At 39.3% G+C, this 72,089-nt stretch overlaps 4 protein-coding genes across 5 annotated transcripts in view; all 4 read right to left on the bottom strand.

Moving 5' to 3' along the window:
- Positions 1 to 1,679: 1,679 nt before the first annotated feature.
- Positions 1,680 to 11,156, bottom strand: fbxw5 (F-box and WD repeat domain containing 5). The gene is made up of 10 exons (XM_053339380.1): positions 11,078 to 11,156; positions 8,443 to 8,638; positions 8,208 to 8,365; positions 7,079 to 7,262; positions 6,146 to 6,294; positions 5,516 to 5,848; positions 4,999 to 5,182; positions 4,750 to 4,897; positions 3,597 to 3,809; positions 1,680 to 2,169 (listed from the first exon to the last, which is right to left on the bottom strand). Exons 2-10 carry the CDS (start codon positions 8,627 to 8,629, stop codon positions 1,884 to 1,886), a joined length of 1,842 nt encoding a protein of 613 aa, XP_053195355.1. The 5' UTR covers positions 8,630 to 8,638; positions 11,078 to 11,156; the 3' UTR covers positions 1,680 to 1,883.
- An 8,881-nt stretch (positions 11,157 to 20,037) lies between these two features.
- Positions 20,038 to 23,255, bottom strand: LOC128379754 (PR domain zinc finger protein 12-like). The gene is made up of 5 exons (XM_053339384.1): positions 23,021 to 23,255; positions 21,303 to 21,493; positions 21,001 to 21,156; positions 20,616 to 20,730; positions 20,038 to 20,492 (listed from the first exon to the last, which is right to left on the bottom strand). Exons 1-5 carry the CDS (start codon positions 23,238 to 23,240, stop codon positions 20,038 to 20,040), a joined length of 1,137 nt encoding a protein of 378 aa, XP_053195359.1. The 5' UTR covers positions 23,241 to 23,255.
- Positions 23,256 to 28,782: 5,527 nt separating this feature from the next.
- Positions 28,783 to 52,297, bottom strand: fubp3 (far upstream element (FUSE) binding protein 3). Of its 2 annotated transcripts, XM_053339381.1 has the most exons (19): positions 52,164 to 52,297; positions 46,261 to 46,372; positions 43,647 to 43,680; positions 43,018 to 43,067; positions 42,794 to 42,865; positions 41,794 to 41,851; positions 41,382 to 41,544; positions 40,066 to 40,164; positions 39,746 to 39,850; positions 39,527 to 39,629; positions 38,858 to 38,958; positions 37,288 to 37,417; positions 33,223 to 33,383; positions 32,857 to 32,930; positions 32,646 to 32,722; positions 31,578 to 31,634; positions 31,233 to 31,283; positions 30,973 to 31,100; positions 28,783 to 30,241 (listed from the first exon to the last, which is right to left on the bottom strand). In XM_053339381.1, exons 1-19 carry the CDS (start codon positions 52,257 to 52,259, stop codon positions 30,233 to 30,235), a joined length of 1,680 nt encoding a protein of 559 aa, XP_053195356.1. In that variant the 5' UTR covers positions 52,260 to 52,297; the 3' UTR covers positions 28,783 to 30,232. The 2 variants fall into 2 exon arrangements, with proteins under 2 accessions (XP_053195356.1, XP_053195357.1); XM_053339382.1 differs by lacking the exon at positions 31,578 to 31,634.
- Positions 52,298 to 63,605: 11,308 nt separating this feature from the next.
- Positions 63,606 to 72,089, bottom strand: part of ass1 (argininosuccinate synthase 1) — a 24,527-nt gene continuing 16,043 nt past the window's right edge. The window contains exons 11-14 of the mRNA XM_053339383.1: positions 69,352 to 69,483; positions 67,385 to 67,541; positions 64,182 to 64,247; positions 63,606 to 64,005 (exon numbers count right to left, since the gene is read on the bottom strand). Coding sequence (XP_053195358.1) covers positions 63,957 to 64,005; positions 64,182 to 64,247; positions 67,385 to 67,541; positions 69,352 to 69,483 — 404 coding nt within the window. The 3' untranslated portion in view covers positions 63,606 to 63,956. The remainder of the gene's footprint in view (positions 64,006 to 64,181; positions 64,248 to 67,384; positions 67,542 to 69,351; positions 69,484 to 72,089) is intronic.

The following is a 72,089-nucleotide window of genomic DNA, read 5'->3' on the forward strand; positions in this document are numbered from 1 at the left end:
GTCAATGTACCCAGATTTCTCCAGTTCTCATGCAAATTCAACCTGCCACATCATTCTGGCTGAATGATCAGACACCCACAGCTATGATTAAAATGTAGTTAATCAGCCATCAACACCTTCAGAGGGGAATCTCCAGACACATGATCAGAAGTGATCAGGTAAAGTACCTGAACCTACATGTTTGTTTTTGTTGTTTTTGTTTTTTAAGACTGGTGCTTGATCGATGACAATGACAGACGCTTAAGAGAATGACAAGTATGATGGGAAATAAAGGAATAAAACACAAACATTGGAAAGAGTTTTGAAGCCCAAAAACAAACGATGCATTGATCAATACTTTCAGGATGAAGATTAATCTCATTGTATTTTGTACCTTGGGATGACTTCACAATATTAGTCTGTACAAGTGTTTTAAATGACTGATTTGTTGGGTTTTTGTTTTAAATTAATCCAATTTCATCACATTTTAAGCAATGCATATATGTTTTTTTGATTCAAAATGTTTCTGTGAAAGTCAGCCTTAATACAAATGTCAATTTACTGCATCTATTTATTAATATTTTAAGTTATAAATAAAGTTCACAATTACAACTGTGTTGTCATCATCACACTGTCCAATACAAGCAGTATGCATCTTAAAGGGGATATAAAGTATATAAATATTTAATCAAACAATTCTTTTTCTACAGTGTGTCTAATGTGCTCACTATTTAATAGAAAACAATTTTTCAGAAAGATTTTGGAGGATGGTGGGGTAGCTAATTACCTCCTTGTTGACCTGCTGGCATCAAACAGGACCGAGTTGATAGCAGTGAACTAGAAATAATACACCTAGTGGTATTCAGCAGGGCTCTATGTGGTCCAAAAAGAGGGTCAACACATGCAGATGTCCCACACTCAATGCTGAGATTTTAGACTTCAAGTGGGAAAAAATCTGCTTGGACTAAACAAAATGTGTTGAGGAAAGAAAAGGTATTGTTTAATTCAAATTTAAAAAGTCCAGGAGATTAATCCTTCGTCAGAAGAGATTTTTAGTCAAAATTAAAGGGTGCAGAAGGTGTTTTTAAAGACATTTCTACATCATATAGGCCCAATAACAATTAGCTACACAAAACAACAGTTTTTTGTTCACTCATGCTTCACACCAACTGTTCCTCAGTTCCTCTACTAGATTAAATTACTCAATAATTCTATTTGTAACAAAAGAGATCATTTCTGGGGCACAGAAACGATGGGGTGGGACGTCATTAAAAACCAAGGCAGACTGCAGTAAATGCAGCTAAAAAAATCTCCTTCCCTTTTGGTTTTATAATTCCTTTCTGGGGACAAAACGGTTTATAAGGGGTTAATACTCAAGACATCAAGAAATGAAATCATTTTCAGTTACAGCACTTTGCCTCTGATGAGCAGGACACAACAACCATGTTCATAAAGGTCCCATCTCTGTGGTACATTTACATACATTTACAGCTCAGATCCAGAAGTCCAGGGAACTGCTCAGACACAACGTTACACATTTAAAAAACTGACAAAAACCATCTCGCTTGGGGGGGGGGGGGGGGGGGGGGGGGGGCAGGTTTTTTTGGACGTCTTTTTGTGCATTTAGGTGTCAGCTATACACTAAATCTGTGGTAATATTTTGAATCACTCCAACAGCATAGCGTAACAGCGCTCCCTTGTGTTTGACCCTGAGTCACATCTCGTTCCATCTCCTGTTAGCTGAAGACACTCAGAGCACTGCTGTGCGTCAAGTAAACCACTTACTGTAACCACACTGATCATATACATGGAGTGTGTGTATATATATTCACACCATAGAGGAAAAAAAGATCACACTTTCCTCTTACCACTCACTCCCACTGTAAAGTGTTTTCCAACCTGACTCATGGCTTCCCGTTGATGCTGCTGGCAGATGTAGAGTTCTTGTTGCGGCTCAGCCAGGCCGGCAGGAGGCTGCGGGGCCTTGGGGGCCGCGCGGCGCTCTGCGCTAAGCGGACCATGCGTGGCGAACGCCACACCTTAATTGTAGAGTCATCACTAGCGGACAGCAGCAGCTCCTGGTCAGCAGGGCTGAACGCCACTGAGTTCACCACGTCGTCATGTGCCAGCCGCGCCAGACAGATGTTGTAGTGACGGTCCCAGATGTAGCCGTGCTTGTCCTCTGCTCCACTAGGAGTAGGAGAGTGAAAGAGGGGCGGTGTCAATGAAGCCTTCACACTTAAATAATGTCAACATTGTTGTCAAAGAATTTGCTTCAGTCTGTTTATAAACTTTATTGGTACTGCAACTAATAAATATTGTCAGTATTCCTTAATCTGCAGACTGTTTTCTCAGTTAAGCTTTTGGTTTATAAAATAAAAGAAAACATACATTCTTGAGGCCAAATCAACATTTTCAAACTGCAAATCTGAAAATAATCTTTGGCTTTTTTTGCTTGAGATATTATTCAGATTATTTGTCAGTTATCACAGTTTTTGCCGAGTAATTTTCTGTGGAAAGAATATTAATATTTAGATTTACATATATATATATATATTTTTTTTTAACACTTTTTATTTATTTTTTACATATACATGAGATCATCATGGGTGTTACAGCTTGTGTCTCGCATATTTCCATTCAGATCTCCTCTGATATTTGTGTTTCTGACTCCCTCTCGCATTTTTGAATTTATGTTTGCTTTCTGACACTAGAGACCCTCGGATTCATTTACAGGCCTTTACATCTTACAGACGAGTTAATAGGTATATACATTAGATCATATTCTGTCAAGAAGAAGCATCGTCATGGTAATTTTAATGACCTCAAACCTTCAAACAACAACAATAACTAGTTTGACTCAGTTGGACTTTTGTGTTTTTTTATTGTGACCCATGATTCAGATCGGAAATCCCTTAAACTGTTAAACAACACAGTCATTCTGGGTAATCAACTATGCTTATAACTGTGTCGATACATTCAGCTCATATAAAAACAACTTTTGCACGTAAATAATTTCTATTGTAAAACTGGTTCTAGGTAGGAAATCTTGAGAAACTCTAACGTATTGTTCAAAGTTGTCTCCATCATACAGAGCAAATTAATGTAATTTAATTTCTTTTATATATTTTTTTATTATTCTTTCAGACTTATAACTGAAAGTAAATATTGGAAACCCCCAAATTAATCCTCAAATATGATACTACAAGTATCTCTCAAGGTGCTTTCATCTCGTAGTTGTCGGTGCTTTCACAGATACATTCGTAACGTCAAGTATCTGAGCTGTAGTGAGGATTACAGCTTCCGTCAGTCACACAAGCTTCAGGTTTACATTTCTCTGAAAACTATCAGAGCATTCACGTTAATACCAAAAATAGATGTTCTCTATTTCTAGAAATTAAAAATTTGTATTTCTCCGCAGAATATACCAGTATGGAAATATCATTTCCCTATAACCTGAGCAGTCAAACTACTGTAACTATTTTGCTGTCACTGCAGTATCACTTCCGCATCAATACATGATACTTAATGTCAAATTCCTAGTGAAGGCTGCCATGTGTGAAAGCTGGATAAGAGTGATAATACATTGTTTGAGAAGTAGCCGGTCAGTTACTCACCTGGCAACAAAGTCTCTGCTGACGTCCAAAAAGATAAAGAAGCACTCATCGTTAGGCGTGAAGGCTCGGTGAGCGCGCAGACTCCTTCTCTCCTCCCTCAGACTCTTCAGGTCGATGACGTGCAGGTCAATCTCCTCGGCAATGGGAGGGGGACACATGGGGTCAGAGATCACGCAGCCGGCAGGCCAAGCCCGGCTATTCACATACAGGTACCTGATCAATGAGGGAGGAGAGTGAGAGAGTTGAGAGTGGTGAAGGTGCTCCTAACCTGCAGAGTTGGTATGGTGCTACAAACTCACACAGACACGGATATATGTGTGTGTTTTTTTCAAAGCCAAAATCAAAGTCGACTGACAAGACTTTTAGGGTTCTGGAAATGCAGTGAAAACATAATGTGACTCTACAAGGTAAAAAAAATTATAGATGGATGAAAATGACCATCCATATGTAATCAAACAGCTCATTTCAATACTACGGGCCTTATTATGTTTCTACTTCCACTCTTCTAACAGCCTCCACTCTTCTGGAAACACAGAAAGACTTAAGTCTGACTCACAGTCAGTGCTTTAAATTCATTCCAAAGTCATCAAACCCAAAACATTAGAAATTATTTCTTCACAGAGCTTACTTTTCTCTCACAGACACAAGAAAGGGTCTTTCCCAAACAGCTGCAATAAAGTTGGAAGCATACTATAAAAATATTAAGTCCGAAATATTGACTGGTGTAGCTAGATGACTGAAACTAGGCTGTCATATTTTATTTGAAATTGAAACTTTCCTTTCAACATGGGGAGAAAAAAATAACAAGTGCAACAGACCATTTGAAGTAGTCTGCCTTGTGATCCAACACAAAGTGTTCTTAAAACTCACTATCAAGTGAATCAAGGAGGACAACTAATCAAACTTGCACTCTACACCCTTGTCTGACTGCCTACTTAAAACACAGGGCAGCCTCAAGACACACGGTGCAGTTGTGACACGACAGGAAAATATATAGACTATACGGTAAGAGGCTCTTCTCTGACTACTGATGCTTACAACAGTCACAGCTAATTATATGGGCTGTGTTTGAATTCATTGTTGATCATTTTGAAAAAGTGACCCTGCGGTGTACTGAACTCAATACCTACATTGTGTGTCCTTGTTTACTTACCTGTGGTCTGGAGAAAGTCCCATACCGATGATGTGTCCGTGGATATCTATGACATGGTCTAGGGAGTCAAAAAATTCGTCTGAACTCCGCTCCTCCCCAAGGACAGGACCACATGTGGTCATCTGGTCGGGCTTGATCCGTTTAATACCTGGAAACGTTTTTGACAAGTTTCAGGACTGTGGGTTTTTTTATGTTAAAATCATATGTGTGTGCTTTAGCTTTGTTGCCACAGTGTGAAAACAATTATACCTATCTGGTGGGGGGAATATGTAAGGCTGCCGGTGGTAAAGAGTAAGTAAGTCTTGTCCTCTCCGTCTCCAGGTTCAGAAGGATCGATGAGGCTTGAGTCGGGGGGCTTCGTGTGGGCTTTGCCCATCATCTTCGCTACGTGGGTCTCAATCTCTAACTCCCTGCGCCCTACATTTTTACGACTCTAACAGAGAGGAAAAACACAAAAAGAGGCAAGATGACAATTAAAACAATTCCAGCAGAGGGCGGTGTTGATGCTCTCATACAGTGTAGAGATGGATGCATCATGTTTGTTGATATTAGATTAGAATGGCTCACAGGTTATTACCATATTTGTGTTTGTTACATATGTACATAATGCCACCAGGTTAGATCATTATTTTACACTTAACCCTTTCAGAACCACATCTCAACTTCAGCTGTGCTCTAACTGTGTGGCAGTGATACATAAAGTGCTCAGAACTCTCAGCAGACATATTGCAGATATAGTGGTGATCTCCTTAAGTCACTACAACACCTGTATGACATGCTCCAGGCCGGAGAAGGTGGGCTGGGGAAGGCGAGCATTGGGCAGGCCGTGAGACCTTACTTCCTTCTGGTACTCATCACCCTCCTCCGCCTCGTCTTCTTCCTCGCTGCCAGAGGTTCCTAGGTCAAAGAGGAGGGGCTGGTGCTGCTGCTGTGGGCCTTTCTGCCTTTGAGCCTGAGACTGAGCCTCGTAGTCCAGCAGCAAGTCAGGGTTGTCGTGACGCTGGCAGTGGGCCACCATCACTGTGCGGATGGTGCTGGCATTGATGTTCTGGATCTTGAAAAGGCGCTTGACCACGTTGACGTTCTCTGATTCAATATCCTGGTGAAAGAAAAAGGATGAAGAGGGGAGATGAAACTGTAGTGAATCTGGAAATGTATTTATTTTCATTTTACATTTATTAATTCATTAATTGACCACAGAGGCACATCCGAGAGTTTCCCCAATGTGACTGAATTAGCTGAATACATAACAAGGGATACAGACTCTCAGAATTGTTTAGAAAATGGATTATAGCATTTATATATTGTTTTTTCTAACTGCAATCATGTATAGAGATTCAAATTAGGTTGCTAAGAAAAGTTCCACAATCATATACTACAGGACACTGAGTCTCACCTGGAAGGCTTTATTGAGCCAGAGCACAGAGCAAGACGTCATGTTGCCTATCCAGTGCAGGTTCCCAGAGATCAGGTGGGTCTCGTTCAGCCAGCAGCCAAACACGTCATACGGCTTGTTCCTTACCCGCGACAACAGTGTGTAATTTTCTGTGATTGGACATGTTGTGGAAACACACATTAATGGAGAACACAATTAGGACTGACCCTTAAAAGTTGCTGAGTCTACGCATCAGGTGATAAGTCCCCAAGATGACTCATATTACCTTGGTCAGATCACTGCCCTTTTTTTTTTGTTATACTGTGTTTCCTGCTCCAAGCAAGTCGGCTTGACTACTGTTTAAACACACTAAGATAAACCTAAATTTACCTTTACTTGTATGGTCTAATGTAGTCCCAGTTTGTGGCCCACATGTACAGCACACAGTTTCAACATTGGGTAAGAAATCAGCAATGTTTGAAATACCAGAAGGTCATTTAAAAACAATTACCGCTGTTCTGACTGTGTTTTTAGAATCCTCAAACACTATAGAAAATAAATGCACAACAAAAATTTTTTTTCCAAGCTGTGACTCCTTTATTTGGAAACAGAAGCCCAACTTGAGAAACATGTTTTTTCTCATTCAGTGGGCAGAATATCTTTTAATACAGATGGTTAGAAAAGTCTTTCGGGATTATCGAAACACCTTCAGAACAACCTTAAGTGTTTTCAAACGATCCTCTGGGTTTTTTCAGTAATCACTGGCTATCTGTCTTTTAGAGAAACTGATTATTATATCTGTAAAATTAATGTAGCTAATACATGAGAAGCACAAACTGAGTTAATTGCAAACAGAGAACATGCATTTGTGGGAGGAAAAACACCCACACATTGATGCTGTGGAAACCAAACAGAACAGTTTAGCCATTTAAAAATGTTTTTCTAAGTTCCTACCCAGACTGATGACAGCGATTTCCCCTGACGAAGAGTGGTGTGGGCCCAGGTAGACGCCAGACACAAGCAGCAGACTGTCATCAGCATTGAACTGGGAGAACTGGGTGTAGCCCCAGTTGAACTGCCGCATACTGGAACTGTGCACCAGCGAGATGTTGCCATCTGGCCGCTCCGTGTCCCACAGCTGCAAACAACAAGGCAGAAGACAGGTTTGAAGGTTGGCAGGGGCATACAACTGCATGATGGTTGTATGCCCCTGTCAACCATTCAAGTTGTAGTTGACATCTGTGTCTGTCCAGACTCACATCAATTGTAGTGAAGACTTTTAAGGAATTAAATAAAAGGTAATAAGTACATTTTCTTTGTGTGTGTTCACATGTTTGGCCAGTTAAGCTGATTAAGATATGGATGTTGCTGCAAAGACGCTGCCACTTTTAAAACATGGGTGCGTCACACATATCTTCAACCCAGCAGCACCGTGGATTTTTACAATCAGCACAGTTTCAAGGTGAACACCCAAGATTAGTTTGACCAATTCAGTATACCTCCAAATTTGAAATATGGTCACAATGTCCCCTTCTGATCCTGACTTATGGTGTTGAATAATGACCAGAAGAATGTTTTTGCAGAACATTATGGTGAAGTAGAAATGTGACCTTTTCAATATACAATGTCCCCACTTCATCATTTTATCCTATCAGACATTTGTGTGAAACTTTGTCATAGTTCACATATAAATTATTGAGTTATGGCCAAAACCATGTTTCTGATCAGTTCATCCTTGAATCAAAGTGGACATTTGTGCCAAATTTGAAAAAAGAATCCTTCAAGGAGTACTTGATATCACATTCATAAGATGGGATGGATGTACAGACAGACAATCCAAAAACATAACACCTCCGTCCATGGCTGTTGAAGGTGTGGATGCATTAAACTACTTTTTAAGTTCACCAGTTTGTGTTTACTTCGGCCCTGAAGTGTGTACTTTAGAGCAAGGCTCTTAGTAAACCAGACAGAATAAAAGCCCTACAGTTGGGTAAGTAACCACATGCTTATCACACCCACTTAACACACTGGGAGAAAATAAAATCCAAGATGAAAGTAACCCCAGTAATCCTTTAATCCTAACCTTAACAGTGCAGTCTTTGGAGCAGGAGGAGAACCGATGACCCTTGTGAGAGAAAGCCAGGTGGAGGACTTGGTCACTGTGCTCTCTCAACGTCTGAACCTCCACGCACGGGATACAATCGAATAGACGCTTGAACTCCCTGTACCACGACACGGCCGCTGCACAAAGATAGATTGGAAGTTATTTAAAGCTGGTCTTGATTTCTTCTGTGAAACATGTGAGAATGAATACACACCTGGGTGTCGGGGAACCTCGCGGGGGATGCGGTAGTAGCTGTAGAACAGCTCCCTCCATAAGAACTCATCTCTGGAGACAGCCAGCCACTGCCGGCAGGTCAGACCAGCTCTCAGCACAGCATCATGGGGCAGACGCAAGAAGATCTCCAACACCAGGCTGTCCGGCAGAACTGGGCGCCACTCCATCCTAACATCCTGCCCAGTACACACAAACCACAGGCTCATGGGTGTTTTAATTCAGAATAAACCCCCTTAACACATGTTTTCTCCATTTGAACTATGTTCTGGCCAAAGGCATCGACACGTTTTCACCACTGTATGCAAAACACAGGATATCAAACACAGTACAGAATTCACACTTGGATTTTGATCATTTGTGAAGGTGTAACCAACTAATTTTTCAAAAGGCAGTTTGAGTTGAAATTGATGGTTGATGTCAACATTTAGTTGATTAACTGCAACTATTTTTATTATCACATAATTGTTTGTCAATTTTAAACACAGACGTCAAATATTCAGTGAATGCAGCTTCTCAAATGTGAGAAATGGAAGCTTTTCTGAGTCATACATGATAGTAAACTGAATATCTATATATTTTGGACTACTTATCAGATAAAAACAGACATTTTAGGTTGTCGCCTTGAGCGCTTAGAAAATATAATAGCCATTTTTTCTTTATATCCTGACATTTTATATACAAAACAATTCATTGAACTGTCAACAATTGCTTGTTTCATAAAATTAATACAAAAACTTGATATTATAATGAGGCAGTATTCTGAAACTTGACTCCTGAGGAGAGCATTGGGTTTCAAGGCTTGACACTGAATACAAATGAAGTAAAGTCAACATGATCACACCCACAATAACGTAAACATAAGATTACAGCAGGCTATAGATGATGGCCAGCTCAAAGTACATGGTACAGTGTATGCACCATACAATACATAATGCACACATAGATGTCACTTTATAGCTAAGGAAACAGGGATGCCACTAATTTATTTTCATTATTGATTAATCTGCCGATTGTGCTCTTGATCAATCGATCAGGCTGGGTATCGTTTAAAAGATTTTTATACCAGTACCAAACCAAATACTCTTATAATGATACCGATACCAATGGAGCACTTCATTTGATACCCATTACACATTTTGTGCACTTGCTTTTATCCGACATAACAGGCGTGTAGTGTAACCACACTTTAGAGCATTTAGGGGGCATCTTGGCTGCTGAACTGTTAAAAGTGCGGACTCAAATTTCTACGAGACGTCACGACCACAGAGGGTTGCAGCTGCTGTGGCAGTGGGCCAATCACATGTTGCATTAAATCAAAGAACGCTTGCGTTGATTGGTTGTGAACAAGTCCATACAAATAGTCATATTTTCAAGCTGTGGGTGCAAAAAGGATCGATTGCAGGTATTGTTTGATGGGAACCGTTTCGATACTACCCGGTATCGATTTATTTCAGTTGATACCTTAAATGTATCGATTACAATACGCAGCCCTATTAATCGATTAGTCGTTTGGTGCAAAAATGTCAGAAAATAGAGAAAAATGTCATTACTGTTTCCCAAAGACCACAGTAATACAACCCAAAGATATTCACATTACTGTCATACAAGACAGGAAATATTCACCTTTGAGAAGCTAAAATCTCAAAGAATTTGGAATTGTCCTTCTTAAAAAAAAATAAGCTAAGATAATTATCAAATGAGTTGACTGTTAATGGTTGCAACTCTATAAGGAAATATATGAATCTATAGTATTTTTCTGGCCCTGTTCACCCATAAATAGCTTGAGGCAGCAGCTCTCACGAGGCTGACAACTGATCACGGTTGTGTTTTTCAGAGCTCAGACACAGCTGTTAACAAAGCTTTATCAAGCCGTACAGGTCAGTCTGGGCTCATTAAGGCTCATTACATGCCTAGTAAATAATGATTGTATCATTATTTACTAGGCATGTCAGTGAATCCCCCAAGTACCCCATTTCTGACACTAACAAGCTCTACATTCCTCTGTTTATGTGGAAGAAAAGAGCAGTGTGAAGACGGGATTTATGATGAATAAGCAGTAAGCTGAGTCGCTGCTGGAGAAGAGCTATATTTCATCTACACACTCAAACATCTCTATAACATAATGACCAACTTAGGACATTTATGCGTCATCTTTACTTTATAAACATTTACCAGGCGCCTTATTGAACACTTTCCTACATTTATTCAGCTTTTAGTTTGCTGAAACCAAGCCGTCGAGTGAAGATGACCTAACAAGGCAATTTATGTTGCTGTGCGTGAAAACTCATGACAAGTCAGTGTTGTTTACACTAAAAACCGCCGCCTGTCTAGCCTTCCTATTGACACTAAGAACATTAACTAGCCGTAGCTAAATAACTAGCGGTCATTTGTACATAAATGTTAATAAAAATCCGTCGGAAACTTAGGTTTATAGCTTTGCTAGCCACAGATGCTAACGTTAAGCTAGCTAGCTGTTAGCTGATATTTGTTTTTTTTAACTTAGCGACATTCAAGTTGTGACAGCGAGTCTTTACTTTTATGAATCACTGATCTCGTTGCATGAGATAATCAGCTCGGCTCAGTACTGAAAGCTGCCGAAGTAAAATGTGACCCACCTGCTGGATCAAAGTGTGTTGGAGAGAAAAAACCGGACGGCTAAGTTAGCCGCAGAGCTAACAAATGACAACAAGCAGCGGAGGATCCACAGACGCTACGAATCGAGCACAGAGACGTCACCGCGGCAAGGCCAGATCAATCTATTCAAGAGTCACAGGTTAATAAACACACATGCTCTAAAAACTACATCTGTTTTTCTGCTACAGACCAGGGGCAGATTTAGGAGTTGCCCAGAAAGCCCAGAACACCCAGTGCCAGGGACAATTTGTAACATACGCAGAATTTAATTTTACTTTTTTATGACCACTGCAAATATTAGGGTTAGTAGTAGTGATTTATTTTGGTCCTTATCAACAATTTTCCAAAAACAATGCATATAGAAAATAACAATAAAGAATTAGATCAAAAGTAAAACTAAACATATTACATTTATTATATTTTATATCAATTATTTTATTTTTATTTGCATTAAACTGTAAAAACTGAAATGTCTTCAGAAATTTCACTCTTAACACAATTATTATAAACTCTCTCAGGTTCAGTCAGCAGCTGGTTGAAGTCACTGTTCTGAAAAAAATTGATTTCAACCAGATTTGAGAAAAAAAATGAAAAAAAGATTCAGGGCTTTTGAGAAAACATTCGGGGCTGAAGCCCCAAAAGCCACCTTCTAGCTTTGCCCCTGGTAGAGACCATCACAATGTTAAAGTTATAGTTTCTAATTTTATTCACCGAGTTTTTCTATTTTAAAATGAAAAAAATCAACATTGTCAAAACTGCATTTGTAGTTTAAATTATATTACATTTGAAGTTTAACAATACCTATTACATTTGTATTGAAGCAGAATAAGGACATTGTGGTGTTGTCCTTTAATACTATATTAGGAGTGGACTAGGCTAAATATAAAATATCATTTAAAGGACCTATGTTTCATTCCATATAGTTCAAGAGAAAATGTATTTACTGGCATGGTTTATGAAGTATGAGATATATTTACTGTGTGTTTCCTCCTCTTCTCTATTAATACACAAAAATCTTTGCTTCAAATCCTAAACCTTCAGCATTATGCCAACTTGTAGTGAAGCAAATTTCCCTTTCTTTCCTTCAGTGCACTGTGTTCCCACTCAGCCCCTCCCTACCTCATAATGTCCACACATACAAAGTTTGACTCATATATATACAGTCTTGTACCATATACTTCTAAGATGTTTTTTACCAATTCCAAAAACACTTCACCTTCTATTATTTCACCAAAAAATAAAAATGTAAGAATTTAAAAAAAAAAACTTTTAAAAGAGAGGATCTTTTAACAACATTTCAGAGAACATTACTTAGCTATCCCTGTGAACACTAACACACACACACACACACACACACACACACACACACACACACAGTGTACTAAACATGCTGCTGATTGCTGTAAGGAAGGTTCTTGTGTAAATAATTAACTTGCACTCTGATCTTATGGTAGTTCCATAACTAAGACGTAGTTCACATTGCTGTGTATCTGTTTACAACACACTCAACACAAAGATTTTTCTGGCCTCTTAAATAAAGCAAAGCCTGCCATTAAATCCTTTTCACCTTAAGTGTGCCTGTGGTAAAAATTTAAAAATATCATCATTATTATTATTATTATTATTATTATTATTATTATTAAAAACCCAAACAAATAAAACATGTTTCACATTCAATCTAATGAATTCCATTTTTGTTTAATACATATCCAACACATTTATTGAAAGGAAGGACAATACAGTTTTTGCAGCATGATGCTGTTCTCTGTCATCTTATGGCCAGAAGGTGTTAAGCACGTCTGCAGTGTTCACCCAAAATTTGATCAAACCATGACAGGTGAGAACAGCGACACTGGCTCATATGATCTTATTCAATTTAGGTCCACTTTCCAGTCACTGATTTAAGGAAACAACAGCGCCACTAGACTAAAAACATTGCTGGGAAGTGTGTGTGTGTTTGTGTTCTCATTTGTCTGTTCACACAGCTGCCTTTGATTGAGCCTTCCTATCATCATAAAAAAGGTCACAGTCTATCAGAAAGCCCACTTGTCATCCACCTTCATTAAGGCATTGTGTCTAGAGTAAACAGTGTAGTTGCCCAGGTTACAGTAAATTGAGATGAGGAAAATGGTCCTCGACCACCCAGACTGACCCGAGTGTGGACAGTTACATTACAGAAAATACGTCTCCAAAACACTGAGCTGCATATCAACTGTCTTTCAAAGCAACCTTGCAACAGTCATATTACAGACATTACAGGGTTATTAGATCATATGGTAATGAGCACTAATATGAATACATCACTTCCCTGTTTCATTTTGTAGATTAAACAAACTGTCTCCATATATAACATGATTTTGAACAGAAGATGGACATATGTTATAGACAGTATAAAATAACTAAAGATGTTCATTTAAGATTGAAAAACTACATTTAAGTTAGACTTCGTTGTCCCTACATACTGGTATATATAGACATATATACGTAACCATGGCGACGAGGCCTGTGAGGACCCTTAATACACCCATGAGCTGCCGCTGTTTGAGCATGTGTTTTCACTTCATGTTGATCATCTAAAAAGTGTTGTTCAGCTTTTGGTGGTACTAAAAGAACCTCTAAGGAAGGGACTCGGTTGTTCAGTTTTTCTGTGGTAAGTACAATTTTGTTTTTTTATGCAGTTTTTATGCAGTTTGAAACCAAAATAGATGTCCTACGTGAATCGTGCAAATCCGATGAGATTTTTTTTTTTTTTTTTTTTGGGGGGGGGGGGGGGTCAAGTGGTCTCCGTCACTTGGTGTTTTTTTTTTTTTTATGTGAGTAGACCTCATTAATACCATAGATAGACGATTAATACACGCACCTATTGTCACCCACTTTGTCGTCGGTCACATGTCCTCATTGGCTTTGGACATAGATAGTATATATATCTATGGGCTTTGGAGACATGTGCTGCCTCATCCTAAGCACTGATTGGCTGGTGTGTGTGGTGTCGTATGAAACAGTCACGTGTCCCACAGATGCACGCAGGAGTCAGGAAATGACGTAAACGGACCGTATATGGTTTGTTATGTGTGTTATTACGTTACGTGTTGGACTAAATACATGGACATATTGAGGAAAGTATTCCGGTTTTATGGAAACGGATTTCATATTTCACAAGAATGGATACTTGGCGAGCTGTACAGAAAGTCCTGAGTCATAAGATGATCGCTGTGGATAAAGGGAAGACTTTGAAGGTATGTAGCATTATAGCTTTTCTTACTTTAGCTAAGTGGCTAGCCGAGCTATCCGCTAATACTATTACGGCTGTGAGCAACCATAGAAGTCGTGAGTGGTCTTGAATGAATCAGGACAATCTAAGCTTTCCAACAATGTACGACATGAATATATATGTTTAAGGGTTGTTGTTTAAAACATTCAGAAGAACTTGTGGCTACCTCCCAACTTCCGGTCCGTCCCGTAGGCGGAACAGCGTGTTTTACGTGTCTGCAGTTCCGATCCTTCATGTTGGCTGAAACAGACAAGTCACCCTCAAACATGCTGAAAACCAGATTGAAGTTTGGCCAGTGCAGTTAGTCTTCCCTAATGTTTATGTGGCTTTGAGGATGTTCCTCACGTTGCCGGTGACAAACTGTGAGGGGGAGAGCTCATTTTCTCATTTGGGGAGAATCAAAAATGAGCCTGAAGTCCTTTTATCATTACTGGAAATAGAGTCTCAACCTGTCAGAGACCTGGACTTTAGAGATGTTGTGGAGGAGTTTGCTAGGAGAAAGGTCATTGCATAAGGGAACTACTCCAATGTGTGTGTGTGTGTGTGTTGTTAATGTGCATTGTGTTTTCTTTTATGACTCTGAAAACATTTGTTGTTGGGATGTTTGATATTGTGGAGATTCTAAAAACAGGTTGTTTGCTATTCTTTGAAGTGTTTCTGCATATCTGAGTGTAGACTGTTTTGATAATACACACACACACACACACACATTCATTCACTGCATGTGCTGAGAGTCTGGTGTTGAATTTATCAGTCAGTGTGAATCCTGTGCAAGTACAGGAGTTTCCAACAACTACTACATCCACACTTGTGCACTAGTAAACTAGTTGTCTGTTATATTGGTGTGTGTGTGTATTTGTGTGTGTATTTGTGTGTGTATTTAACCATTTCCATATAAATGGGATAAAGATGTGGTTTTCAAGCAGAAATTTACATTGAACATGTTTCTTTTAATCTTTGCACTTTCATCAAACTGTACTGTCCTCCGTCCGTCCGTCTTCTGCTGCTTATCCGGGGTCGGGTTGTAGTTCTGCTTGAATTTCCTCTCAAAATGCATCAGATTGATGATTTCAAGCCCTAACCTTCCTAGAGGGGTCGTATCCTTCTCACCTTTTTCACCCATGACCCGTTTTCATGTCTGTTTATGGTTTTTAGGCCTGTTTTTCACTAGCGAAAATTAGCATTAGCGTTAGCATTATCAAAGTAGCTAATCAAGCTATCAGCTAGCACTAGGGTCAGCGCAGGTAAACGTCAATTAGTCAGTCTGCAGAATATCTAAATCATTTTGTCTTTCTATCCCAAAATGTTTTATAGATAATCACACATTTTCCAAGACGTTACATAAAATTGAACCTTTCCTCATAGAATTGAAAATATTTAAATGATTCAAGCTAGTAAATACAATACAATAAATTAAGAAGCCACTAAAAAACACTATTCCCTGAAACCTGACTAAAATATATATGAACCCTCACATTTTTTATTTATTTATTTATTTTATTTTCTACTTTATTTTTTACATTTATTTTAAACACCTTTTTATCATCATATCAACATGTAATTTTTTAATGACATATTCTTTATTTTCTCATATGTGAAACTGAATTCTGAACTGTATACTGTATGTGTGATGTTGTGTACTCCATTGTTATTTCAATTATTTTTAAATACAGTGGGTGTTTTCTGTGGAGATGGCAGTGCAGGCTGCAGATTGAGAAAAACACAGTTCATATAATAGTAGTAATAATAATAATTTAAAAAGTAATAATGATGCAAGCATTTTGTTTATTTCTTATCTAATTAAATATTTTCTCACAAATAAATGTCAAATTTGCAACCCAGTCTCAACAGTGTGGATGCAGTCAATATTACATTTACATTCTCATAATGGATATTTGCATATTATGAAAATAAACTTTATCATCATGAATTAGTGTGTACACTGATCTTAATCTTACTGTGAGTGTCATATCTCATTTTGTCCACTGTTTATTTTACCCAATGGCTGTTTGCAGTAACAAAGCACACACAGCAGTAATACTGCACCTCCCATCTCTGTGTGGTTTAGTTCTCAGTTTACTGACATCACAGCGAGCCTTCAGTTGGTGGGGTACTACTGTAGTGTCAGTGCACACTCATCATAACTTCATCACTTCCAGACTAATTTGTGAAGAAAAAACCCAAAAGTGGAAAAAAAGAACAAATCGAAGTATGCTGTGACTACTTTTCTCTGGTAAGTAAACTTTCTGTATAGCAAACATGTTTTATACAAGATCCTGTGATTAATGATGGCATCTGTTTTTCCTTAGGCAGCCTTGTTATTTCCATTGTGTTGAGAAACTCATTTTTAATAATGTAAACACTTAAATCCTGAAAATGTGTTGTAGGATAGTGTAAAAGAGAGTGTGTTGAACCCATAGGTTGAACCGGATAGGGGTGGGATCACCTTACCTGCCACCATATTATCTCAGCAGGACAGAGTTGGCTGATACTACTGACCGGTACTACTTTTCTGTTTTCCTTTAGCAGTGCGCAATGTCGCTAACTTGATAGGCTCTTGCTGCGACTCCTCAAAGAAGTCCAAGACAGCAACAGTATGTCTATACCAGTGTGAAGGTGCGTCCCATCATCTGAAATGGTGCCATTTTTACATTTAGAGCCACGTAAAGTAAACTATCTTGTTTTTCTCACTCTGCAGGACAGAAAGTGTGGACAGTCTCTGGTGATGAAACCTCATCGGGTAAAAATCCTCTTTAACTCCCCCCAGAAGAGATGCCCACCATCATTTGCAGCAGGCTGATCTCCGCTGTGTCTCACCTCGGTGTCGCTCTGTGCCCGTTATAATGATGACTTGTCTGAAAACTCCTCTTTGGGAAGTTGGATAATGTCTGACAGCCAACAGGTGCAACAGTGGCCTTTTTTTTTTTTTTTTAGACAGATACTGTATATTTATTGGTATTTTGTATTTTCAGCACATCAAAACATGCAGAAATGTTATTCCCAGTCACCCTCGACCCACCCCATCTCCCTCTGTCCGTAGTCTTCACACAAAGTTACCTAAATATTAAGCAAATAATATCACTGATAATAAATAGACATTATTCAGTAAACCAAATATGTAAAAAGACTGAATAATAATAATAATAATAATAATAGTAATAATAATTTAATACTGACTCGTCAAGATCTCACTTATTCAATGAAGGGTATCAGGTCTTCCTTTGATAGCAAAGGTTAATTTGTCAAAGGCAAGACGCTGTGAGAGGTTTTTCAACCGCTGACCGACTCTGAAAAACAAATATTGAATGTTTAGATTACAGAAGAAAGAAAACAGAAGAGCCTCTGAGAAAAGACCAAGAGTACACAGTTTTGGACATTCTGGTAGTTTGGCTGAAACTGTTTGTGATCATGCGTTAGGAAACACCTTTTCATAATTCTTTAAACCCCATAAAGAGTCAAACAGTTCACCCTTTTCAGCAATGCTTTTATAGCAGCAATAATTAGTTGATTAATTGATTAGTTGCCAACTATCAAATTCATCCAGCTATTTTGACAATTGATTAATTACCTTCAACTTTTTTTTTTGGTTTTGATTTTTTTAGAAATAAAATATATCCAAATTCACTGATTCCAGCTTCTCAAAAGTGAAATATATATTTTTTGTCCTTTTAGTTCTTTTGATTGGACTGTTGGTCAGGACAAAACAAGATATCTGAGGACGTCATCTTGGACATTTTATAGACCAAACAACTAATCGATAAATCAAGAAAATAATCCACCAATTAATTGACAATGAAAATAAGCAGTGGTGTATGTGGTCAGCATATTAATCCAGTGAATTGGATCAATGGTTGTTAAGATCATGTGTACCATTAAAGCATCCTTACACTGTCTTTGCAGGAGAGGTGCTCTTTTTTTCTTTTGTATTTGGTGTCATCATGTGGACAAAAGAATCAACTGCAGGACCAGGATGCTTACAGAAAAACAGAACACTGTATCACCAATAGAAACTACAGAAAATAGTTTATTATATTAGATTTTTTCAAAACAGTGAATCTCAGTTTCATCACTGAGAATGTTTCGTAACCAAATGATATGAGTTATTCAGCCATTTGCAACACAGAGAATAACAAAAAAACATTGTGCTTGTCTGTGGAGCGGCAAATAATTATTTTCATTATTGATTCATCTGCTGATTATTTTACATACAATGTATACACTTTCTTGGAACTCCCAGTGATGCCTTCAATCTGTTTTGTCAGACTCACAGTTTAAAAGCTAAAGATATTCAATTTACTGGAACAAGAGCTTGATTGGCATTCTACTTTGAAAATGATGGAAATGATTAATTGATTATCAAAACATTGTCCAATTAATTTCCTTTCAATTGTCTGTAACTCTTGGGCAGAGTTATTACACTTATTAATACGCTGGGCACACTATGGACCGTTTTCCAGTGGATCATAAGTTTAACACACAAACAGAAAAAACACTTTTAACATATAAGAGTTATTTCCATGCTTCTGATGCACCTTTCTTTTCAAACTCTCACCCAGGCTGTGCAGCAATTCTGAACACAGGACTTGTAAAAGCCACCAAGGCTGACTTTCACCTTTAAAAAATAATACCTACAAAGTCAAAGAATGATCAGATTATTTGCAAGGACCAAGACAAAGAAACTGCTGAGGTGATAAGCTGTATTTACCACTATTTTAAGTTCATTTTTATTTTAGGAAACTTATCCTCAAATAACTTGTCTTCAATAAAAATGTCAGTCCAGTAAACTAAACCAATCAGATTGGAGTGTTTAAGCCAGTCTGTCTCTTCCCTCTTAAGATTGTGTGCACTCTGTTAATAAACAAGCTCTCATATTAAACTCTTAGATTCAAAGTAGATTCACATGAACTATATTCTCTTTTTTATGTGATTTAACACAAAAACACCAGATGTTTATGATGATGACCTGCAGCCACTTTCTTCTACAGATTCATGTAATAATCAAAATCACACAGTAAGTCATTTTATATCATATCATTTATTTAGAATAGAAGAAGCACAAACATATTTACATTCACATATACAGTAGCATACAATACAGTTTTATTAAGAATTACACAATTCTTCCAAGTATACAGTCTGTACAAGGTTAAAGTGACAATTTAGTTTTACAGTGTGGAAACGATACAGTGGAAACAAATGTGTCCACATCCCTTTATACTGTTGTTTGTTTTCACCTGAGCTGGTGAGATGTGATGCAAAAATAACAAAATATATCGAAAATATTTCTGTCTTTCTTTTTTTCTTTCTCACATTTGTGGTGATATGACACTTAAGATCTAAAGATTACACAGAGATGCATTAAAAGTTTTTGTAAAATCTTGAAACTTGAGTTGTTCTCTTAGTAGATTTTCAGATTCAGTATTTCTCCAGAATACAGACAATCATTAAAACATCCTCCTGATGGATTTCTGGTAATGTGATCGCCAAGGAAACAAGCATTATAAGGCAACATATTGAAATGTCTTTGCCAAATGCTTTACTGTCACACCCTCTTGTTGATTTCCTTTAATTAGGGCCTGTTTTATAAAGGAGCTCTCTTTATTTCTCCACTACAGCTCTAATCTAAAGTGCAATGTTGTTTTGCTCGACTGTCCCTCCATGTTTCTGTCATCATAGCACCATGGTGGGGATGTGGTGCACCATGGGCATCTGGTGTTGGTGGGGTATAGCCGTCATCTGTTGGGGAGGAGGGGACACTTGGGAGGGCACGTCAGTCACAGTCACCGCCGGTTTGTGCCGTGCGCTCTTCTGGTGCGCCCTGAGGCCCGCCAGCTGGGAGTAGGCGCTCTGGCAGACCTGACACTTGTAGGGTCGCTCGCCGGTGTGTAGGCGGACGTGGTTCCGGAGCGTGGACGACTGGCTGAAGCGGCGGTTGCAGAAGCGGCAAACGAAGGGCTTGTCCAGAGTGTGGATGCGCATGTGGGAGCGCAGGTTGCTGCGGGAGTTGAAGCCTCGGTGGCAGATGACGCAGCGCATGCGGCCGGCGGAGGTGATAGTGGTGATGGTGGTGGTGGAGGAGGAGGGAGGGGAGCACAAGGACGGGCCGTCACAAGGGTGGGAGTCATCTGGGAGGAGGAAGATGAGTTAAAGTGTGCCTCAGATGGATGCTGCTGCCCAGAGGTGGACCACAACATGTGTAACATAAAGCTGCTTGTAACATCTAATAGTTATCAATAAAAGTGTCTCACCATTCCTGGTTTTCTTCAAATGTTCTTCGTCTGTTCCTGGAACTCCAGGGATCCCCAGGAATGTGTTGTGGGTGTTTCCATACCAGACCAGAAGCTCCTGATCAGGTGGGATGGTCTGAAGCAGAGAGGACACTGGTTAGTTCATCCACATGACTTCATTATACTGTGAGCTCTGTGTGCAACCTAACAATCATTACCATTACAGAAATCACATATATCCTAATTTTAGCCAGCAGGTGGCGCTGTTCTAAAGGACATGTAACTACATGCTGGTGGCCTCCAATAGGCCTAAAATCCTACAAAAGCGCTCCAGGCCCAGATCATGCACACCACAGTCTCATATTTCCAGCTGCTGAACAGAAACAGATTAAATGTAAAGTCTCACCTCCACAGCCTTGTAGAAGATGCTGCTGCCGATCTGCACCACCTCCAGGTTCTGCTCCTGCTCGTTACGGGCGCACTTTATGTATGTCATCCAGCTGCGCTGATCCTCTTGGCTGGCATCGATGAAGTAGCGCACCGTGCCGTCCTCATTGAACACCTGAGCGCAAACGAGAGCAAGGAAACCCGGTTCAGAGGACGCCATAACAGTGTGATTAATACAGACCACATGGGCTGCACATTGAGTCATATTCACAAACTCACAAGACTGAATAAATGAGGTCTGGTTTACTTTATTAGTCTCACCTCCCACATGAGGTTGTTATTCTTGAGCAGGTCCACGTGTTCAGGGGACAGGACTCTGCCTGTGAAAGGGCCCATTTCGGTCCCTGCTTTGATCCAGGTCTTTGAGAAGATGCCCAGGCCTTCTCCAGGGATTGAGCTTTGGGCGATGATCACTTCACTGGGCAGCACCAGGCTGGACAGCTTCTGCACCTCTGCACGAAAAAAGAAAGAAGAAAAAAAACACGTGAGCATGTAAAATACAAAAAGAAATACTGACTGCGCAGTTTAGATTTTATGAACACAGACTATACGTGTAAATGTCTTCAAATTGAAACTGAATGAAAATGGAACACAGATAAAGTAAGGGGCCTAAATTTTGTGATCAAAGTTCGTTCAGCAGGATGCCAAAAGCTTCTCATGAAACAGGATTGCTGGAAAAGTCCTGAAAGCAGCAAATGGACTGGATCTTATTTTAGTCACGAAATATTAAGCTACACTTTATCCTCCGTTTAATTCGATTATCTGGCTGAATTGAAAGTTTTTGTTGTGCAGAGAAACCCCCTCGGAAAGCATTTTCATCCGCATCAGAAAGGGGGGGAAAAGAAAAAAAATCTTGCGCTTCTTTAATGTCAAAATCAAAGATTTTTTTTTTTATTTGAGGCTGCGAAAAGCCGGGCCGAATAGAGGTTAAATGGTCCTCTATTGCTCAGGGTCCAGCAATTTGTCATGCTTCAGATGTGATATTCATTAAACTTTACTGGAAAAGAAACGGCTAATTCCAAATTCATTATCCTTTTAAGAACTTTGTAGCAATAAATTTGCGCTGAATGAAACGAGGACTTGTTTAAAAGACTCAGGAATTTCTGCAACAAAAAAATGGAAAGGCGATTAGATGGTTGACATGCAATGAATAGCATTAGATTTAGCCTCCACGGTGCATTATGCGAGGAACAGCAAATCTTTTAAGGAGAGAGAAAGAGAAAAGCTCCGGAGCCCCATAGCTGCCAAGAGAGGAAAAGAGACTGTCCGGAGATTGATGAATGCGGGATAAAAACCCGGGACATCTCAAAGAAAGGAAACCTTTCTCTCCGCGAGGTTTAAGTGGAAACTTTCCCAGGTCAAGCACAAAGTTAACCAAATGAATTTAATGCCCCGCGTCTTTCAATCAGCAGCAGTTACACGCCTAACAAGCCTCCAAACGCGAGGTCTCACAGCTCTGAAAGGGTTAATGCGTTAAATGGATCGAAACAGAAGCAGCAAAAAAATGAGGAGAAAATGCAGAAAACGGCAACTAGTTCTCAACTTTTGGAGATAAAATAAATGTTTGAGGCGCACAGAGTAAGTTGTTTTCTTTGGACAGGGTGTCGGATTTTCTCCAAATTAAATGGGTGCAAAACGCACAAATTTAGCTGTCAGGGAGGATAAATGACATTTATTTTTCTTGGATTATACAAGTTTGTCGAAAATAACATGTATCCAATCCGAAATAATGTCCACTGCACGCACGGTTTTAATAAAGATGCAGGCTATTTATTTAGTTAAAGCTGTAGTAATAAAGTCCTTATTAAAGTTATATAAAAGACGAATTTTACGCTCATTTGGTCTAAGTGAAACAGTGGAAATCAATCACGTTAGGCTACAATAACAAACATTAAAATCCTCCAAGCATGCGCAACAATATGATGGACTAAACTAAACCAGATCATGAAATAAAGCAGCTGAGCCGCAGGTGAGCTTACCTCCAGTGAAGGACTGCGCCAGCACCTCGGCGGTGAAGGCGATCTTGGGGCTGCAGCCGCTCTGCCTCTCCTCCGCCAGGTGTTCACCCAGCACGTTCCTCCACCTGCCGTACAGGAAGCTGTGCAGGATGTCCGAGGTGATCACGTCAGACAGCGACCGGCTCGGACACTTAAATCCAGACTTGAGAGCCAGAGCGTCGGTGGGTAGCACGGAGCCCATGCTGCAAGACGTGGAAAGAAAAAAAAAGAAAGGAAGAAAGAAAGAAGAAGAAGAAGAAGAGAGGGGGGAAATCCCTGAAAATGAGTCAGTGGCGCAGCTGCAAGTGAAAAAAGAAGGAGTGGACACACAGAGCTGCTCCTCCGTCCCTCTGCTCCAGACTGTCTGTGCGTAAAGCTGCCCTGCCTGGCTGTGAGGGGCTCTTTATATAAGTGGCTAGTGTGACCCCTGTCTAATTACTTATTAATGACACACCCCTCACCGTGTGGACCTGCCTGCTGCACCGCAACAAACCAGCACAGACATTTAAAAAAAAAGGCGAGAGAGAGAGAGAGAGGAAAAAAAGAAAGAAAAAGAGAAAGTGGGGATCAGAGTGGCCAAAACTTTATTGTGCTTTAATTATGTGCACATGAGCTGCACATTAGAGTCAGTGCACAATGATGCATGAATGCGCACCTTAAATCTGAGGTTTAAGTCATGAATGATTAGTGACATCACAACTAGTTTGGAGCCAATGAGTAAAGATGACATTTGAATGATTTTTCTTTTTTATTTGCTAACTAAACATTTTGGTGTGATTTATTATTCCAAGTAGATGATTTTTTTAGACGAAGCTGTAAATACTGAATGACTAAAATAGTAAATCGTCCTTAAAATATGATGTATTATTTTATATGTTTAAAAGTAAAACCTGCAAAATGACTATGGAGTGCTTCAAAAGACTATAAGAGTTCTAAATAAAAAAATAAGATGATGTTTGTTAATAATTAAAGGTGCAGTCTGGATTTTATGAGTGTCAGTTAATTTCTAAATTTCTGTGCTAAAGTCACGTGATCCAGAGTTTTTCTCTCTCTCTCTCTCTCTCTCTCTCTCTCTCTCTCTCTCTCTCTCTCTCTCTCTCTCTCTTTAAAGACTAAAACCATCGCTGTCAGCTGAAGTGATAAGTTGTTTTTTGAGTGTTTCTGTGTGCTAAAAGTGGGTCATTGAGTCTGGGAGTTGCTCGCCCATTTTTTTCTCAGGCATTTCGTATTCATGCGGTGGTAATATTAATTTTTTTGTGAGGAGTTAGAGCGGGAATAACAAGAATGGAAACAAGCTTTTTTCTCTCTCTCTCTCCACCGCATCATTGTTCACATGCAAAAAATGCAAAGCTGCTTTGACGTGGGCTCACTTTTTTTTTCAAGCCCTTGTTGAAGTAAGCGGTTTAATATTCATGGATGTTCAGAGCCCCCCTCCCCTCCCCTCTTCGGTATTGTGACAACGTTTAGATGAGTATATACGACCCCCCCACCCCTCTCTCTTTTCTTCTCGCTCCTCCTGTGTTTTTTCCTCTCTTGCCTATTTTTCGGGCTTGATGGACTGCGGCTAAATGGGCAGTTTTCCTTCTTTTCCAGCAGAGAGGACATCTTTATTCCATCCCCGGCTCACAGGTTTCCTATTCAGCTCCCCTCCAAGTAATGTCAGGGCCCTGAAAAGTGCTGCAAATCAATCTTTCATGGTGTTTTGAGGGCAATTTGACATCCATGCACTCCTCTTTTCACTGCAACAACTACAAGGGGATTGTCCGAAAAAATGGGCAAGTTGTGCTCTCTGTTTTCTGGACGAATATGGACTGTGGCAATGTAATGGGAAAGAAGATATGGCAACTAAATACAATAGCTGAGAGTTTTTCTTCTTCTTTTTTTTTTTTTTTTTTGAACAGCAGAGATAGTGAAAAAAAAAGGCAAGGTGAGTGACAGGGCACGAAAAAAGATTACTGTGTAACAGCTGCTTTTTATGAGCGGGCCCCTCCTACATTTGTCTACTTTTTCCCAGATGAAATTTCTCTGCGCTTTCAATGGGATTCTTTCTCATCTAGATTGATTTACATTTATAGCATTCATCGCACAAATCCCGAGGTAAATGGTGGGGACAGGGGGGCTGGGCCGCTCTTTATTAAAGAGGAATTAAATGAATTGAATTGGGGTAACGCATGGATTTGATTTGCTTATTTATGCATTAACCTGTGGCATTATGCGGAGCTGGTAAAGCCTCGGGCATGTCAGCAATGGCAAATCATCCTGCTTAGCTGTTCCATTGTAAAACAATTTACGCCATTATTCTGTCCATTTAAAGCTTATCAATTTAATGTGGATGATTGACAATTATTGCACAAAGAGTGCGGTAATTGTTTTATTTCAAAGAGCCGGTGGGAAACCTATCAAAGAAAAGCGTTTGTGTGGGGATAAGGGGCAGAAATAAATGGGAGAGAAAAAAGACTCGATCGTGTAATTAAAGGAGATGTGAGCTTTTAAATTTTAATGACAAAATTATATTTAAAAAAAAAGTTCTATTTTGCTTGAAATTTATGTGTATTTAAAAGTAAGAATTTTTTGCCACCTGCTAAAAAAAAAGAAGTCCCAGTCAGATTAAGAAACTGAGACTCTCGGGCCTGCTGCTGCAGAGGTAACACACACACACACACACACACACACACACACAGAGGAGAGAGTCTCCTGGGATCCTCCGCAGGGCCATTAAAAACAGATTAAGGTAGCTGCCTCAGTGTGATGGATACCGAAGATCCGCTTATCTGCCGCAAAGGTGAGAGAGGTGCAGTCCCTCCTCCTGCTGATGGACAGGACAGGGGGAGTCACGACACCTGCTTTTGAGGTGGAGGAGGAGGTGGAGGTGTGTAAGGACTGTGTTATTCTTATTCTTTATTTGGATCTCCATTCTTCCTGGGGGTGCACACACCACAAAAACACAACTTACAACAAGACATACAGCACAGACAAGTCTCAGTAAAAACAGGTTTGAGACAGGTAAAAGTCAAGTAAAGAAACTACACACTGCATCACATTTACATGTATTTATGCTTATTTTAATATATCCAGCAAGTAAAATTGTTTTTTTTTACCTAAAATATTCAGATAAATAGGGGAAGTGGCAGTGAAACAATGATTCAAACATTATTAAAACATTAATTTATACAAAAATATCCCATCACATTATATCAGAGTCAGTGTTTCCGCCTCCTTAGACACTAAATGACATGAACAGCCAATTCAAATAGATCAATAAGGTTCAATGGCTTGTTGAAAGAGGCTTAAGATAACCAGTATGAAGCACTCCGATCTTATCTTAAATCAAAATAAAATATAAAACACTCCTTCACAAGTTCTGCATTTATGATTTTCACTTCAGTATTTCTGTTGCACTTAAACTATTAAAATGCATAATCATTTTCCTTCATATTTATCATGTAAATCATATGATTGTTATTTCTAGAGCCTTGAAGCATCATTTTAATGTTTGTTACTATCAGTTTCATTTATAACAATGCCAGTGGTGGAATGTAACTAAGAACATTTAATCAAGTACAGTTTTGAGATACCTGTATTTTACTTGAGTGTTTCCATTGTATGCCACTTTATACTTCTATTCCACTACATCAGAGGACAATATTTGTACTCCACTATTTCCCAGATACACTGTTGTTCCTTCTCAGATCAAGACCCGAAAGAACTTTACTGTCAACCCATCCAAAAACACAGTAGAGATGCAATTTCAGTTTCAATGGTGTTACATTTAATATTTAAGCCATGAACATTTTATGACTTAAAACCTTTTTTTATATATATATATATATTTTTTTAAATTAATTTCGATCCATTTATAGAGATCTCCTCTCACTTTGACATTAAAATCGGTCTCTGTTGATCAGTGTAAAAATCCACATCAGATCCCTTTTGATTCAATGCTGTCAGACAATGAAACATCAAAAGCTCCAAGGGGAGTGAATACTTTTTACAGACACAGTATATTTGTATATCAATATGGACATTTTGCATTACAAATACTTTTACTTCAGACTTTTGTACTTTGCATTTTGTACTTTTATCTTAGTAAGCAACGAGTATTGTTATACTGTGATTTTACTACTTTTACCTAAGTACATTTCTCCTACTGCTGCTATCTTATAAGCTTATATATTAGTCATTTTTCAGATTGTGTTGGGTTGTATTTGATTTAATTTTATTGCAAGCAAGTCACTTATATTTATAAAGCCCATGAATTTGCCTTAAGAGGCTTTGAAATCTTGAAGCACACCTGCTTTCCTTTGACTCCACTTCATGTTTTATCACTTGAGCCTGTAGTTTCAATATATATTTAACTACAGTCTACTTTGCTCTCCAAATACCAGACAAAGTTACAGACACTATCATAAATGAGCCCCTGAATGAGGAAAGGTGTCCAATAATAATTGTCCCTCTCAACCTCAGCCTGGGAATGATCCAAGAACAACTTAATTATTAGACGGCAACAATGGACCACCAGGTCAGAAGTGTCCACGGGGACAGCACGTTAGAAAGGAAGAGGATCAAAATCAAGGGCTGGATTTGGAAACAGCTGCACAGCATCAATGCAGGGGCCAGTATGGGGCCGTGCAGGGTCTACCGTGGCAGGAGCCTCCCTGCTGAGAGCAAAGATGTGCAGTGACAAAGCTGGAGGGGCTCTGGAGGGGGTGGAGAGGAACATCTCACTGGACAGGAGCCTGAGGGATGATGTGCTGCTGCTGATGGACAGCTAATATGAGCAAGGAGGGAAATGAAGGAAATATAGAGAGCAGTACTGAGCAGGAGTCACCTGTAACTTAGGATCCTGAGAACAACACATATATAGTTCTGTTTGAGTAAATAACAACTAAAAGGTCAAAGTATAGTCATAGTAACAGCTTGTGAAGGAAGCATTAAAGAGGAGTTGTGAGTGTTGATAACAGACAGGACCTTCTCTAATTTAAAACATTATTATAATAAAGTTCTATTATAGCTAAAAAAAAAGACTGAAAAATTCCCCAGACATTCAGACAAACATGAGAAAATGTCTCATCACTGAGTTGGGTTAGTTCAAAGTTTAATGACTTCTTTCATCTGAACACAGACCTGACATTCTTCTGATTAACTTCTCATAAAAATCTCTCAGAAGGATGTCAGTCAGGATTTTTGCTACTGGAAGCTGATCCACGAGGTGATGCAGCCACAGTCCTGACAGTCAGGGGTTTCTACTTAAGTGCTCCACAACATTTAACCTTGAAATAAAAATACACATTCAAGTCATGGTGTGGCACAATAGTCACAAATGTAGAGTCCTCTGATGAATAGTTGTTTGCTATCAGTTCTACACAGACATCAATGACAGTCTCTGATGTTTCATGTATCTTTTGTACTTGTAAAGTATGAAACTTGTTTAAAACAAGAAAAGAGTAGCAGTTAACAATGAGAACTAATAAAGATGTAATTCAACCACAAGAGAGGCTTGCGGAAAATTTATTTGTGTTAGAGAACTGGCAGTAGACTATAGAAAATATAGATTTTCTGTTTATAAAACATGAAAACATACAGTTGGCCTATATTCTCTACCATCATCCGTTAGTACGCGCAAACACACAATAGAGCTCTGAAAGTTTCAAACGTATAACTAAGAATATTCAATACTTCAAATACAACAAAATACATCCAAATCTTTATGTCAAACAAAAATCAGCTTAACAGTACACAATAAAGGTAGTCTGGATGTTTTTAATACATGGTTAACTGTACACATAAGGAAAAAAACAAAACAAAAACACCATAATTAGACATTTTGAAATTATATCCCTTTTCATTAAGAAATGACGTTAATACCAGAATCATTTTTCCATAATGATGCATCATTTATATTAGATCACACAAAGAAATAAAAAAATTAATTAAAAAGTTATTAGCATTGGACTGAGTCCAACGTCCCACTGAGTCCACAGCGAGGGCTCAGTGGGGCGTTAGCGAACTGGGAGGTACCAAATAAGACAGATTTTGATCATAATACTTAAAACATAAAAATACTACAATTAATTATTACACAGGTAGAATTACAGAGGCTTAGCAGTCTTGAATAATTCAGGTACAGAACATACACAAAAATCTACCACTTCTCATTTTTCTTCATAACAAGATGCAACATCAAATTTCAAATCACATTCACAATCTTTGAACATTTTCAGTATGAAAACAGAACAGAAAAAGAGGGACAATTTTCCTGCAATAATGATCACAGGAAAAAAAATATCTTTTTTTTTTATATATAAGTATATATATATGAAACATATATATTTTAAATTAACAGTCAAATATATGAGCATATATACATAGTTTTACAAGGTAGCAAAGGCAAAAAAGCTATTTGCAACATCCCCCTAAATCCTATCATATCAGATCATTGTAATAAATTATCCATGACATTTCCATTTGAAAAAGAAAAAACATCTTAAAACTACAAGTTAAAAAGTCTGTCAAAATATTAGAGAACCCATCTTTGTTTCAAAAGTGAAATAAGATATTGCACCTTTTTCTTTTTAAACCAGAGTACAATAAAATGACAATGAAAAACAGCATACAATGCACAACAGGAATTAAATTAGAACTATTGCCACTGGCTGACATTAATCCTTTTTTTTAACCTTGTAACAAAAATACATTTCCTGTAACAAAACATCACAGTTTCATTTCACTGAATTATGTAAAAGGAAAAAAACATTTGAACACACTCTTTAAACATCTTATGACATATGACAAACGGTATTCAAGACTGCTAAGCACATAATCATGGTTTCATTTCAACAAAACTAGAAAAAATAGATCATATTGCCTTTTGAAATGTTACACAACTCTTGGGTTCATTTTGGCGGTACAATCTGAGTCAAGACAGGAAAATATAGAAAAAAACAAAAACAGCTCTCTCAAGTCCAAAAAGGGATCCCAGATACTGTCTATTCAAAATAACAGTGTACATAAGCATTTAGTAACAAATAAATGTTCCTGATTTTAGAAATATTACTTTATCATATAAGTCATTCTACAGCTAGTGTTTCTCTCTAAGAAAAAAAGTCTTCAAGGCGTTGCAAATCTAGAACCCCTCTGTTAAAAAAGGGTTGTTTTCATCCTCAGTGATTCAAGTCTTTAACCTGGGCGTCTTCTCTAATGATCCTGTGGGACGACATCAAACTGTTAATCACTGCTCACAATATTCACATAGCCGCTTCCAGCAGCGTTGCCTCACATTTAAAAAGTAATATGACATTTGAGTTGAAATCTTTGTCTTCTTGTCAACAAACACTAGAAAAACACCTACAATAAATTGACCCTACTAACAAGAACTTCCTCTGGATCCAAAGCTGGGTATGACCTCCATTGTTGTCTAAATAAAAATGTTTCTGCATTACGTTACTGCAGTGTAAGTGAGTATTTAAGGCATCAGAATAATGCAGATAATGACTAAAACAGAGCAACAAATGTGTATTAATATGTCACTAAAAATAGTCCCCAGGCACAATTTACTGCTGTTTAGGGCTTTAATGCACAATTTTCATTACTGATTAATTGATCGGTCAATAAAATTCTGTTTCTCTTCAACGGTCCAAAGCTCAAAGATCATCAAATGTAATCACATATGACAAAGGAAAACAAATCCTTTGAGAAACTGGGACCAGAATTTTTTTTTATCTATTAACAAAATAATTGCAAATTGACTGTCACTCACTGAGCTTTCACGTACTAAAATCTACACCGAACCTTATTTAGGACATTTCTGAGTCAAGTATTTTAACTCAAATCAACACACTGATCTTTGGTCTTTTCTTGGGATTTGTTGACAATAAGAAAAACCATCTGTACTGTGAACAAGCTGTAAGACTTGTACTGAGGCGGCTCATTCTCACCTGAAGGCCCGGGGCTTGTGTCTGCTGTGCGCCCTGGTTGAAGTACGCCATCGGCTGTCTGTAGAAGTCAACCCAGGCGTTGTAGTCAGGATTAGAGGTCTGCTGAGATGCAGGACCAGCTGTCTGGCCTGCAGAGGAGAGGGAAGACACATCAGTATGGAAAAAAAAAAAAAAATTAAGACAATTGAGTCACATGTGCAGCTCTGAGGTCTGATGACTACAGGGGCATGAATATGTCTCTGTTGTGTGCGAGTCCTCACCCCAAGCTTTGTTGTATTCAGGAGCAGTACTCTGAGCCTGGTTCTGCTGACCTGTAAACATCAGACAAATCATTTAAAAAACAGCACAAGACTCGTTATCGTAAGACTTATGCAAATTAATACAAATCTTATTCACAACTTTTTCATTCGGATATTCTCAAAGCCAGTTTCAATGATCAGGATTTTTTCGGATTAAGTTGAATATGGTGCACACGTTTCCTCTGGCTGCTGTGATGTTGACGTGTTTATAAGCAAAGGAGGATTAAATTTGAACCTTTGTGGAGCAGAATAATAGTGGTCAAGTGAGCCTTGAGATTGTCGTTTTCTCTTTTGAGTGACACTTGCCTAGCTTTTTATAATACTGCTCCCAGTCCATCTGGCCCGTCTGGGATCCATTGTGACCTGAAACCAGACACAGATAACACCGCCAGAGTTACTGCGAGTGGGCTTTGCTTTTTCCCCTTTTCCGCCTTCTGCTCTTATCTGCAATTCTGTTTCCTAATGATTTCCATCGACAGCAAATGTAAAAATCTCTCTGTACAGGAAAGAGGTGGTTAGCCGCAGGAAACGTGACCATCTCATCCCGGCCTGTAGAAGACTTAATATACTACAGCAATACAACATGCACTGATAAAACTAGCCTGGCTGTGTCCTGACAGTATTATGGACAGTAAGACAACTTTACAGAGTAGGAATCTTTTTATGTTACCTCACTCAGTCAGATATTATCTATCAGAAGTAACCGATCTCTTGATTGCTTATAAATAAATAATTATAAATAAATAAATATAAATAATTATAAATCTTGTCACGTGGCTTAAGCAGTATTTTATCTAGAGAACCTAAACCATGCATTCTTAGTCCAAATACTTGTTTATTTTCTTGGCGCTTTTTTGCCTTTATTGGACACTTGTTAAAAACAGGAAAGAATTGGAGAGGGAGATGACAGGTAATACAAGTCCTTTGCTAGATTCAAACCAGAGGAGTTGCTGATATGTTGCAGGCACAGTAACCATTTGGCTTCTTTACGTCTGATTTATGGCAGGTAGCTCGACAGAAATTAAGTATTTTTGACAGACAAGGTGTCGTTCGACTTTGTCTTTCATGTCGTGAACCTGGAGAATTTTGTTAGGTTGTGGACACGGTCATGTTTTGTTGTGCAAAATAATTTGTGATTGGGTAGTGTTATTAACGCTGCCATGGTGAGGTCAGAAACGTCCTTCAATCAGATTATATAATCACGACTAGGACTAACTAAACAAGCCTGCTGGAGGATAGTGTCTGGTTACCATGGAGACTGAAATCTTTCGCTGAGACTTAAATTGACAAACTTTGCAAGACTCTCTAATTTCTGTTTAGCGACACTTAAATGTATTGACCTATCACAAATCAGTTTTTATTGTAAATACTTACTGTGGTCTTGTTGGCCTTGAGGCTGCCATATCTGAAAAGTTGTACCCCATCCTCCTGTCATGAACGTCTGAGGCCCACTTCAAAAAAAAAATAAACACAAACTGATGTGAGTCTGACTTTGTGACAGTTTCTTACACTTTACCACCACACTTCTGACCAGTGATACATGAAAAATGATATCAAAGGGAGGAGGAGAGAAACTGAAGCTTACTGTTGGGGAGGAGTGGTTGGTCCTTGGTTGTAGGGATTCATACCGAAGCTGCTGTTGCCCCCCATTCCTGGACCCTAGAGCAGAGAAAGGGAAGAGGAGGCGAGTGAGAGACCACACTTGTGTTTAAAAAGGAAGCCAACAGGCAAGGTCAGAGGGCAGGGCCAGGCGCTGATGCACTCCATTAAGTCCATTTGATGGATTCTTCATGTTTAACCTCTGGTGACATCCTGCTGGCCACCAGGACCACGGCAGCCTGGCTCACCCCAGCAGCTCGCTGCATTGACATGTGCACTCATGAATATCAGGTCAGACAATAGCGTTTTAGGAGGGAGGAGGGGGAGGAGGGCACAGAGCCAGACCACCTACCCCAATTCTCTCATCGATCAGCTGGCGGGCCTTTTCCAACTGCTGAGGGGTGCCTCGGATGGAGAAGATGCGCACGTTGGGGTCTGTGTTGGGCGGCGGGTTTCTCTGTAGCTCCACGTGGGCACGAGACTGCTCTTTGATGTTCTTGATGGTTTCTCCACCTGGAAAAGCATCAAGTCATTTTAACGTTTCTCTATGTAGCTGACGAGATCCTTTTTACAGTTTTAACAGTCCAGTTCTGAAAGTATTCGGATGCTGAACAGGATATGAACCTTTCTGAAACACACAATCTAACAATTACACCCACTTTTCACAGAGGTGATTGGGGACTGAACTTTTCTTTCAAACTCTCCTTTTCACACTTCACACAGTCACTTTTCTCCACAAGCATATGTAGTTATCCTCATTTCAGCAATTATCTGAGGCTTTTCACCCCTGTTAGAATGTAGCCGTTTATAGCTTCCACTTTTACCTTCAGACGTCATTCAAACTAGCTCATTTTAAGCATGCCCTCACTTTTAGATGACTTCTCTTCACCCTGATCATATTGACTCACTTGACTAAATGTAAGTGATAGTGCTACCTTATGAAGACTGGCATGTGTCTCACCACTTATCTACCATTCTGTTGTAACATCCATGCAAATCAGGAAACAAAAGGAGACATCTCCTGCACGCCACCCCCTCCTCTGCATCAGATGCCAGCTTCCCGACGTGTGGGGAGAGCAATTACACCAGCAGGGAGAAATGAAACATAGCTGGCAGGAGAAAAGGGCCAAAATTGAAGCGTATCCTCCTTCTGGGATATCGTTTGTCTCTTTTACCCTTTTCATTCTTGACTCTGTGTTGTCCTCTGTGATGCGAGGAGGGAGTGAACGGGGGGCATACAACCACCCCCCCCCCTCCACAATGCCCATCTCAACGTAAATAGGCTGAGGGTGCTTCCCGGGGGGACACCGGGGCTGTCCCAACATCAATTACACATTTGTTCACTTGTGGCTGACACTCGGATGACCCTGGCTGACCCCAGAATGAAAACGCTCATCAAAAACCTCTCCTCCTCCCGCAGCCTATTCCTTGCTGCCAACAGACTGCACATGGGCTATTAACCCATTGTCAACCAAATGAAACTTCTGCCTTAATGAAGCCATTATGAGCTCTTCTAGTCAGACAGCAGAGAGCAATGAAGACCCTGACTATTCATTTCATGGACTGGGCTGTAGTGAAGACAGATAATACGGGCCTTATTAATGAGACTGGTTTAGTGAGCTGGAGAAAAGAAGGGAATACAAAAGTGCAACTGGTGACAGCATTCAGGGCAAAGCCAAGGGACTGGTTAGCTGCTGGTGTGGAATAAAAAAAACCCGGGTCTCAAGGGAAAACACCACCAGCAGAAAGTGTAGCTAGCAATATTGATATACACCCATATCAAAAATGTATGAAGAATGGCTCATTGTTAGGTCCTAATTAGGTTTTTCCTGAAGGATAAATGACATCTTCTGGAAAACTCATCATCTATTGAAGCAGGGTGGGATTTTGTTTGTTTTATGTAGTTTTAACTACATTCATTATGGGCTCTAGAGCTGTAAGCTGACTTTGATGATCAAATTTGTCAGTTAATATGTTTTTAATACCTTTTTAAAGTTCCCTGGTTCTCAGCTTCTCAAATGGGTGTTTTGTGTTTTTTGTGTCTTATGTAGAATCATCATGTTCTCTTTCACATGTGTAAAACCACAACACCACAGACTAATGTTGCCTGTGTAGCATCTGTTTACTTTATTTGGCAACTTGATTTGAAGAACAAAATATATATGATCATATTCTTTAAATTTGATAAATGGATAATGCTGAATTATTGCCCAGACCTACATACAACATGATGAAATCAGAGATGAAAATAACTTACAATATTCTCTTTGGATGGTAGTTTCTATTTAAAGTTTGACACAGGATCTGATCCTGGTCCAAGTGTGATGTGGAAACTTGAAACCTCCAGAGCACATAGGCCTACATACATTGAAAACTGATTTAACAGTGAAATAGGAAATGTCTTGTGTGAAGCAGTTATATATTATATTATAGTAGTTATCATCTTTGCATGTTCACAGGCTCTGGAATTTTTTTAATTAGGTAAAAAGGAGTATGTGCCATTTTAGGGATTTTAACATGGTAATTACACTTCTTTCTGGAAAAATCAAAGCAGTCTTTAAAATAATTCATTCACTTTTATGTCTCATTTTTCTCAGGTTTACAAAAAACGAGACACGTCTACAGCCATGCAAGCAGCTCTGTGAGGCTGTACTTGGGCACAGCTGTGCTTTGAGCTAGATGCTAATGTCATTATTGTCAGAGCTAACACTCTCAATGACAATGCCGCTGCTAATATGGTGCTGCTAAGTAGGTTCAAAGTTTACTTTGATAACCATCTTAGTTTAGTGTGTCAAGTGTTAATTAGCTCTAAGCACAAAGTACAGCTGAGTTGGATGGGAATGTCATTAGCTTTGCAGGTATTTGGCCATAAATAAACTTCATAGTAGGGCAAGAGGACAAAGTTAGGGGATCATCAAAGTCAATGAAATTCATCCTCTGAGGAACATGAATGTTTGTACAATATTTCATAGCAATGCATCCAATAGCTGTTAAGATGTTCATTCAGTTTGGACTCCACCACCACCAGCAGCTTTGCCATGACTGGCTTCCAGCCACTTGCATGGCTAAAATCTGTACTCATCTTGTGAATACTTGGATTTTAAAATGAAATGCGTTTGTAAAGAAGTTTATGTTGTCCATTTTAGCCTTCAGGAACATTAGATGTTGAATCATCATGATATATCGTGAAAGCTGATATGTGATTTTGGAAACAGTAGTTTGAGAAAGAAATCTTAAGATATCTTACTTGCTTTTTCCAGAGCTTTCAACCCAACAAATCTCAATGTAAACTCAGCAAACTGCTGAGGAACCATCTGCTGAGGTAGGCCCAAAAATTTACTAAGTGAATCTTGAGTTTAGATATTTTTTGGGTAAAAAAAAAAAATCAGATATAATGTAGCATGCTTGTTTAGGCTCTGGCACCGAATTTGAGCCTGTAATAAAGTGTGAACAGGTTGGTGGGTGGTTTTATTCATCAAGTCTTGAGTGTGTGTGTGTGTGTTGGGGGTCAAAATAGAGGGGCAATGGGCTGCATATGGCATCGTAAAGATATTAATCACTGCACCCTTTAAGGGATGGCTGACAGCACCCAGACCCACCGCCATCTCCACCATATTGGCTCACTTCATATGCTAATGCACAGAGAAGGCTACGCAACGCCCAGGTTTATTTGTTTCCCTCGCCCCACTACATGCACAAAAGCCACTTGACATTTCTATTGCCATGTTTTTATCTTAGGTAAAGAGGCCCCCTTCGACCCCGCCCACCACTGCACACACACACACACACACACCAAGGAGACATGCATGCACACATATCACACACACACACACACACACACACACACACACAGCTCCTTCCAATGCAATGGTCAATGACTTTTAAATAGCTGGCAATAGAGTGGGCATGAATAGCCAATAAGCTAATTCCTCCTATTCATTCCCTCGCTGCACTCTATTGGGCTGAAAGACCCTCATTAGATGCCAGGCAGCCTTCCACATGATTGAGGGCTGTTATTATGCACCTTTAACAATTAATGTCACATTACACGCATTATCCCCGTCATTAAGCCCTTAGTGAAACCAATGAATGCCACTTGTGCTGTATACATGAGGCCTGGAGGGAGAATGGAGGGTGGTCACTCACCCCTCATCAGTTTCAAGCAGCGGCAGAACACCAAACGGCATTTAGTTATTAAAAAGGGAGAAGGCAATCTGTTGTGTTGGATATTTAAACGGTTCATATTGATAAACTCTGCTGCTTACAGCGAGAAACTGATTAAATCAAGCGCTCACACCACACAAACTTTTACATACAAGCTAGAAACAAAAAAACTACAAAGAATCACCAAGAAAGTTCACTGAGGTGCGCACAGTGTTTAAATAACTGCCACACATGACGTGAACATTTTTCTAACCTTTGCCGATCACCAGGCCACACTTGTCGGCAGGTACAGCATATGTCACCTCCTGCAGACCTCCGGGCCCTCCCATGTTGCAGTCACCTCGGCCTCGACGACTCATTACTCCTCCAAACCCATCACGCTCCTGTTAGAGGGAGCAAAGAACAACAAAATGTTATGAGTCTCATAATGCAGTGTCAGGGCACACTCACACTAGGCAATCGTACCGTGCCCAAGCACATGTGCCCCATAAAGTCCAGACTAGTGTGAGTGCAAGTGTACCTTGAGTACGGTACACATTTTTTGTGTATTATTTCATCATTATTAAGGCAAAAGAACTCAATTTATGTCCATGGACATCATAATGAATAGGCTAGGCTTAATATTAGTTTGCATCCAGTATGCTGTGTGGACTTCATTAGATCTGCTGCACCGCTGCTACCACAATTATCAAATGCTAAGTTTCTACAGTCTGTGACTGTGACCCTCATAAAAGTAATATTTTAAAAATCTGCATTATATAAACGATATTTGTTAAAGTAAGTCATTTGGCGACTTCTAAGTCATTCAGTTAAACTAAGTCTATTACTGCGAGCGTGAATAATCATTCGAAATGATTGAACTTTCTTACTTTTACTTGTCTTTTTTACACAAGTATCTGTAGTACTTTTGCCACCTTGCATACAACACAGGCATGACTCAGAATGACTAACACGGTTACGTACACAACGCGCAACGTGTGTGTCGGAGGCAACCGTGCTTGAGTACACTTGGGTTTGAGGTAATGTGAGTGCGGGCCAGCGGGGGACAGGGGAGGGGGGACATTCGTGCTTCAGCACGGTATGGAACAACTGGCCCTAGTGTGAGTGTGCCCTTAAAAGACTTTTGGCTCAACACAAACACTTTATTGGGAAATAGGGTTGCACTGATTCACTATCGATCAATCAGTCAATTACTCTCTCAATTACTTGTTTTATCATTTGGTCAAACATTTATTTTCTCCCAGTTTCTCCTGTTTTTTCTGTTGTTTGGTCTATAAAATGTAGGAAATAGAAAAATGTGTCAATCACTGTTTCCCAAAACCCATGAATGATGTCCTCAAATTTGTTGTTTTGTCCCGACCAACAATCCACAACCCAAAGATATTCAACTTACTGTCATAAAAGACTAAAGACACCAGAACATGGTCACATTTAAGATGATGTAATCACAGAATTTTAGTATATTCTTTAAATATGAGTCCAAACTATAAAGTAGTTGGCAGTTTCATTATTGATTGATCTGTTGATCATTCTCTGGGTTAGCTGATTAGTCATTTGTTCAATTAAAAGTAAGATAATGGCAAAAAGGGTGCAATCTCAAATGTCTCGACCAACAGTAGCCAAATATATTCAGTTTACAAGCATAGATGATTAAAAAACCATAATCTTGACACCGTGCATCATTCTTATTTTTAGAACCTCTGCAAGAGGTCGACATTAGTTCCATTTCTGTAACTGTAATCACCATGTTGGGTTGTGCCATCTCCCTATTGGTAATATTTATCACTGCTGTTATGTGACTGATGTGAACAGACATTACATACCTGAGCTGTTTGAACCAGTTCGTTGATGAGGTGGACCGCATGGTGGCAGTGGTCGGGCTGGCCCATCACCTGGGCAACACGGTCAGGACTGACTCCATCATCTGGACCATAATAAGGGACAGAAAAGGTCTTTAACTGCCCCACGATCACATACGCAGTACTGTAAAGTGCTATTTAGTGATATTTTTAGAATTGTAGTAGCAGGTTTGGATTTTAAAGCTCAAGTGAAAAGTGATAAGTGGGAGAAATTTTCTTTTGGATGCTTGAACTGTAATAAAAATCCCTTTGTCTCACTCAGTGCCTGAGGCTCATTCACCCTTCATTTTATATCAGCCGTTAAGTGCTCTGATTCCCACCAAGACAGACCAGATGAGAGTCTACATAAATGTATTCTTACTGCCAAACCAACCACACTTATTATCTGACTTTTGTGAAGCAATACAGTGTTTTGACATTAACAGGATGACTCCCTGGTGAGCTGTCTGTTTCAGTACAAACTGAGCTGGATATGTATAACAAATAAAGTATCAAATCCTCACATATGAGAAGCTGGTATTCTCGCTTAAATTATTATTCAATTATCAAAATAGTTGCAGATCAATTTTCTGTTGATCGACAAATCAAGCGGCTCTACTTTAGTTGATAACTAACACTTTTTTCACTTCTTACCTTGTTTGAACTGGATCCTGACCCCGGCATCGTTCTGAATCTTCTTGATCATCTCTCCATTCCTGCCAATGATGATGCCGACCGCGAACCTGGGTACAACCACCTGGACAGTGAGGGTAAGGAGAGAAGTTTAGGGAAAACATGGCTTGTTTGAATTAATACATATGCATCAATTTGACTTTCCAGAGTTTAAAAAGCGGAGGAAAAACAGGCTCTTACATCCAGACTGCTTCCCCCCATTTTGGATCCAAAGTCTGCCCTGCCAACCCTGAAGTCACCTTGGTCCTTATCTCGGATGAGCTTCACCACAAGTTCACGGGCTTGCTAAAAAGGAAAACCGAAAAAAAAAAGAGAACAGAAATCATTAAAAATAAAAAAAAGGAACAAAAATGCTGCATGTGAAGCGTTGCAAAAGGCCTGGTCAATGAAAACAAAGAGGTTTTCAAATGTTTTGAGTGGAACACTGGAGGCATAAAATGTGTAAAATTGAGTGTAAACTGCAAAGATAGCAGCGCACACTGAGCTCTTCTGAGACCGACCTGCACTTTGTGGGGATCCCCAGTGATTCTCAGGGGCTTGTCTGCTCCAGTGGGCATGGGGTCATCCTGAATCATTATCATCTGCACTCCTGTTCTCTCCTGCAGAGGTACAATCAGACACAAGCAGAAACACACACACACACACACACACACACACACACAGAGTTACCTGGGGCCCAAATGCTTCATTCAGTCTGAAAGGTGGAAACTCTGCCACAGTTCAAAGGAGGTTATATTTTGGATTTAATAGAGGTGCCTTATACAAAGAAATGAAGAGCTTGAGGATGTGAAAAGGGTAATTTTAAGAATCTGAAATATTTAGCAAATCAAAACATCATCAAAACAAAGTGTGTGTTAAACATTTCTGCCATTTGATTTAAAATAAAAAGCTAGTCATAAAAACTGATGTGGGTGATTTTGATCATGTGCACAAAACTAATTATTAGTGAGTGCATATTTAATCACTCCTCTCCATACTGGCTACGAAGTAATAAGTTTATGGAGTGATAAAACTTAGAGAAAATAAAATCGATAAAGTCACTGTGTAAAAATTGATTCTTAAGTTCAGCTAAAGTTTATAAGTGGTTTCAGCAGTCTCAGTCTTTTTCTCTGGACCACATTTCACTGACGAGCCACAGCAGACTTTCTGTTATAACTTTTTCATAACCAAAGTAATTGCTGAGAACGTGGCCACATCACTACAAAAAACAAAACAAGCATTCAGACACTTACACAGCTTGTAAACAAGATGGTACTTTCACTAAATTAGCTGTCACTTTGTCTGGAGGTAAAATTGAAAAATGACTTAAGGAAAAAAATATTGTGTGCACAACATTACAACAATACAGCAAGTACTGAGGGTAAAAGTTGTAAATGTGGTGGATTTTTTTAAGATGGGATAGTCTGGATTATAATTATATCGTTCCCCTTCTTTTTCTCCTCCAAATAAATTGAAAAAACTGGCAATTTGTTTACAACCTGTGTGATCATGTGACCACTAACCTTATGCTTGTTGCTCCATTTTTTAGAACTAACTGTCATGTTATGAAGCTCACCTTTTTGCTTTTGTGCACATTGAACAAAGTAGCGGTAGTGGTATGTAGAGGAAAGGACTATTTTAGTATAATGATATTGAAGACAAGAGCCTAACTTTTAATTTATTTTTAAAAGCCAAGTATGTGGTTTGGATTACTGATTTAACTGGATGTGATTACACTGTTTTTCTGAGTCTGCACACCCACAATACAGAGCGATGAGTTGGCAGACAGTAGAAAAAGGTTGTCAAAAGGGTAATTTTGTGTGGCCTGCTAACATACCTGCAGTTGTTTGATGGTTTCTCCTCCCTTGCCGATGACCAGGCCGACTTTGTTGGCAGGGATAAGGATCTGTTGGATTGCACCGTTGCCGTCCATCTCACAGTGGAAGCCCGGACCATATCGACACTGCTCCACAATCTCACTCAACAGCCTCTTGGCCTGACTGTTGGGGGGGTGGGGGGGGGGGCAAGACAGACATTTGTCACCACAGTTACAGATCCCACACAAAAACACTGTCACATTATTCTTTGTCATATGTGAAAAGGGTGTTCAGGTGATTCAGTGACTGATTAAGAGACAACAAGAAAGGAGATCTGAGTTCGTGCCCTCTGTGTCTCAACAATGGGGCACACTTTCCTAATGTGCTGTCCAGTTTTCAGTAAATCTGTCAAAGTGGAGAGATGAGACTTACTCAATGTTCTCTGGGCTCCCAGTCAGTGTGCAGGGTCTGTCCAGCATGCCTCCACTGTCTGTAACAAAACACACTAATTAGAGATGCCAAACATACCAAAAGTATCTGACCAAGTTAACTTCACTGCAGGAAAAATGGTGTTAAGATGGCAACATTTTATTTATTTATGGTAATGTTTAATGATTTAAACTCAAAATCCTTTTCGTTATTTGTTCCTTTCAAAAAGACACTGACTATTTTAGAGAGTATTTTCAATGCACAACCTCCAGCTGTTCCCAGACTCGTACAATCTCCAAATCAAACATCACAGTTGCCAGACTGGTACAAAACATTATCTACAACACTGCACAGTTGAGAATGCCAGCACACTGCCAAAAGGCAACACCTACTGGGTGCAGTATCAGGCCCAACCCTTTTCACTGTTGTTTCTGTGCTCTAATAATTTGTTTGTCAAGCACTGCATGTGTGTAAATGTTTGAAATAAGTACACTTTAGAGCTGGCTGCATCTTGTGTCTGGCAGTTTTCTACATTTTTCTTACCGTCAACAAATCTGATCTTACTGTGTATCCAAAGTCTGATTATGTATTCCTCTATGCCATCGACCTCTGTTCATGTCCAAAAACTATTAAAAACACATCAATGAGCCACACCGTTGCACTGGGTGACATATTTTTGGACAACAACGGAGGAATACAGCACAGAGGAGTAAGATATCAGGCTTTGGATACACACACACACACACATTACTTTTAAGTAGGATAAATTCATTGTTGGTTTGGCGCTGCACATGATATTGACTGACAATAAGAAAATCACAAGCCAAATCCTTTATGAAATAAATATCTTGGGAGTCTGACTTTAGATATTTGAAGGGTTTAATATAATCAGTCACACTGGGATTTCAGAGGTTTTTTGTGATTGGTGCAGCCAAAAATATTTGATTTTGCAGCAGCTTTTCTTGAACTGCGATACAACTTGGGGTGTTTAATGTGCTCTTACCTGAAGCAATTTGGATCTTACAACCCGATTCCAGCTGAATTCTTGAAATCTGCTCTCCTCCTTTGCCAATGACTGAGGGAGGAGGAGAGAAAAGACCCGTTTTAAGCCTTTTATGAATTTAGATCAGGCCCAACGCAGTGACCCAAAAACTGAGTAGAAAGTCAATACTGATGATTACATGTCAAACATTAGTACTGACTATAATGAAGTCAGGGGATACTTACTGAATCCCACCATCTTATCAGGCACTTTGAAGTCTTCTGTAGTAAGAGCCCTGTGAGAGATTAGGAGATGATCAGTAACTGACTAGAGAATAAAATCAACAGCCATCTAAAACTAGGAGACTCCTCTCTTGTGCATATAAAAGACTAGCGCTAAAAAAAAAAAAAAACTACCTAATGGGCAATATTATTTTGCAACAACTTTAATAATTGATGAAGTAATTTTTAAGCAAAAATGTGTTGGTTCTGGTTTCTTAGATGTAAAGATTTTCTGCTTTTTCATTGTTTTCTTTGATAGTAAAGTCAATATATTTGGGTTTGGGAACATTCGAAAAAGTAAATTTATGCTCCGTGAAACTGAACATGTTTTCACTTTCACCAAGAAAATAATCAAAACATGAACAATAAATTGTTAATTGGAGCCATAACTACAAAAGACAAGCCAAAATTCGACATAAGTTCACTACCGGTGAGTGTGTAATTATATCTGATGCCTATTTTGGTCACATGTAGAAAGGACATAAGGCTGTAATGTTAAAAACACTTAACTGAGGCACAGAATAAACACCAAGAATACATCCAAAAGTGCATTAAAATAACCAGGATCAGATATTTGAGAATGCTTTGCTCACCTTTGATGTACCATTGCACCAAGATGGTTCCCTACTGAGAGAACGGAGAGAAAAACAACCCAATTAACACAAAAGAAATAATCTGCAATCATGCTTCAAAATACATTCTTTTTTTAAAAATCTGCTCATGTGATGGCCAGAGAGAATGAATGAAGGGCTGGAGGGGACGATGGAGCAGATGGAAACGGTCCTGCCAATCCTTCATGTTTGTGTCTGACCCACAGCAGGAGGCTTTCACCGGCATGGAAATCAGTCTCGAAGAGTGTATGAGTGAGTGTTTCAATCAGAGCTGCTCGGAAAGAAAGAGGCAGCAGCTGGGTCAGTGGCTGCTGGTCCTGAATTGAATTTTGACAGGTAGCACCAAGCAAGGGTCCTGCAGGGTCACTGGAGGATGTGCTGCCATGGACGTAAACACCTGAGCTGATATCTAGCAGGTTCAATCAATTTTATGGTTGTTTGCACTGATTTTCACTTCTTCTGGAAAATGCACTGGGGTTAACGCTTGAGAATGGAACAGCCATGAATATAAAAAAGGAGGAGTACTGAATTCATACAAGGACAAGACTGCGAGATAAAATGTCAATGCTCGGAGTGTACTTGTACATTTGATAATTAAATGCTGAGAGCCTACTGCAGTGCTAAACAGTTATTTTCCCCATGTTGCCGTACAACCTTGGACAAATTGTTGCAAACAATAACAGTGCGTCAAACCAGCCTGGACCAGAATTGCATACAATTTATCTATCCATGCATTCAGGGCTGAACTATCATACAAACAACTGTGACAAGAGGACGACGGGATAAATGACTAGTGTTTCCACTTCACGGATATGAAATGGATCAAATCTTTGTGTTGTGCTGTGAAGAGAAGATGACACTTTTTCACTACGCCGCAGTGTCTGATACTTAATACTCCACACAAAAACATGAAAAAAACTAAACCACAAATTACACTCACTTCATAGATTACAGTGTTTCCTTTCATTTCATCTGTGGTGCTTGCTTTAGTTTTAAATCATAAATAATGAAAATCCAATTACGATATTTTTCATTTATTCATAAAGTAAGGACATTCAGCTGCTGTCACCACTACTTATGAGGGGGCTTCACAGGGAAGAAAGGTAAATGTTTAAAATAGTCTAAGGGATTATTAAGCTTAGAAAAAGGCACCCTGATGAGTTTTTGACCACTGGTAGGCGTATGGAGTGATGCTTTCAGAGGGGCTTTTTAGCTTTTTTAATTTGTGGATAGGGCCTCATGGTAACAGCATGGCGGGCTATAAACCTTTGCAAACAGACTCTTGTGTTGTCAAAATGGAGAACGGTAATGGAAACAGACGGCAGTGCGACTCAGTTCTGTTTGCTACTCTGACTTTTTCAACAGTGCTGAATGCTAGCAAAGTCAGCTAGACTACTTTTGAGCCAGACACTAGCCCAGACTGTTCTACTAACGTCCAGTGTGACTGAAACCAAAAGTTCCAGGTAAAATGTGAGACTCGACACATAGATCTACTGGTGGCTATAAAAATTCCAACCAAAAAAAAGGTAGAACATTTCCAGCATGTTAAAATGAATATAAAGAATGTTTGTTAAGGCTCAAGAATGCACACAATACTTTTAAACGTCATCTTTAGTTCAAACTGGATTCATAGTTTGAGGGATGAGAATGATAATATATGTGCTGTGCCCCTCAGCAATTAATTGTCATAAATTCTGTATTAGACTTGCTTTATGTAAGCGTGACACAAACATACAGACCATAAATAGAAAGAAAAAAAAGATACACAAGCTAAAAATATGTCACCGGGGGAGGTAACACTTCAGCCAGGGGAGATGAATATATAATGCAAGAAGAGAGAGTGAGGCGGACCATGATGACAAACTGGCAGATCAATTGATGGATCACTTAGTGTGTTTTAATTATAATTTCTAAATTACATCAAAAGGCACTTAAAGATCATCAATGGCCATGAAATAAGAAAAAAACAAACATTTGTTTTTGGTTGCTAGTTGACTGGAGTCACTCGTTAACCTACGAGCCTTCCAGAGTGCATCTTCAGTTATTATGCTTTTGACAAACACCTCTTAAGCTTAAGACGGTTTTTATGATCTTAACCTTGAGATGCTTTAGAGAAATGAGGCCCAGAGCTCTGTAGGCAGGTTCACTTGTGTGTGCCAGAAAAATGCCCTTTCCATGAATATAGATGATTGTGGCTGCTGTCTGCCTTTTCATCAGATTCAGTGTGAACTGAAAATGATGATTCCTCACTGACTGCTGATTGGTAAGAGCAAAATAACAACCCCTGCCTTACAGAACATGCAACATGTCAGATTGAATAAGTGACACAAAATGGCATTTCAGTGTAATGGTCAGGCTAAACTTCAGCATCTCCTTTCTACAGTGACAGGAATAAACATTTACCACAGTTATCAAGCAGGATGATGTTTTAATGTAGATGTCTACAGTCTTATAATGCAGGATAAAAGCTTGAATCAGACCAAGTGCCTGTGAATGTTACTCAAAGTTCGGCAGACATGTGCATGTGGTCTGTATGTATGTCTATATGTCTGTATACATGTCTATATGTATGTATGTATGTATACTGGAGACTTACCTCCATTGTCTAGTGAGCGTTTTTGGCCTCCAAATCCGTACAGGGAGGGGTCTAAGACTGGAGAGGAATTGTTGATGTTGGGCATCTGGTCTCCTCCCATCTTGGCTGCCATCTGGAGACACATCACAGCACAACAGATGGTAAAAAGTTAAAAAAGTGGCTTTGTGATATTCTATTCAAAATCTAGACATTATCTTGTGTGATATATTCCCTTTTCTTTTAGCCATCTAAAACATTAAGTGTTCTGTGAAGTCAGGCCCTGACAGCAGCATATCTTACAGAGAATACTGACGCTAGAACTTCCCTACAAACATCTCATTTATGTCCCAGCACACTGACAAACGACACAGATTATTGCGGCACACGGCAATATCTCAACGGACTGGATTTGTCAAAAGATAAGACGAAGGTATGATGAATGCCTTCAGCAGGGTAGGCTGTTGATCCTGTTTGTAGAGGCAGTAGGCGGGCATGTACTGTAGGTGTGCAAAGGTGGACAGAAGGGAAAAGATAAGGCAGAGCCAAATCACACATTACCATCAGACTTTCAAAATGTCACCATGTTCTGCTCAGCACAGATTTAATTGCCTCATTGAGTTGTTTTAATCTACATAGCTGAACCATACACAACTAAATATAAGCTCAGCATTGTTTGAAATGTTTTTAAATATTAACATAGGACGCAAGCTTTGGTACCAACACGATTTTTTAAATATACTTAATATAAACATGTTTTTCCATTTAATAAAAGAAGCCCAAGTTCTTGAATTTTAAAATAATTTAAATTTAAGCAGCTTAAATTTTCTACACTTTTATTTAAACCAGGAAATATCTAATCAAAATACAAGTAAACAAGAATAAATGTGATGATTATACATTAATTTGTCAGCTTCTGGTGCTTAACAGTTTTAAAACAGACGCATCTCACTTTGTACCAAACACGTATCGGGGCTGCACTAATGATTATTTTCATTATTGATTATTTTCTCAATTACTCGTTTTCTTCTGATTTCTCTTTTTTTGGTCTATAAAAATGTCACACAATAGTGGAACCTGTCAATCAAGAGTCTAAATGATAAAATAATTGGCAATCGAAATATTTTTGGTCAATCTGCTAATCGTTGCAGCTCTACCCGACAACCATCCCATTTTATTTTATGTAGGAACAAACGTATTATTAAAAGTTTAGCACATGCTTACTTTTGCAGACTATCTCGAGGGACGTTCTCCATGTCTATTTTAAAAATCAGTCACTTGCCGATCTAAAGTGTTCTGCAGTGATGGACGTTTAAAATCTTCAATTACGCTGCATGAGCGCGCCAACTGAATTTTCCACTCCCTGTTAATCTGCCACCTCTCCTTTCACACAAAAGTATAGCATTTCAGAAAATTGCACTAAATTGACATCTGTGCCTGACTGGAATTTTTCCCCCCTCACAATATAAAAATATAGTGACTGCAATTAGAGTCTTCCATCACCTTCAGGGATATTATCTACTTCAGAGCCCACCATAGGAAGTGAGAGGCGCGAGATGGAAATAAGGAGGCAGGAAAGGAAGCAGGTGGAGAGACGGTGTAGCTTCGCATGTCACGCAACATGAAAAGCATAGTAGATGAAGTCAATGCTCAAGTGATTCAACTCAATGTGAAATCCTTTGTGTTTCTCTCCTAGTGTTTGACTACAATTGGGTAGATACATGAGAAGTATGCCTGCATATTATATCAGCTGTGTCTACAACGGTATGTGTTTTGACAGTATTTTTGTTGACATACTGAGTTTCAGTACCCTATATTTTGTTCACAAAAAGGAGTTCTCATTTTATTTTTTTTAAGTCTGAAGCTAGTGTTGATCAAAGTGCGACTGCAACTTGACTTAATTGACACTTATTTTTTTCTTTATTAAATCATAAACACTATTATTCTGATCAATCTGTGCAGGATGTGTGTGTTACCACAGATGCGGTTGAGTATGAAGGAGAACTGGAGATTTTTCTATATTTTTTCTTATAGTCAACAAGTCTCATATGTAGAGCCAAACCAACAATGAATTCTTCTACTTGGGAGGTCTACAACGCAGAGAAATAAGATCTCAGGCTTTGGGTACACACATACACACACAACTTTTAAGTAGGATGAGATTAATTGACAATAAGAAAAATAAACAAAATTGTCAGCTTTCTCCTTTAAAGACATTTTTGTCTCTGTTCAAGGCCACCATCCAAACTAAAATGGCATTTTCACACCCAACAACTGAGCTTTCCAAAAACTATCTCCACAGTTTATAAATCTTTAAATTACTGGCTCTGTGTCCGTGTGTGTGGGGAAACCACAGCTTTTATAAAATGATGGAGTAAAACCTACATCCTCAGTGAGCGTCGGAAACTGTGACTGTAAAGTTAACAACTGTAAAATATTGATTTTATGAGCAACGCAGCAGCTTATTAATGACTGCTGGTTTGCACCTGATGTGATTGTATCAATATTTCATACTTTCATCATCTTTTAGTTGCTTGCCCACTGAAAAAAAGTTTTTAAAGAAATCAAAATAAGAAGATTTCAGGTGTCTCAATTTGGGAGATCTTTGCAAAATTTATTTATTTCCACACAAAAACAAGACTTTAAAATTAGACGATTATGGTCTTAGTGTAGTGGAATTGATTAGGTTGTTGTGGGTCACTAACATTTAACAGAAACCAGTTTTTTAATGATACAGTATAAATGTAAATCAAGTATTTACATAAACCTAGCAGATGAAAGCACCTGACAAATATGTGAAACTCAAATTCTCTCCGTCAGATGCTGATTTGTCTGGGCGTACCTCACATACTCAAACATGCATGTGCATGCACACAGACATACAGTATGTACTGCAGAGGCAGCAGCAGTGGGTCAGCTAGAGTCTTCTATCGTACAGCCTGGTGGTTTTTGTGGCAAACTGTCTGGTACAAACTGTTCATCCTACAGTAGAAACCTCTCGATGTTTACTGAGGCCTCTGGGTAAACACCACCATGGACTAGACCGGCTTCCAAGATAGACTCACTTATTGAATGTAACCTTTGCTGAGCCAATATGTTAAGAAATAAACCTACAGTCAGATTTCTCACATTTAAGTCTTCAGTATGGACTAAAATGTCTGATTTGTCTAAAGACAAGTGGAAATCATGTGATGTAGTCACATGACAAAAGGTATGTAAAGTTTATATTTAGAGTCAGAACATGCTGTCCATTGGACGTTATGAAATTTTGACAGTGATCTCCTCTATTCATGACTCTGACTTTAAACCTTTCATCACTTACTTACTCCATGAGGTTTTCCTATTTTATAAGCGATTGTTATTCTATGACATGAAATTAATGTTAATAGTTCTGTTTAAGTTTCAGGTTATAGACGGGCACATTTAGTGCTTCTGTGAGACTCAATGTGAAAGAGATCAGAAGCAGTGAGAGGTGGATTTCAATAATTATCCATTAAGAAGCCGACTGCGGTCCAACATCTGGTGAATTAAATGAGTTAATGGACCTTTACATCACTGTGCTTTAATTTAGTTTGTTCTGATAATTGTTTAAAGAGAAAAGCAGAGCAGCTGAAATAAAAAATGTTGCTACACAATTTCAGCTTCTGCAGCTTAAAGATTTAAATGTCAGTCAGCGGCTGCTCCGAGCTCAGAGAAGCAGGTGACTGCTATAACTGCATCTGTGGAAACTAACACCACACACACACTCACAAGTGTAAAGACGCTTTAGAACAAGGCCTTCACTTCCCATCTCTCAGAGTAATGCCACAACCAAGTCATATGATTACAAGCAAAACAATGGTAAGACTTCCCTTTTCTATCAAGTGGATAGAAAGATTCACAATTTAATATCAGCCATAAACTAAATGTGGGAGATATGATTTGCTTTATAAACATATGATTCATTGTGATGTTTAACTTTGACTACTGAAGTCAGTGTCTACAGCTGTCTGCAATTCATAACCAAGACTATTCTACTTGCAGTTATTGTTAAGAGGCTGATGTGAAATCTTCCTCCTCGGGTGGCAGCTTTTTGTTCTGGTGAATCTGATACATTGTGAACAAGGTGTGGGCACACAGATGAGAAAGAAGAGGACAGGAGGGTTGATGGAAGACTTTGAAGGTATCATGACACTCGCCAATGGGACTTGTCATTCCATATCTATATGTGGGTGTATTCAAAGTTAGACAAAATGTACCTGTACAAGACAGGTTAAATGAATCTATTTTGATTCATCCTCTGGAGTCATTTTTTAAGACATGCAAATCTAAAATCTCTGATTTTGACTCAAATGTGAATATTTTCTGGTCTCTTTAGTCTTTTACGACAGTAAACTGAATATCTCTGAGTTGTGGACTGTTGCTAGAGACTAAACAACACATTTAAGAATGTCATTCTTGAGTTTAGTGATGGACATGTTTAACTTTTTCCATATTTTACATTAAACACATTTGCCAATAAAGAAAATAAGATTCAGTTGCAGCCCTAAGAAATGTTTTAGACCTAATTTTCATTAAATACTCAACTCTTTATTAAAATCATACAAATTAAAATATGCGGATGTACACCGTGTACTCACACCTATAATCTACAAAGGGAAAGCAAAACTATGTGTTCAACTAGCCTTCATATTCACAATAACTTTATTTCTCAGTTTTTTTCTCAGGTCCAAACAAAAAATGTTTCTTAAAAACAGGAAAAAGCAAACAGCACAAACATGTCACAGCCTCCTCTACAGAGTGACATATATGTTTTAAACTGACATTTGCTATTTAAAGTTTTACTACTGAAATCTAAGTAAGTTTTACACTGATGATTATGTGCATTAATGGCTAACTCCTTTATAAAAACCACACAGCTTTTGATTAAAAACATGCATGTGTACACTATGTACTCGTGCCTGGGCTATAATCTTCACAGGGGAAGCTAAACTATTAGCACAATGACTAAAGTCCAATTTACACACTATTACCTGCAGCCATTTGGGACACTAATCTTCTATTAAAGGTTGCCTACTTAAATACAAAACACTGTCACTTAAAGAGGTGAGCTGCTATAGTTACAGGTTGTGTTAAAATGATATATTTCAAGTATTTTCCAGGATGCAATGGAAAAATCCAAGTGTGCTCAACAGGAGGAGTGGAGGGGGCTTATTTGCACAGATGACGTTACATTACATGGCCTAAACTGCTCCAACGCTGCCTGGCAGGACAGATAGTACCACACACACATGCTAGTAGCAAGCTAACACTAGCTCCACTAGCATTTATTATTATTACTAGCAGCAAGACACGCTTCACGGTTTATATAAACTGGCATCTTGCTGGGTTAAAGAGAGGAAATAAGGGGGATTTAAACATCAGTGCTTTAAGTGAACACGCGTCTCTTCAACTGGAGCAACAATCAGCTTTTTTTTAATTAAAGCTAACTTCAAAACTAGCACGCTAACTTTTTCTTGACAGCGTGGTTGTTCAGAGTCTCAAACCAACACGTTGGGTTGAGAGACGTCGTGTGTCAAAGCTGCAAGGTATCAAACTTGTGTTGGTGAGTTAGCAAGCTAAGCTAACTGCAACTTCTGTGTACTTGACAACAGGTTGCAGTGTGCCGAGTTAACTTACTAAAGTTGAACAAACTTGGACATTTATCAGAGGCCTTGGCGTCGTGCGTCAGGCGCGGCTTGTCCGGCCGGTTTGTGCAGTTTAGACACTGATAGTTAAAGCGTCTTTAAACTCTAATCTGTCCGCTCAGCTCGGTTATTTAGCCTGCTAGCTGGATGAGGACTGTTTTGTAGTGAGGTGCTCCGACCCAAAGTCCTGCTGCTCCACATGCAAACACGCTTTTCGTGGAGGAGAACATCGCGCTGGTCTCGACCTGAGAGCAGTTTTACCTGTCGGACCCGACGTATCGTGTCTGCGAAGTCATCTTTCGTTCCGGGCTGAGCCACCGAGGCCTGTCCCTGAACCAGCTCCGCCATCATCATCATCCGCCTCGGCAGCTGAGAGCCACACTTAAAAAAAAAAAAAAAAAAGATCAGCACACGTGCCAAGCCAAAGCTCCGCGAGCCACATGATCTCGCGAGCTGATCTCAGACCACATGTTACTATATAGATAGATAGATAGATACTCATATATATAGACAAGAAAAACACCTTCATGACCACAACAAAAGGACAGGATATTAATAAAGATCACATACAAACATACAAACTTACTAAATATAAAACGGACTAAATATAAAATAATGCTACAGGCCATATATATATATATATATATATATATATATATATATATATATATATATATATATATATATATATATAATATATATATATATATATATATATATATATATATATATATATATATATATAGTTATTTACATATATATATATTTATATAGTTATATATAGTATATATAGTTGAGCATGCTTTCATGTGTATATATATATATATACATAGGCTATGTATATGTAATCAAATGTATTTATGTATTTTGTTATTTATAGACACACTCACACACGCACACACGTCTACTTCTCTGCAGCAAAGGTATTCATCATAGTATTTGAAAGTACTTGCACTTGAAAAAACTTTTAAAGTTCTTGAAGTCTACAGATTTATTGACCTTCCTGTTTTATTGTAATGATGAATTTTAATTTGTCTTGATTTAGTTGAGCAGTTCTTGCCATAATATGTATTAAAACAGCAGGATAGGGCTCGGTGCAATGCAACTGTTGGCCTCAAATACATTAAGCACCAATTAAGTTTTGATAAGACATACAGGTCTGTTAACTGAAGACTATTGCAGGTGATGGCCTCATGAAGCTGGTTCAGATATTGTTAGTAGTGTGCAAAGCTGTCATGAAGGCAGGGATTTAAAACATGAAACGTATTTTGGTTTAACACTTTTTTGTTTACTGCATAATTTCCTAAGTGTTATTCATAGTTTTGATGTCTTCATTATTGTTCTACAGTATATAAAGCAGGTGTTGTATACACTCACCAAGCACTGTTAGGAACACCTGTGTAATCAAATGCAACCAATACAACAGCTCTGCCATAAATTCTGCTTTTACTGATTTGTCAAAGTTCATTATTGAGATTGTAGTGTGTGGTGCTTTTCTACCAGTTTCCCAGAACCCAAGATATATTTTTTTTGTTCAATAATCTAAATCCTTAAGATATATATTTTAAAATTGATTATCAAAATAGCACAAAATGCTTAATGAAACAAAGTAAACTAGAAAACATCAGCAAACTTTCAGTTATGCACCAATATCATCATAAGGATGTAATATTTGACGAATGGCATCAATTAAATAGTTCTTTTATCTTTCTGTCCTGCAGCCAGCATGGCTTGCCCAAGGACTCTGTGGCAGAGATGTTTTGGTTTTTAGCTGCCACACAGTTGTTCCCCAATGTGCCCTCATGTGTTCTCCTGTTCATCGTCACATTATCTATATTTCTTGATTTAGTTAAAAGAAAGAAAGAGCACTTCCATACATCATATAGCTCCCTCTACAGAGCCACTCCAATGTTTTAAGCTGACTTTTGCTATTTATAGTTTTATTGTTGAAATCTCTCTTGTCAAGAATCAAGAAATTCTCTTCTGACAGAACAAAATGAAAATTGAGGATTATTGGTTTTCTCCCATGCTGCACATGTGGAAACATCTATTGATGCACATCTGGAAAATGCCAGCAGCCAGACAGAAGAAAGTAAAATTGCTGCAAATTTCCAAACTGTTTATGCAAAACAGTTCCTGCTCCATAAATTGTAACCAAACCTCAATGAGCACAGTCGACCAGGAAGGACTAAAATGATGTGTGTGGTTCAGAGGATACAACAGACTTAGAAACTGAGTTATTAAAGCTTTTGTGTCCGATTAAGACATTTTTTCAGAACAAATGCATTAAGATCATTTACTTAATGATTGTACAATGGTGCGGTGAAAAAAAGGGATTTTAGCACATACAAGTGGATACAAAAGCCTGAAGCTTGTAATATATTTGCTAAGATATGTGTTGTTTCTTTACACTTAAGTGACTTTATTTTCCCTCTCAGGCGCCTTTTATGCAACATGCTCATGCAGCTGCTTGAACAGGGATGATTGCCGTAGAATTTGAGACAAGCAGATTGGTGTTTCATGGCAGCGCTGTGTCTTACAGACATCCGCACAGATATCAATTTCCCTTCCTCGTCAGCCTCTGGGCATGTTATCACCTCCAAAAAAGGAGAAATTAAGTGGGGAGCCGACGGCTGCTCTGAGACCAGCACCTCTAAATGAAGACCCCCCAAATTTAGCATGAGTGAAGTATGATCCTGGCCCTGCTAACATATTGCTACCATGTGCTGTCCAATGTATTCAAACCTGGAGGTGGCTGGGGAATGATTTTAGAGCTCTGGTATCAAAGGGTAAGTCAGGTGGTGGTCGTCATATACAGCCGGATCATGCATGCATACGTGAGCGTGGATGCAAGAATATATAGACAGTGATTATAAATTCAGCTTCCATCTGGTCAAACAGCGGAGGAAGAAAAGGCAGTTAAAGCAGGTGTGGGTCTCTGGAGTCCTGGCAATCAAGCAGAGGGAATTGAGTTAGTGTAGACCAAGTGTGTGTGGAGTTGAGGTCACCGTAGCAGGCTGATCAAGTGTCATAGACACAGCTTCCTCCCTGTCATTGTCTTGCAGAGAAAAGACTCTTGTTCCCAGGGTTCACCATGGTAAAACTGTAGGGCCGCTTGTCAAACTGAGTGCATGTGAGCACAAGTCCAGTAAAGCTTTTTGTCTCTTGAGAATAAAAACTACAAGAAATCATCAATGTCTGTTGTGTAATTGATCATTTTCCTTTCCATTTATCTTTCAATTAAGTAAAAAATGTGATGTTTTTGTGGTCAGGCAAGGGTAATACATGCTCAGCTGGACAACCGGAGCTTTAGAAAAAGGAACATCAATATTGGCACACTTACTCCTTTTAACTACTGAGCTTTTACCTCCTCCTTTCTCCTCCTCAATCTCAAAAGAACAGGCCATATGAAACTGTAATTGCTTTATAATTGCCACAGTCCTGCTACGGGCATAAATTTCTAAAGGCAGGACATAAGAAACGGATAGTGTTTCATCCAGAGACCTCTGAGCTATCCCAGCACAGCTTTCATTCAGAAACACAGTCTGTACAGGGAGGCAGTGAATAAAAATTGGCGGCTCCATACAACTGAACAAAATATACATATTTTAAGTCATTTCTCAAAACCCATTTTTTTAATATCACCTATGTTTTTAAACTTTCACTATTTTAGGATAGTTTACCCATTTTGTAATGCTTTTAGATAAAGTGTTAAGTGTCTGATAAACAGGTCAAAAATTTAAACTAAATCTCATGTACAGCCGTCAGATATTACATGCATGGCTGACTATTTCACTTTTGCACTGATTCAAGAAAATACACATAAAATCTTTGCTAAGTCAGTTTGAATCTCTGTCTGGTATAAAATATTAATATGACATATCAAGTGCACGGTAATAAAAACAATTATAAGTGATACCAGGAAACCACATACCAGAATAGAAAGAGGATAGGGGAAGTCCATTAACTGCAGAAATAAAAATAAAGAGAGCAAGGAATATCATGGTGGGTGAAAGAGTAGCATAAAGGACAAACAAACAACAACAAAAAAACACTTTGACAGGTATTATCCCATCTTGAAAGAGAAGACTGACAGATGATGAAAAAATAAACAGACCAGTTTTGCCCAATAATAGGAGACATACATGTCTACCACCTTGTTTTTACCTCTCTTCCATTTTACTTTGCAGCCTCCTCCTCCTCCACCACCACAAGCCACTTTGCTTTGATTCAGCTCTGTATCTGTATTTTAAATGACTCAATTACATGGGATCCCGCGGTGAAAATTATGGATGTTTTCCACTATTTCTCTCCACTGGGACACCATGACCCCTCCCTGGCTCCAATAACCCCCCCCCCCTCCTCCTCCCTCCTCCTCTTTTCTCCATCCCACTCTCCTGGCCTCTCTCTCCACCTGTCCTATTTTCCTTCCTCTCCCACAGTCGCCCATTTTTCTTGATAAACGTTCGCTTTTGCTGTGCGTTATCTGCGACTGAGAGGAAATAATAGCTAAATGGTCTTGTTTGTGAGCTCTCTGCACAGTGAACTGACAAAGAGTGTTTTGCAGGTAATTCTCATGCTGTCACCGCACGACGAGCCACTGAAAAGAGTTTCTTATGGATGACACGAGGCGCTGTTCAAATCCAAACACCAGGCATGACAGAAATGAAAGCATATCAGCAGGCAGAGTTGCAGAGATGGACAGAATGTGTGTGTGTGTGTGTGTGTGTTTTTTCTTTTTATTCATCCATAGCAAAGCAGTGTTGTGATTCTTTTTTAGCACTTTAAACCCGCAGTTTACGGGGGTGTCTGAGGCATTTTAAAAGTGGAATCTATCTTTGATGTACTCTGCTGGGGTTGAATCTACTTTCAAGATAAAAACCTCACCTACTGCTGTGTCACTCGTACTCACTGAGGTGCAAAGCGGCAAGTAATGCTCAACCAAAGGTGGGCGGCTGGATCAGCTTTCACAAGTCTCTTGAAGCAAAACATGTCTTTCTCATTTCATGCATATAAAGGAGCACGGATCTTCTAGGGCTGTTCAACAGACTCTTGGCATACTTCATTTATTGCCATATTGTGACTTTTAGGATCCAAAACTGAAATGAATGCCATTGTAAGTTTAGCAAAGTGAAGACAGAAAATCCCTTAACTTCAGCTATATATATACTTTAGGATATATTTGTGAAGGCCAGTTAAACACCCAACCCAACCAGCCTGCATATACCCTGTGGTGTCATTCAGGCACCACCAGAAAAAAAACCCAAACCCACACTGCATTACCATCCATCACAACACACGCCATAACAACCAAATAACCAGCGCCATTAAACATTTAGATCATTTGAGGGATTCACTGAGAGTGGTGCAAACAAAGCTACCAGGGTAGCTGTGTTCAACCTGATAGGCCCCTCGTCCATTCATCACCTCTCTAAGCAACAGATCGAAGAATATAAAGGGTGTGTGCCAGGGAACAAATCCCCACCAGTAGACCCCTGGGAGAAGGGTAGGGGAGATGGGAGAGGCACAAGCAAAGTCCTTTGCAAAAGAAAGAGATAAATCTATTGATTTGTGATCAACCTGCTGCATTACTACTGCTGCCCCGAGGGTATCTATCTGGGAAGTGGAGGAGGTGCTTTGAAGAGGCTGACAGAAAGTATGTTTTTATTCCAGGTTCAAAGATATAGACATGGGTGAAAGGGCTTTCAATAAAGTCTCACTTTGATTGATCATGTGCAGGTTGGCTCCTGACAAGAGGAACAGGTAGTTAAATGTCGGGCTCAACAGGTCTAAGCAACTGTCAAAGAGTCTCTCTACAGATAAACAGCCAAATGGATCTGGATTATAGCCAGCCACAAAACACAGAGACACACTGCTGTCTGCTAAAAAAGACCATCTTTCATGAGAGTGTGTGGGATAAGAATGAATCATTTAAAAAACAAGGTGAAATTATTAACTCTATAATTAACTGATTCTCTGAGTTGTTATGAATGTACAATATTTTCTAGTTTTTTAAAACTGATATAAATATACAACATTTGCAGTCAATGATCACAATAACTATGAATATTTTGCAACAAATGCCCAAAGCATTAGCAAAGATTTACATGCTGTTGTCAAAAAGAAAAAGCCAGGAGTTGATTTTCTTAGCGTAGCAGACAGAGCGGAAACACAGTGTAACAGCTAGCCTGGGCCTGTCAGAAGTTCATAAAATTACCCAACTAGCTACTCTCGAATCTCAGCACTATTTAACACATATCTTGTTTGTTTAGTGATAAAAACAGAGTTTTTCTCATCTAACTCTCTTCTCATCTAAGCAAATAGCTAAGTGTATTTCCCAAAATGTCTACATTTTTCAGTTAAGTGTTAGTATTAAAGATGGAAAATGCCAATAATTTGGTAATCCTCAACCAACACATCAAAGATTGCAGCTAGAGCAATTATAACAGGGTAAGTGAATCCAGTATTGACAAAGGTTATTGATTCTTATTAGTCCCACGGAGCCTGCAGACTCCAGTCTGGTCAATGTTAGTGGGTAGTTGAGCTACATATTGTGTAACAGGAGACAGGAAAGTCTTCACACTCATTAACCCTTTTAGATGAGCAACATTGAGCAGCAGGCAAAATATTTCTATTTTTTCATCAATATTTCATCACCGTCTCAGGCCAAACAAAGCCAGAGGCTTTGACCGTAATGGTCCCATCTGTCTATAGAGCTAAGGACATCACCGTATGGGTGTCCTTTGACACCAGAAAATAGGCTTCGACATCAAGGAAAACACAGCATGCCCACACACACACATAGACACACTCACAGGATCCATGGATTTTAGCCTGGAAGGCAAAGTGTATCCTGCTTTATTTTGATGGTTCCTCACAGATGGTCTCTTGATGTTCTGCAGGAGATCAAGTTTCCAGTCTATGAATGAAGTGAACATGTCAGCTATTAGGACAAATCAACACTGTTACAAGTACATCTGTGTCATTTAATACCAGAGAAATGAGCAAGAGAATTAATAAAAAAAGATTTAAAAAAGACGAATGCTGGACATTTCAACTCATGTCTGCTCAGCATCCCTTAAATCATCCTGATTTAGTCAAACACAGCTATCAGGTTCAGATAGATATGAGATGCAGGTAATCTGATTCATAAGATTTCCACTACTCCATAAAATGTATGAATATAAATAATACATTAATAGAGAGCAAACAGTATTAGCATCATATCCCGGTCTGTAAATCGTTTATTGTTTCTCAGTGAGTGACCTCATCATCTTTTCCAAGCCCATTAGCTTTCTGAACAAACCTCTGGGGACCAGTCCACTAATCCCTTACCTGCTAAGTAAAGCAGCATTAAGTGAAAGGTTCTGGCTACGGCAACGGAACCGGTGCGTTAATTTACCAACTATTGAAATGGAAAAGGATTCTGTGTCAGAGGTCCACAGGATGTGGGTCTGGATTGGTTTTCTGTGCCAATAGTAGTTGGTTCTATTGGTAGTGAATGGGTTTCTGGATTTTATGCTAGACTCCTTGCAGACCACTAACCCTCACTTTGGGCATTGTGGTGCTGTTAAACAGGACATTTTTACACAGTTTGTTGTAAAATTGTTTGGATTGTTTTAATCCAAACCACAATCTTTAAGTAACAGTAACCAAGTGGTCTTTGTGCCTGAACCTAACCATTTTAACCAAAACCATGGAAAGGATTGGTGTATCACCTGCAAGCAAAAACATTCCTCCATTTTGAAATCATTTTAATTTGATCACATCTTGTACAATCAATACCAATGTGCAGGCATAATAATTCCATACCAACAATAAACTAGGAATCCGTACCAATAGCCAATTCTTAAGTGACTGTGGACATCACAATTATAAAGCAATTACAGTTTCATATGGTCTGTTCTTTTGAGATTGAGGAGGAGAAAGTAGGAGGTAAAAGCTCAGTAGTTCAGAGACAAGAGGTAATTGACAGTTTATCGAGATAACACTCGATAACCCCCCCATGCAGTGTGTACCTGCAGGCAGGTGAACGAAGTGCTCAGCTCCCAGACCAGAGACAGGAGGACGGACACTACAATAGAGCTCTCCCCATACGGCTCTCTGGGCTTGGGTTACACGCAAACCACGGTGAAGTAGAACCACTTCGGCCTCTAATTGGTGGTAATTAACCCCCCGTGATCATTGTTCCTGCCTCATTGTGTTTTAAGAGGAGAGGTCAGTGAACATGGGAAGCCCTCTCTGCACAGACAGGTAGATGAAGAGCACAGATTGAATGACGACAAAATATTCGGAAGGGTAAAAGACAGACAGAAGACACCCTTATGTGCTTTGTTCAGTTAATTATTTTTGTCCCCATAAAATCAATATCACTGCCATGTGAAAACCTGGCAATTCCAATGCTGGCGATTTTTGTGTTTGAACTTGAACAATTAATGTTAAACACAAGAATCCTTGTTGTGGTAGGAAAGGTCTATCATATTTGAGTTGCACACAATCCACTGGATAAACTCAAGAAGTTATCACCCTAAAAATAAAGCAGTTCTTTTAGTTCCTGGAAAGATTAAACACACATAAATCTTTAGGTTAACCTTGAGTTTTTGCTTCACAAGATTAAAGAACAAAGAACTGAACTCTCAAAATATAATATTAAACACAACATCCTACAGAAGTGTGGTCAAAGCAGTGATTTAAAGCAGAACAAGTATCTGGTTTTTAACTAATTTTAAACAAACAGCAACAGTCAACTTGAGAATAGTTTAATAAATAGAGCAAACACTCACACCTTAAAATCAGGTGTCTCGACACTTTCTTGCTCGCCCCAAACACTAATCATCCATTTCCAGCATGACTGCTCTCTGATTGCCAGCGGCCCTCTGCACTTCATCTCAAGAGGTCATTAGAGGCTGATTCTGAACAATGGCCTTCTTTGTGCTTTCACTGTTGGGGAGTGACAAGGACTTGAAGGTTAGTCGACCTGGACTCCTGAAGAGACACAGTCGTGTCCATTAGGGCTCGGTCCTGTGACACCGGCGACTTTCATGTTGTGCTATTGTTACACAGCTCTCCCCTTGAGAGGTCGACACAGAGTGGGTAATGAGGGGTAATTGGTCCAGGGTCAAGGATGATTAATTCCCTTGGTCAGGTGTCAGCCAGTTTTTTTATACCTGGCTGGCTGGGTAGACAGGTATGAGGGAGGGGAAGCTAGATGGAATATGAGACGTGGTAGATGAGTGTGGTAAGTGGGTGTGTATCCAAGCGTGCACACACACAAATACATACGCACGCACAGCTGAGATTATTGATTAGAGACATCTATGCTTAAATAAAGCTATGAGCTAAGAGTGGAGCCTATAGACAACAACCATCATTCTGTTCTGAAAACAAACGCACACACTGTACAAGACAGCTAGCATGTCAGTAAAAATTTCCCGGGATCATATCTTTCCAGAAACAAAGTTTAAAGGTCACCATGATCCTCCCCCTCCAACCGCTGAAGCCAGATTGAGATTGATAGCTGTCCCCATCCCTCCTACCTCCCCTTCAGCTTGACTGGCTAATCTGAATACCTTTCCATCCATCCCTTCATTCTAACCGGGCAATTTTGGACACTGATTATCTTGCAACCTGTGTGTGCACGACAGTAAATGCAGGGGCTGGCTGGTAATTGACCAGGCAAAGACTGAGACGCCTGCAGTGTAATTGAGCGGGGGCTGAGGGGCTCTTGCAGCACTGAAAGGGTCCGAGGATCCTTCATTGCCCATTAGACCTGGCGGGGGGTCTCCTGTGCCTGTGGACTTCACCATGAGGCCTGCACCGTACCCAGTACTTCAATGCAGGACTGACACCTTTCAGTGGGGACTGGGGAGAGGTACGCAGAGAAACAGTTGCTGTTTCCTATAGACTATGAGTGGGGAGATATAGTACTGAGCACACTGAAATATACAGAGGACAGACAATGTATTGTTAACATTTGAATCTTAGGCACATCCTTATCCACTTTGAAACTGCTGTAGCTGATAATCTGAACTCCTTAATGCCAAAAGAAAGCCTTCATTTGTTTGTAACTTTCCACAATACAGCTATAGACCTTTTTCAAAACAGACATTTTGAGTTTTAATAGCACAGGTAAAAATTATATTGATGACGGCTCTGTCTCTAAAAAGCCATTTTGGTGATCCAACATGCACTGTACCAGGGTCATGACTCTGGAAAAGTGAAACTGAAGCCATCACTTTATGTTGTTAGATATACCTGTGCTTTTTTGAGCTTTTGACATGTCTACTGATGTGATTGCAAATTAAAGGAATAGTTCAACATCTTGTGAATATTCTCTTGCAACTGTATTTGGCAGAAAGTTAGATCAAGAGATCAATATCATTCTCATGCCTAACATACAGTATATATATGATGTTGATTAGCATAGCTTAGCAAAGGTGTAAGAACAAAAAGTTGTGGATGTAGGTCTTGTCGTTACAGTGACAGAGCTGAGATTTTAAAGCATTTAGCATTCGGTTATGAAAGTGTTAATCCTCTCATTCAATGCTCAGCTGTACAGTATTTCTCAAAATGTTGTCTCAAAACATTTAAGATTTTTCAAAATATAAAGATAACTATTCAGATTACCTCTTTTTTTCATGCCAACAGATTTCAGATTTGTGGCATGTTTGTGCGTTTGCCTTTGGTAGCTGTTCTATTAGTACCCGCTTTTTCAATAATTGCAGTCACAAAGAAACAGCTGCTGTTGAGACTGTTTCAGTTGTTAAAAATTGTGGCTCAGTTCAATTTAATGCTTGAATTTGTACATCTTCTGGTGTAATTATCCTTCAGTGTTTGTCCATCATTTCCGCACTCTTTCCTGTCTCTGTAGTTTGACTGTGGTCGGAATGTGTTGTTATCATTTTGAGGTTGTTTGCCAAACCACATAGAAAGATTTAGCAGTTTGAGTGACATGCAAGATAGGTAGGAAGGTATCGGAGTTCTTTGGACTTTTTGTTTGCTGCCTTATCATTGGCTCCTTTAAACAATGCAAGTACTGATCATTATACCTCTTTTAAAGCTGATGCACTTCCTAATCACCATAGAATATTCCTTACTCATCTTTGTAGTTTGTTGTAGTTGTGATTTAGGAATTTACAATTTAAAATGTACTTTAATACAGCCCTATGTTCTATGTAAAAAAAATAATTTTCTTACTTGATGTTAGTATGCATTATAGCCCCTGAAATTCATCTTTATCCATCAAATATTCTGTTTTTGCTTCCTCCCCTCTCTGCTCTAAGGCTGGAGACCCCATGCAGAGCAGGGAAATATACGTATGTGGTGGCCAATTGGTTTTCCTTCCATCTGACTTGTGCCATTTGAGCTCAGAAATGGCCTCATTACTTCTGTTCCAGCAGCTATCAGTGACCATGTTAACTTTCGCCTGTGCCAAACTCCTGCAATGCTCCTGCTTCATCTGCATATTGTAAATATGATAGTGCCCTCACTGCCCTGAATTCTTCACGGGGCACTGACTGTATGGCCCTGAGAGTTAAACAGGCAGGCATTAATAAATAGGCTGCCTGCCAAAGACATGAACTATTAATCACCCACACATTCATACTGACAGGGGCTGATTTGTGTTACCACAACATAAACCAATGAGAAATCTGTCTCTTCCGAGATGAATTAAGAAAAAAAGGCAAGGAAGCACAATTCAGCTTTGACCTTTTATTTCTAAGACAAAAAAAAATCATTTTTAGTATTTTTTTATTGACCTATTGATACCAAGAATGGGGAAAAAAAGAATAAAATACTACGAAATACATATTCTTTAAATACACAATCTATGTTATGATTATCTGTACACAGAAGTATTTTGTCATGATGTAACATTTCATAGATTTAGCTTCCTTCACTCAACAGTGAACAGAGCGTGTTTGTGTGTTAGGTATCCCAATACTATCATAACTAGCTGCAGATGGTGAGACACAAAGTCTATAACTACTAATGCTAAAAGGGAAAGAAGAAAGAGAAAGGAGGAGAGAGAGCAAGAGGGTTCACAGTGACTGTTTACTGCTTGGTGCTGGAGAGACCCTGCAAACGGTGATGCTCCCTTAGCCTGTGGAGGAGAACATGAAGGAAAATTAAAAAAATTAGATGGGAGTTTAAAATGTAGGTCAGATGGATATAATAAAAATGCTAGATAATATGTTGCTTAATTAAATGTTTCATGTATTCCAGCTGAGGATTTCTAAGGCTGTTTGGGGTTATTATTAAGGGCAAAGGGGTGCTAACCTGACAGCATTAATCCTGATGAATCCGGAGGCATCGCACGGGTCGTAGTCTCCTTGTACGTCCATGCTTGAGTAAAAAAAAAGGAAAGAAAGAAGCAAGGGGTCAGCAGAGACAACTCTTCAAATGTGCAGGAGGAGCGGAGAAATGAGAGATAAGAGTTACAGGATTTTCTGGTACACTTGAAATGTTTGGTATGTGTGCAGTAAACACACGAGACATGGAGTCTCATTAACTACTGGGATAACTGGATCATTGATAATCTGCTCTTTGAAAATAATGTTCTGATCGATATTTCTATGAATGCTCTTCTTTAGCATTGTTTGTCCTGAATAACGGAGAATCAATATCGGAGAATGAAAGCGCGCCCGTGTACACAAGCACACTAAGGATGCACATAACCCATTTTAAAACAATCCCATTATATCAACTCTGAGCTAAGTGGAGAGATTACTTTGTAATCCAGTCTTTCACTTTATCCACCGTCTCTAAAAAAAAAAAAAAAAAAAAAAAAAAAAAAAAAAAAAAAAAAAGTAGTAAATCTATAACTTGTGCCATTGTGTGTTCTGTTGTTTAGGCTCCTTGTTGTATAGTCATCTCTTCTTAGTGTGTGTGAGTGTCTCACAAAAGGGTGACCGTGTGCTGTGTAATTACAGCAGTTTCTACCTGCAGTGCTTAATACACTCCCTCAACGAGTCCTCTCCTCCCTTCGACACCCCCAACTCTCAATGTACAGCTTGCACTCATTCTTCAAAAGCACTTAGCAAAAGAGGAAATTGTCAACAAATGATGGGATAAACACTATAAAAAGAAAGACCGACAACTAAATCATCAACTCTCAATATAAGCCTCCCTACCCGGCACCTGAGGACCATTATGAGTGAGTGGCTTCAAAGAATATGGCACTCTGTGTGTGTGTGTGTGTGTGTGTGTGTAAGCATGTGATATTTTGTGTATTCTTCTAAGAAACCCTGCAGTCAAATTGAGAGCAGAGCCAGCGGACAGCAAGGAGGGTGACATTTCTGTCTCAGATGGGTGCGGTGACAGGCTGTATTACCACTGTGTTAATGACGCCGTTTACTGTTGCCCGTGGAGAGCCAACAGGATGTCAGCGGGGGGTTTCATGCCTAATCTGGTCTGTGTGTGTGTATGTGTGAGCGATTGTGGCAGGTCGTCATGTAGTGGCAAATGAGTGTGAGCGAGACTGCTGCTTCCAGGTGTATCACTGTCAGGTATATTATACGTATGCATATACTGGAATAGTATAAGTTATCAACAATAACCCTTATTAATCAGTCAGAAATAACAAAGTAAATGATCCCACTTATACCATTGATACTAAGAATTTATTAAAATATACTCTTAAAAACTGTATATATTTTGTGGCAATACAACTAAAGCCCTAAAGCCGGATTTATAAGGGCAAGTATATTTATTATACTAGCAATATGCTGAACATGGTTGATTGTACCTCAAGGTTCTGTGCTTAGTTCATTATTCACATAAAAAATGTTAATAATCCAACACAGACTTATAATATCCACTTTTATGCAGACAATACAATCTTGTGTGCACATGGCTCTGGATTAATTCAAGTGTAATATATCTATTGTTCTTTAAAAAATCCAGTTAGAGTTTCTGCTCAACATTTGCTGATATTGAACAAGTCATTCTAGTTAAAGAGCAATTCTCAAGATGCTCAATGACATTTGATACAGACTTGTGAAGGTTTTTGTCTGGGACGTTTGTAATGAGCCCCTTTATGAGGAACCTCTGCACCCATCTGTCAGTGGCCCCCGAGGACTTTGTGATGCTGCAACACAACACTTCTGTCACACTGATATGTCGTCTCAGCTAAGAAATACGTCTCAGCAAGGTACTGACATCTTGAAATGGGAACACCAGCCTTCATCAGTGGGAATTTCTTCACAACTGACCACGATATGACTTTATAAATTATCACATTTATGAAAAGTGGATTCAGATTAGCTCAGTTGGCAGCATCTTGATTCTGGTTAAGCAACAGGACAGACTGATGTATAAAAGTAATTCTTCAGCCTGTTGCATTTAAATTGAGGGACTCCAAATCACCCATTAGAGGGCAGAAGTTGGTATTCTCTTTTTAAAACATCTGAGGAGTCAGAGTGGATACTGTTAGCAAGCCTGAGCATGCTCTTGTTGTGATCTACTTGAAAGGAGTGTGCAACTGGCCAATAATCTGAGATAAACTAGATAAACTAAGACTCATCGATCTTTCACTCAGAGTAACTCAGCAGCTGGTTAACAAATGTTTTACTGGAAGCACAATATGACACAAAATCTGAGAGAAGACAACAAGCTAATACAGCATGGGTTAAAAGAATTGAGAGTAGTCACAGTCAGAGTACAGTATAATCTCACACACATACACACACACACAGAGGAAAAAATATACACTCAGCCTATCGATTTTTTTCCCCTGGCTTTTCGCTTGCCAAACCAGTCTAAGGAACTGAATGGATGTCTGTGTGAGGCATGTTTCCTCGTATCGCTCTCTCTGACCTGCTTAACTAGCATGACACACTGGTGCTTTCCTCTTAAAAGCCCACTGAAATCACCTCTCTCCTCTGGCTGAAAACGCCATTAGCTCTCTGACTCTAGGGTACAACTAGAGTGTGTGTGACTGAAGTGGAGATGGAGAGGCATATGGAGGGGTTTTACTTTGGTCAGTGTTGAGCCTGCCCTGAGGGCATCAGGGGTCAGTCTCCTGAACAAACCCACTGTTACCACAGCTAAGAGGCCATGGGGTGCAGTGGGGGAGGGGGGTATCTGGGGGCTGCCCTGCAGGAACTGAGCTTGACACTTCTCTGATGTCTTTGTGAGGCAGGGTCGGTTTAGTATGTTGATGTGGAGGTCATAAGAGATCTTGGGTGAGCTGACCTATCAACATGCTGACTGGTGAACATGTGTAATAGCTGCACTGTGCCCAGAGCAGCCAAACACAGCTGTCAATTAAGAACAAGTACACACTTTGATGCAGTGACACATGCCTACTTTTGTATTTTTTTTTTACACACACACACACACACACACACACACACACACACACACACACACACACACACACACACACACACACACACACACACACACACACACACACACACACACACACACACACACACACACACACACACACACACACTTTTATTCTGGTCTCTGCTTACCTGACCAGCTCTTCATTGTACAGGGACTTGGGTGATTCTCGTCCCAGGATGTAGACTTTACCCTTGAAGACAGACAGGTGTACTTTGCCCTCAACATTCTCCTGGGACTTGGCTATGCAGTGTCGCACAAAATCACACTCTGGACTGTACCAGAAACCTGAAGTGAGAAAGTAAACGAGAAGATATTACTTGTAACAGAAAGTGCAAAGATTTGTTTAAAGTTCCATTTCATAGAAAAATTGCCCAAAATCAGGTGTTAAGTTCTACTGAATTTGGTTCTCTAATTGATGACAAATCAGTTATTGTTGACTAAATGGCCAATTGGAACAGTGCAACTAGTTTTGTTGATATATGTATATACAGTATATTTACATTCATTATCATGAAGGTTATTATTTGGACAGGGACAAAAAAGAATATGTGAGGAAAAAGGGGCTCATTCTCTGTAAGTCCATCATTTGCCGCAGGATCTACAGAGATCTTTGCGATTCACACATTTCTTCCTGTTCACAATCTTAAACTAATTTTATGTTTTGGTCTCATTTCTGCTGCAGGTGAAGCTAATGCACCCTTTCCTCGTCTCCCATTATGCTGACCTAGCCCGTCAGTGTCTGGGACAGATGGACGCAGGTTGTATCTGTATATGTTCAGAGGTCAGGCACGCCCCACTCAGCAGGGGTCCTCTTCTCATCAGCGGATGACCTCCACCTCATCGTCTGGTCATGTTCAAAGACAAAATCCATCCCTGCTTTCATCACCTCTGAATTGGCATGAGGTGTCAAACATGACAAATCACACACAGGGCCCAGTCTACTACACGATTTTATTCTATTTTCTTGTTAGTTCTGTCTAAGCATCACTGCGAGTGTCTCAATATGTAGGTTCCTTTGGGCTAGATCAATTATTATTTCCATTATTGATTTATCAACAGATTATACGTAATGGTTTATTTAATGTCAACAATAATGACAAAAACCTTTCACATGTAACCAGATCCAAAAGTGATGATTTGAAATGGTGTATTTTGATGTAAAATCTACAATGATCTGAAAATGGGAAAACTGACCAAAATGTTATGCATTTTAGACGTTAAAAATATTTCATAACAGTGACATAACTGACACAATGACATAATTCCCAAGCACTCAAAATTTACATTAATGAACTATGCAATTAATCTAATACAGATGTAGCTGTTGTTTCCTTTCCACTTCTCAAAATCAAATGCTTGCTGCATTGATACTGCACTACATCTAATTGCATCACCGCTTCTCATTAAAAAAAAAAAAAAAATCAATACTTAAATTTTTAAGTATTAATGCAAAACATATGCAGGACAGGTGGACTGTTAACATAAGCCATACTGGCAGGCGTCTGCTATCAATCTGCAGAGTTATTAATGATTTAAACCCACAATAGGTTTAATCTCTGCCCTGCTTCTAAAGGTAACACCTTTATCTGTGTGTGTGTTTGCTTCCTGTCTCTGGAGGGTATAACTGAAGTGGCCTAGTAGTCAGTCTCTAATGGCACTGATCCTATTATGTGGATGAAGGTGCAGGGGACTGGAGACCGAGCAGAAGGGAGGATTAAGTCACCTGAGCCAAGAAAAGCTCGCACACACGCAAACGTACTGAACATACATAGAGAAACATATGTACGCATGAAGCATGTTCACTTCTGTCTCTTAGAAACTGCAGACGGATATTAACCTGACATAGACGACTACCAGAAATTACATTTTTTTACATTTCAAAAGAACATAAAAAATAATGTAAAACTCAGCATGTGACAGCTGAGATTGTCATGTGTCATGCCAATAATCCCTTCTCTGAGTAGTCTAACCTGCCCTGAAAATTACAATGTATGGCAGGCCTCATTGAAAAATATTTTTGACAAAGCAACACACCTAAAAATGATAATACAGATCTAATCTAATAAAGTATTGTATTGTATTTTAGTGATTTTACCATTGTAGATGAGTTCAGAGAACTTAAGACTCAGCCCCTGTTTGATCCGCCGGACCTCTTTGTCCATGGTAAAGGTCTCAATGTCTAAATGGGCCATCCGCAAGATGGTGCCTCCTGGGGTTTCATATATTCCTGACAAACACAAGAAAGAAAAAACAACAAAATGAATTAATATTTGCTCAAAATATGTTCTAGTTGACAATAATCTGTAATTTAAGCAAGAAAGACAAGGCATTATGAACAGGAATTAAGAGATCAGATGTAATATACCTTTACCAGCCTGTATAGTGTTGTCTATCTCAAATATTTAACACAATATTATACCCTTTTTATGATTTCATATTGTCTACAACCTTAGTTTACCAAACTTTAATTAACTTCAATATCCTTTTTAATTTTCCCACACCCAATGGTACATCATCATCATCATCATGAATGGCCATTCATGGGAACATAAACTACAAACCCTGTTCATCTGAACTAACTACAAGCAAACAGCTCTATTAGCCATCAGCCATCTGACAGACAGGCCTTCACAGTGCTCACAAAACATGGATGAGCCTGTCCTGGGTAAATGACAGGGTAGGAGGCCCCTGCCAGCCTGGAGCCTGGACCAGGGCTCTGTGTACCCTGCAATTTACCCCCTCTGGACAGGGAGGGAGGGGTAAGGAGAGAAAAGATGAGGTAGATGACAGGAGAAATGAAGCTGTCACTCAGATGTCAGCTAAAACAAAGGGAGGCCAAAGGAAATGCTACAAGACAGATTTGACAACAGAAATAGGAGCTTTATCAATAGCATTTATGTTTGTCAGAGAGCTGAAATTTAGAAGAACTATGACAGCTATTTTTCCATCCAATACATGATTTTTATAGTCATCTGTGAATTTGAATGATGTACACTTTTTTTATTCAAACTATGCTGCAGAGCTGCCAAACAGAAACCCCTCTACAGCCGACACTAGCTTGCCAACTTTCACAATTTTTGTGGTGTTCCCCTGACTCCAAAACTCTGTTCTGAGATTTAACAGATGAATGTTATTTAATCTCTTCCAATCTGGTGAGCAGCAGAGCTCAAATCTGTAAAACCCCAAATACTGCATCTGAAAATGGAGAAGCACTTACCTTGTGCTGGCGGCCAAAAACAGAGCTTAGCGATGCTGCTAATTGTCTAAAGCCTCAAAAGGTTGCCACCTGAGCTAGAACGGCTTGTGGCTTTTTTTCTGATCCAGGGCCACAGAGGGCACGTAGGGACATTTTTGCTGGCTCTATCAGATAAATAAGTTAAAACTGCCCTCCAACACAACTTGGCTTAAGTGCTCTAAAAGAGAGCTAGCTTAACAGAGAGGAGAAACAATGAAGGGCTATCTGGATAAGCTCTAACAGTGGCTGTTTAGTTAAGCTTAAAGAGACAACACCCCCAGTGGTTTTTGAGGTTTTAATCTTTTATACGGTAGCTGCAGGTATGCTAACCATGCTGCTGGCCTGCAGGGGTTTCAGCACAGGAATTAATTCTTCATGAGCTGATCCTCTTTGACCCCGTGGGCGAACTGTTAGTCCAGCATAAACAGGCATGTAAATAAATACAGATAAATACCCAAAGATGGATATAAAATTACACTGAGTATATTTTAACATTTGCTGTTTAATGGAGGGACTTTTTTTTTTTTTTTAACAAAAACCTTAATAAACAGAAACTGTTACAAAAATAGGTATGTTTAAAAAATGTTTGGGGCTTTTGACAACTAATGTTTTAGCAACAGGGACTGGACACGAGACGGCCACTTCATCCTCAAACAAGATACAGCTATTTCCGACTGCTTTTGATAGGAGTACCTCAGCTAACACCATCAGCGGTGCACAGGTCAGAGGTCTGACAGCGCTGTGACAGGTGGGAAATGTTAGTCTGGCGCACAAGATGTTGAATGTTTTGTAGCACAGTGACAACATTCTTGACAAACCATTTCAATCCCCACCGCCTCCCTGACCCCACACAAATAAATATGACCTAACCGAAATAGGTATGACATGTCCCCATTCAGTCCCTCCCTTCATCTATTGTGCTAACACAACTGCCATTCTAGAGGAGACTACCATGTACGCTCGATGGTAGTTATTCAACCACTCGGACACCTTGTGCTCCACCTCTTCCTATTGCTTCAGTGGAGGAAAAAGCTTTGATCTTTTGTTCAACCGAGGGGAGAGAAAAATGGGCTTCTCATTTTCCAATTTCTACCTGCCAAGTTGCTCCACAGCAACGGTCTGTTGGCCAGTCAATTTGCCAATCATTGCACGTAGTGTAGCGGGGGGAAAGGAGTGTGTGTGTGTACTCAAGATACAAGACCAGGACAGCTCACTGCCCTTGTTTCTTTGCTGTGGTAACACATGTAGAAAAACACAAAAGAGCGTTGGAAGATGCCTGCTGCTACCAAAGATAAAGTGACAGAAACCTCTGCAGACTGCTTGTGCACATACGTGACAGAAATGCATGTGTGTGTATCCAGTGAAGAGTGTGCGCTGTTATCTTGTTCACAGTGTGTGTGTGTGTGTGTGTGTGTGTGTGTGTGTGTGTGTGTGTGTATGTTTTCTGTATAAGTGAGAGGAAGTAACTTCAGTGTCTATGATTCCAGGTGAACCAGAGGAAAATATTTCCTTTGAGGAGAATGTGTTTGCCGACCAGCCCACTTTTATGGAGGCAGAATAGCGAGTGTGACACTTAAAGCACTCACGTAAAATAACTG

This window comes from Scomber japonicus, chromosome 19 (genome assembly GCF_027409825.1).
Source record: "Scomber japonicus isolate fScoJap1 chromosome 19, fScoJap1.pri, whole genome shotgun sequence".
NCBI lineage: Eukaryota > Metazoa > Chordata > Actinopteri > Scombriformes > Scombridae > Scomber > Scomber japonicus.

Bases quoted from the DNA above. Each gene is read 5' to 3' on its own strand.
- fbxw5 (XM_053339380.1), bottom strand. From the start codon at position 8,629: ATGGAGTGGCGCCCAGTTCTGCCGGACAGCCTGGTGTTGGAGATCTTC. The intron at 7,263-8,207 runs GTTAGGATTAAA...TGTTGTTTGCAG, and splicing joins CCAAAGACTGCACTGTTAAG to CTGTGGGACACGGAGCGGCC. The intron at 3,810-4,749 runs GTAAGTAAACAA...CTCATTGATCAG, and splicing joins GGACTTTCTCCAGACCACAG to GTACCTGTATGTGAATAGCC.
- LOC128379754 (XM_053339384.1), bottom strand. From the start codon at position 23,240: ATGGGCTCCGTGCTACCCACCGACGCTCTGGCTCTCAAGTCTGGATTT. The intron at 21,157-21,302 runs GTGAGACTAATA...GTTTGCGCTCAG, and splicing joins ATAACAACCTCATGTGGGAG to GTGTTCAATGAGGACGGCAC. The intron at 20,493-20,615 runs GTGAGACACTTT...TCCTCCTCCCAG, and splicing joins TTTGAAGAAAACCAGGAATG to ATGACTCCCACCCTTGTGAC.
- fubp3 (XM_053339381.1), bottom strand. From the start codon at position 52,259: ATGATGATGATGGCGGAGCTGGTTCAGGGACAGGCCTCGGTGGCTCAG. The intron at 46,373-52,163 runs GTAAAACTGCTC...ATGTGTCTCCAG, and splicing joins CGATACGTCGGGTCCGACAG to ATGGCAGCCAAGATGGGAGG. The intron at 42,866-43,017 runs GTAAGTATCCCC...CTCCTCCCTCAG, and splicing joins TGATAAGATGGTGGGATTCA to TCATTGGCAAAGGAGGAGAG.